Source organism: Chlamydotis macqueenii, chromosome 7 (genome assembly GCF_036417535.1).
Source record: "Chlamydotis macqueenii isolate bChlMac1 chromosome 7, bChlMac1.mat, whole genome shotgun sequence".
NCBI lineage: Eukaryota > Metazoa > Chordata > Aves > Otidiformes > Otididae > Chlamydotis > Chlamydotis macqueenii.
The window spans coordinates 38,608,132-38,679,379 of record NC_141562.1 but is presented as its reverse complement, the minus strand read 5'-3'; the positions used below and the strand labels follow the sequence as shown (position 1 = coordinate 38,679,379).

At 44.3% G+C, this 71,248-nt stretch overlaps 2 protein-coding genes and 1 long non-coding RNA gene across 6 annotated transcripts; 1 reads left to right on the top strand and 2 right to left on the bottom strand.

Moving 5' to 3' along the window:
* Window positions 1–21,514: 21,514 nt before the first annotated feature.
* On the bottom strand, window positions 21,515–44,034 carry GLRX3 (glutaredoxin 3). Its single transcript, XM_086752478.1, has 11 exons — window positions 43,926–44,034; window positions 38,174–38,282; window positions 35,301–35,375; window positions 34,489–34,690; window positions 28,613–28,785; window positions 28,457–28,518; window positions 26,128–26,185; window positions 24,204–24,256; window positions 23,412–23,451; window positions 23,241–23,333; window positions 21,515–21,791 (listed from the first exon to the last, which is right to left on the bottom strand). The coding sequence occupies exons 1-11, from the start codon at window positions 43,994–43,996 to the stop codon at window positions 21,741–21,743; spliced, it is 987 nt and encodes a 328-aa protein (XP_086608604.1). The 5' UTR covers window positions 43,997–44,034; the 3' UTR covers window positions 21,515–21,740.
* Window positions 44,035–45,748: 1,714 nt separating this feature from the next.
* LOC147600144 (uncharacterized) lies at window positions 45,749–51,232 on the bottom strand. Of its 2 annotated transcripts, none has more exons than XR_015259010.1 (3): window positions 49,388–50,541; window positions 48,243–48,364; window positions 45,749–47,992 (listed from the first exon to the last, which is right to left on the bottom strand). It is a non-coding gene; the product is annotated as an uncharacterized LOC147600144 (long non-coding RNA). The 2 variants fall into 2 exon arrangements; XR_015259009.1 differs by lacking the exon at window positions 45,749–47,992 and adding an exon at window positions 50,635–51,232 and having other exon boundaries at window positions 48,004–48,364; window positions 49,388–49,512.
* Window positions 51,233–51,362: 130 nt separating this feature from the next.
* C7H10orf143 (chromosome 7 C10orf143 homolog) lies at window positions 51,363–62,076 on the top strand. Of its 3 annotated transcripts, XR_015259008.1 has the most exons (5): window positions 51,363–51,490; window positions 56,026–56,166; window positions 56,304–56,369; window positions 59,357–59,601; window positions 60,263–62,076. XR_015259008.1 is itself a non-coding variant. In XM_086751651.1 (4 exons), the coding sequence occupies exons 1-4, from the start codon at window positions 51,410–51,412 to the stop codon at window positions 59,384–59,386; spliced, it is 315 nt and encodes a 104-aa protein (XP_086607777.1). In that variant the 5' UTR covers window positions 51,363–51,409; the 3' UTR covers window positions 59,387–62,076. The 3 variants fall into 3 exon arrangements, 2 of the variants coding, with proteins under 2 accessions (XP_086607777.1, XP_086607776.1); XM_086751651.1 differs by having other exon boundaries at window positions 56,029–56,166; window positions 59,357–62,076; XM_086751650.1 differs by having other exon boundaries at window positions 59,357–62,076.
* Window positions 62,077–71,248: the final 9,172 nt, after the last annotated feature.

Below are 71,248 nucleotides of genomic sequence, written 5' to 3'. Positions count from 1 at the left end.
ACGGTGACTCCAGCACTTCCTTGGGATATTTCTGTGTTTTCTTGAAGTTCGGGGGCTTAGCCCCTCTGAGCAGAAATTAAGAATGAATACAACTGGAATTAAATCTCTCAGATTATTGGACAGATTAATTTTCTCTCTCTGCTGTCAGCTGCTCTGGCCTCTCATCCAATGCTGTGAAATACACGGGGAAGCTGGGCGGTTAGGCTGGTTAGCTCTAGCTTGCGATATTCCTGGGACTTCTGTACTCTACCGTGAGGTCTAATTGCATGTTTTCAACCCAAATGAGAAATTACACATTTGTCAGCTTTATGAATCAGAGCGACCATAGATAATCTATTTTATTCCCACAATACATCTTCTAAATAAGAAACTGTTCATCAGTCTACCTCTAAAATCAGATCTGCTTCTCTCTGTACTGGAGAAAGAAGACAGATTACTCATAATGGTGTCTTGTACCCCGTTACAAAAGCCCCGGGAGATGTGAAATGAACAGCGCTGTATGTAACCAAAGAACGTAGGTTCACTAAGTTGAAAAGAATTACAGAGAGACTTCATGATTTATAAAATTATATGACTGTAAGGCAAAAGAAGAAAGTTAAGCCATGAAATGAAGACACATCTAGTTAGGATAAATTTAATTTCATTTTCCCGTCTTGTAATGATTGGGAATACCTAAAGAGTCTTTGATATGGATGACTCATCCTTCCATCTAAGAAAAAAGGATGGGAAGGACATGCAAAACAGAAATAGAGATGAAAGCCAGACACACTGGGGTCAGGCACCCAGTGACAAGAGCTCACCTGCCCCATAGGGAAGGCCCAGTTCAACCAGTGGCAGTGGTTGCAAGCACAGAGCAATGCTGACACTCACATCTCCAGATGCCTTCACCCACCTATACGGCATGAATCCAATCACAGAAGGTGAACTCATGGCCCTTCAAAAGTCGGAGGTAAAACTGCTCATTTTAGTGACTATTCCAACATTTGTACCATGTTCAGAAATTATGAGATTAGGATTCTTTTTAGATTTTTTTTCTTTTTTTGCTATAGCCTGCCCTTTGTTCTACCATTTTGAAAACAAACTATTGCCTATGCTTGCTCCTGCAAGATGAAAAATACCTTTGAATCCCATCTGTGCACAAACCTGCAAACAGCAGCAGGGGTCCGTGCTGAGGCAAGGGTCCCTCCGCACAGGGGACGGCTCGAGCAGGACATCACCGGTCAAAGTAAGGCTGCATTTCAAGGGAGCAACAATTAAGAGCAAAAATAAAAGGAAACAGAATGAAAGCTGCCTCTCAAGAATCTGCCCTGAGCAGGCTATACGTGTGGTATGGAAAAAATAGGGTGGCTTTCAAGCCTGACTAAAAATAGTTTGCTCAAATTTCTTTCTAATGCCTTTAAAGATGGGAAGTGACAGCGGAAATGAGAAACCAGGCTGTCCACGCCCAAATCGCTGAGCAGAGGCGTTGGAAGGAACCCGCAGCGATCACCCAGGCCCAGTGCTGCAGTAGTGTTTTCTTCTGCACCTCAGGGAACGTGCGTTTCCTCCTTCCTTTATAATCACACCTCCAGTTTAGAACTGGCACTGCAAAGTGGTTATTTCCCTCCCTCTACCCCCAGTTCAGGCACAAGCTGACTCTGCTTGACATGCTCCCCGCAGGTGACTGGAGTTGTTTGCCACACAGTTCAGCATCTTAAGCTCTATTTATAGTCTTAAACCTATACACTTGTTTTATCTGTCTCCTTCCTGTCATTAAGTGTGCTTTGTCGTTCATTTATTATTGCAGGCTAAGCCTTCCCATATACATCTTATGTTCATCTATTTAATAAAGTTTTTATGATGCCACTATATCTAATAACTTTCCCCTCCTCTCATGTTTTAGAAAACTGCATTTTGGAGAGCTTCCTCAAATGTCTTCAGTCCCAAACAGGCAGTAGATGGGCAGTCTTCTGACATCACAGTCCAGAATTTGGGATCACTCCCTCCAGCTCCATTTGCAGAACAGCACCACACAAGACAACAGACCCTTCCTGATGCCACGCAGGTGTGCTGGAAAGTCCCGGAGGTAAGTGAATTACAGCAGAAGCCATAATCCCTACGCTGCCTTAATGCCGTCTTTCATCCCTGGAAAGGCCAGGCAGAACTCCGTCTGTTTTACGCGTTGCTTATCTCAGAGCGCTGCCTCGCAACACATCCGTTTTTGTGGCAGTAAAACAAATCGTTGAGCCACAGAAGAGAATTCTGCATCCAGGAACAGCACAAATCCCCTTTGGCAGTCCACCTTCCGTCCCCACGCAACGACAGTTAGTTCTCACCAGCTGCAGCTCATCGGACAGCGATGATCTGACCACGGTTTCTGACCCCTCCCGCACAAGTGGCCGCATCTGCTGCCTGCCCTTGGGGCCAAGCGGTTCTGTGGGGGTTGGCTCTTCCTGATCGGCATCATTGCAAATCAAATGGCTCTTTCTCCAGGAGGTGACCTGCATAGGAATTACCCCATCTACAGGTTTGACAGCAGCTGTCCAAAAAAGTAAAACAAGCTCAGAAATGGTCTCCATAGTCCCAACAGTTACATCTGACTCCAGCTGCCTTCACATTTTGAAAGGAATCGTGTATTTCTGCAACACACAAAACACATGACAAGGTCGCATGGGGGACCTTACCTCTCTTATTTCATTTTTAGGGAGATTTTGTGTCTTGGTTATTCAAATGGTAGGCAACTGGCTTTGCTTCTTCGAAACAGAAAAGCTTTTCAAAATAAAGAAGTTAAATCTTGGAGGTGGCTCTTACCAACTGTGGAAAAAAGCTTTCTATTGATCCTATTGCTGTCAATGAAGGATTATTTCTTCATCCAGTTCAATAAGACTTCCAGAACTTACTAAGAACACACAAAAAAAAAACTTGACCACTGCATGAAACTTAAGACAACCATAACCTCTTCTAGGACCCTAGAGCTTCTGTGAGGCACCTAGCCGTACAGATGAAAAACGTGTTCCTGTTGGCCTTCAGGAAGGCTCACAGCTCCTCTCCGCTCACCTCAGACACCAAGCAAAGCCAGGTGCTCGCAGCCTTTAAAGGCTTCTGATGGATTTTGATTTTCAGTGGGATTTTTACCCAGGCGTGCGTTAAGAACAGGTTATCCACTCATTTCAGTTTCCTTCTGCGGATAAAAAACCCCTGATACCCAATATGATTTCAGTACAAAAACTCCCGCTTGCTTCCATGAGGAATATTAGCTCACCGCAACTGTAAATACACAGTAACACAAGTATGTTGGGAATCATTGCATCTTCCAGGCTGGTTTCAGCGAGTTGCCTCACCACATTGTTTCTCCTTTAAACATCTTTGTATTTCAGTACACTGATAAAACTCCCTTTGTTTATTCAGACATATCGCATACATTCTGCTTTGTGCGCTTCTGCATATTTGCAACCACGCTAATCATCTCAGCCTGTTCTCCTTGAGGCTTGAACGAGATGTACGACATTAATCAGCTGATTGTTACTAACCCAGTTACATTGTGTCTTTGCATAATGCGGCTCCATCTCTAAACCCACAGTCTGAGCAGGTATTACAATATACATTTAATTATACTACTTGTGTACTTCATAATAATCCTCTTATTAAGTGATCGCAACTTCATGGTTTAAGCCTTACGAAATTTCAGCAAACCAAGGAATGGGAAAGTTGGTTTCCAGGACAGGATTGGGTACCTAATAGATATGCTTGCTCTGTATTGCAGACATACCTCATGTATGCTATTCCCAGAGGGCAGAAGAGCATCACTCCATCAGGTGCTTCCATACCCAGGCCAGAACAGGCAAATGTCCACCTTGATTCTGCAGAAAACAAGCCTTTGGGGTTACTCGCCTGAACAGCAGTCCAACCAACACTCTCCATGGTCAAAGGCAAAAGCGAAGACTACACGGTCACCTCCTCAACACTGAAAGAAAAAGGAGTTGCATGCCAGTGCGGGAAAACACATCAGGCTTTGGAGAGGGAGGCAAATCCCTGGGAGGCAAAGCCACCAGTGAGAGCCATGCAAACCAACGGGCTGTGAACTGGAAAGGAAGAGAACCCAACGAATGATCATCCTTTGAAAGTAGAATAAATGTCTATTCATTTATCAACAGATGCACTTACTGTTGTCCAGAGGGGACTTATCACCGCTGTGGGACCAGAGGACAGGAGGCCTCCAAGGACGCTGAAGAAGCCAGGAGACACCATCGTGAGGCTGCTCCTGGCAATCTCTCCAAGCACATTTTGCCCAGGTAGTAGAAAGTCAGGTTTATCAGGACAAATCACCTAATGAGAGACGTTAAGAGTTGGGCTGTATCCATAAACAAAAGCGTTTGCGCTTGCAACTTTATGTTGTTGAACTTGCAACTTTATGTTGCAACAGCAAGCGACGCCCTCCGGAAAGTGGTGTGCCCTGGAAATGAATAAACACAAGAAGAAAAATAATATAAACTACAACCAAATCCTAGAGGAACAAAAAAAAAAAAAAAAAAAAAAAAAAGGTTCAGCCATGCATCAAAGCATCATCTTCCCACTGCTGCAGTCTGGCCATAAACACCAAAGGCCACCTTTAACTCACTGGTTAGCTCAAACACTCGAAGATGCGTGTTTCCTAAATCCAGCCAAGATCACGTTGGATGTGTGCTATTCCTTCCCTTCTTTCATCTGAATTTGGAACTAAATCTGTAAATTTTGAAGTACGTGCACCTTCAGTCAAATAAACGCCTCCATTGATTTGGATGGTTACTCCTCAGCACAGAGTTACGCATCTGAATACGAGTTTCCAGGGTCACAGTCTTAAACCATAAATTATTTCAAGCAAATAACCCTCTACCTACACATCTTTCCACGGTATTCAGGCATACCTGTGAAAGGCCCAAATTAAATTTATAGTACGCTCACTTGCTTGGATGAGCACAGCTTAAAATACACACAGCTGTTTGCAGGATTACGGCGTATACAGGCAGTGATAATGGGGTAATATATTTGGGGATTTTATTCCTCACACCACAGGGCAAAGTGAAAATACATTTAAACTGTCATCCCTAGGTCTTTTTTTTTTCTTTTTTTTTTTTTTAACCCTAGACACCCCACAAAGATCTTTTATAGAAGCAGACTAGTTAGCATGTGCTTTAAATATTTTATTTTTCATTTTATCACCTGCAGGTCTAATCAGACCTTTCACGGTGAAGAGTCTCATAACAAATAATTTACCTACCAGACATCTTTATTCCCACAAAATTATTTTAAGAAAGTGCACAGTAAGTGACACATTTAAAATGTAGTTTACGGAAAAATTATCTTTGTACTCTTTTTTGCAAAACACGCGGTTGCTGTGAATACACAAAACCCACTCTATGCTTAGGAAAAGGATTTGCTGTGCCTGCATGAACTTTCCTGGAATCGTTAGTGCGTTTTTATAGCCACTGCCACGCTAACCACAGGCACAGCACACAATATAGATCCTGCTTAATTATTAACGTGTTTACAACAGTTGTGCAAATAAGGAGCTGATTACTACAATTATGTATTTTTCAACCATCTGAAACTGCTCAGCTCTGCTTTCGGCACGGAGGGAAGATGCACTCTTGTCAGCTGTGTGCTCCACGCCTTGAGCTGCCGTTCATTTTTGCTGGCTATTGATTTGTGCCAGAATTTAGTAAGACGCAGTTTTAACCAACAGTCTATTCATTGATTCCAAATTTAAATTATTAATGAGCATCACACGTCAGTCACGCATTCGCGGTTCTCCAACGCCTCACAACGCTTTGATACGCAAATACCTGAACATGAAACATTTCTCTGCGGTTGCTCACTGTGAAACTTCTTCTGCACCCGGACCGCTGCGGGATGAAGAAACCCTGGGCTGCTGCAATAAGCAAGACCTAGCACAGGTAGACGTGGCTTTCCCACCCGTTAAAGTCTGCTATTTTGTCCTGCAGGCCACTATGAAAAGGAGAGCAGTCACAAATTTTTTTTGCATGGACTTAAAAACAGCAATAATAGTCTAAGGCTGGTCTGTAGGCAAGGCAGGTGTAGGAGATCCTCGGCAATTTTAAAGAGAAGAGCAGACAAGAGATTCCATTCACAAACGATCATGACTACTCACTTCTTGCTGTTCCTCTTGCAGGGGGGGAAGAGGGTGCAAAGCCAAACTGCTGTAGTTTAACAGCTTTTGCTGTTAAAGTAAGCAGAAAAAACAAGGGGTTTAGCACCAAATTTGGAATTACATATAATTAATATAATGTGCTCAAGGTGATAATAACCAATGGCAGTTGATTTTACCCAAGGTAGTGTCTGCTTCACACTATGTCCACCACACGTATACACTATGGAATACACAGTGCATTACATACTGCATACATGTATACACACGCCCCCTCATTATGACATCACGCCCCACGACACGAACTGGAAGCGAGAGCTCCCCAGCCTGACGTGCCAGAGACACAAGCCTCTCCGGCTGCAGTGTGTATGTCTTCCAAGCAATCTGCTCTACTACACCTCTGCTTTTCTTTCCTTTTTTTTTTGGCTTAGGAATAACAAAAAAAACCTCACTGTTCAATAGAGACAGAGGGGAAGCCAGGCTGTGTCAACGAAAAAAAGGGACTAGTGCCCATCCCTGGCAGGGTTAATTCAATTTTAACACAGGTTCCTCACTCAGTTTGAGAGTTTCCTTTAGGTCTCGTCACTTGTCAGGAGCTCCTTTAACACGAGTTGTACAAAACAGAACAAAAGGGACGTGCCTTAATGGACACTAAATGTTCAGGTGGATCTGGAAGAGTACACCACACGCCGTTGTAGCTGAAATACAACACAGATCTCAGCTGAGAAGGTCTAGGGCTCCCAAAAACGTGACTTTCAAGCATGTTGTAAGAACTAACAAGCATAAAACGAGATCCAGAGAAGCAGGAGAACCATCACATGATATTTCTCAGGAGCACAGAGCAGGAACAAGTCAGATCCAGAAGGGCCAACACCTGATGAAGAGACACTGCCCAACACAGGCACGAAACTTGAGTGAGCCAACACCTGGAGCTCAAGCAGAAGAAAGGAAAAGTCTCTGTAGACAAGCATTAGTGAGACAGCTGTTAGGATTTGCTCTCAGGCTACTTCAAACCGATTCACTGAAGGAGATGCGCATAAAAATCCCTCTGGCAGATGATTCTGCTGTAAACAGCCCAGTAACATTTATAATTAGAATAAACTGATCCATTTACAACTGGTACACATGTAAAAGATGAGGACCGTTTGAAAGCATTGAATTAATGTTAAGCAGCCTAAGACACCTCTTGGCCTGAGGAACCTCAAAAAGATGTGGAAGATGAGGTGAAATTGGCCTGCTGGGGATTAACAGATACTGTCTTCTTTAACTCATTGAGTATATTCCAAATAAAAGGAAGAATGAGGTAGAACACAGCACAGAAGGACAGGGGGGGTCACGACACCCATCGATTCACATGGCCCTGTAAAATCTTGTAGTAAAGACAAGTGCCTTTATCTTTGTAGACCACAGGAGACACAAAGAAACCCCCAGGTCTACGATGATATTTTCTTCTCACCGCTGAGATCAGTCCAGACTGACAAGTTGATTTTGTCACATCCCATTCTGGGTGACTAAAGGGCCAGAAATCTTATTACGGAGATAATGACTATGATTTCGCAGAGCTCTTGGGAAGAAAGAGGCTGGTAGATGCTGTAACTTAAAATACTGTTCATAAAAGGGGGGGAAAAAAAAAAACCCTTTTGTGACATACAGATACATCCTAATCACAGTTTGCCCTTCTGAGGAAAGTAAGTAAATAAAAAGTTGGATGTAATAAACAACTTTTGTTCGTGGAACACATAATCAATTTTAGAAAAGTGAGCAAGGACAAGCCCAGAAGTTACTTACATCTTCCTCTGACACATCTGGCGATGGCTGCTGCTGCGGGAAGGGTAAAGAGCCCACGAGGAGCGTGGGATGTAAACCCTCACCTTCCCCTTTTGGTACCGCTACGTCTCCTTGGAAAGATAAGACTGTGGGGGGAAAAAAAATTAAAAAAAAAAAATTCATTTATTGAAAAATCAGGTCTTCACATAATACTTCTAGAAAACAGTTTTCCCAAAGAACTGGGATAGCGCACTTCAGAGACCAGAAATCTGAGTTGTGCCCAGCAACGGCACTTGGTGCCCACCCCTGCTCCCGGGTGCTTGAACCTCTCCAGAAAACCCCCCCGAGCTTTCCCCCGCCTCTTGCCGCAGGAAACCTGGCCCCGCCGCAGCGACCCATCAGGGGTCCCTGCCAGGGCCAGGCGCTCTTTGTCAGAGCACCGGGTATTCAGCGAATCAGGAATTTCGGTCTCCCTGTGGCATTGCAAACTTCATGGCCATAGCCTGGGTCAAAAAAAGCAGTAAACTGCCTTCAGATCAGGAGCAGCCGCTAGGAATGTGAGGCTGGGGAGTGAAAGGCTTGGGGTTTGCATTAAAAATATCCCCACCCACAAGTTTGGGGCAATAACGACACCAAACAGAAGCACTGGGAAGTGGGTTTTTGCCTAAGTAATTTTCTTATTATTTTTATTGTTTTTATAGGATGTACTGGGGAAAATACAGTTTGATCTAAAATGGGATTTTCATTAAAGTCTCTGGTTCGATTCTTTTTAGTGTTTAGGGCCGAATTCAACAAATAGCCAGTAAGCAGACTGTTTGTCCATTTTACAGCCATTAAATACGGTTTCCTAAATTCCACAGAAGTCTCTCGATTTTGCTTTCAGATGAGAAGATAAAAGGTGTTGCCACACGATTGCCTTCTGCCTGGGTGTGAAATTCAAGAAAAGAGTGAAAGCGCGAAGGGTGGGGTGGAGAGGGACGGACGGCGGGCGCGTCCTCACACGGGATGCAGACAGCACGTTGCCCGTGAGCCGAACTTCATCAGGTAAGATGCTTCCTGCTCTTTTAATATATTTAAATCGGGTCTTTAATAAATTCTTCCTACTGGACTTGTTTGGAGCATGGAAATAAGACTCTGATGTTGCTCAATTAACAGTAGTGCCAGGTTTCAAGCATGCAAACAGAACATCTTTGGCCTTCCCTGCTTATTTGGACACAATGAAGAGCACGAGAGGGTGAAGCCAACTCCCAGGTCTTGAGGAGAGGAACAAACGGGCCATGCCCTTCCCTCCCAATGGACTATACATTAAAAAAGTAAAATAAAAAAAAAATTACCTACAGCATTCCTGTCTAGGAAAGAAATTCAATTTTTAGGGCCGCATCAAGCAAACGCAACACACACGTCTAACGTGTGCCTCCTTGTAGTGGGTTTCCTGCCAAACCCTAAGGAAAACCTCCTTTTTTTGCTGTTGTTTCTCTAGCATATTAAGCGTATGAGCTTAAAGGGCTCTGGTGACCCCAGAAGGCATTGAGAGACCTTTGGGGTCCATCACGGTTTGGCGCAGATGACGAGCTGCTGTAAATCGCAGCGGGAAGGCGGTGGCCAGCGTCCATGGTGAAGAGCAGAGCAACGTATCCCCCGATTTTAAGGGAGACTATTTCCATAACAAACGTTAAGATTACCAAATATCGAGTTTTCGTACCAGTTCTGCAGATAAGCGTGCTTCCTCCTAATTCCCCATCCACCAAAGTTCAGAGCAAACCATGAGAAGACGCCCTGGTTTCCGGGATCAGCCGTCAGCACGCACATGGTGCATCTGCCTATGGATTCTGATGGATTCGCTAAAAAATTCTGGGGCTTGAATATCACCGAGTATTTTATGAGCATGAAGTTCATTACGAGCCCTGTAATTTTCTGGGATATTGTATTTTCCTCTGGCTAGAAAAAGCCCTGGTACATGAAACAATTTGCCCCTAGGAGGACTAATTGTTTAACATCAGATTTTAATGAGCTTTCAGCATCAAAAAAGAGAAAAATCCTGCTCCTAGCTGGAATAACTTCATTTACTGGAAACGCACATTGCCAGAAGAGAGCTCTGAAGACTGAAATCGTATTTCCTTAAGCCAGTAGTTTCCTGAATTCTCTGAAAACGGCACACAAGGGAATTCTTCTGTTATTTTCTATTTCCTTTCTGTGCTTGGCCAAAGTTCTGACACCAACTGCCCGAACGCGGGGCCTCTCCGTGCCAACACGCCAGCCCTTCTCCCCGCACGGAGCACAGACCGCCGGGCAGCGACGCAGGCTCCAGCGCTGGAACTAGATTACAAGTATTTTGCTGCACGTGTGTGAAATTTCATTTTTTTTTTGAAAAAAGTGTTCCAAATAATCTAAAATCTGAATTGATTCCCATGCTTCATCTGCAAGCCCTGGGTCTGGCTGCAGTGCTGTACGGGTCTGCAAGTGCAGGTAACACCAGAGAACACCAGTGAAAGCCAGATCTCTGTCACTCGGAGGAAAAAATCAAACTATAGGGTAATATCTTCTTTTTTGCTTGAGATCTCAAGGTACTAAAATACCAGCTTTCCAACTGAAAACACTGAAAAGTCTAAGTTCTATAGAAATTACCACTGCACGTTAGGGTCTGTAGTACCTCACTGTCTTATTCCACAGATACACTTTGCACAGATTCAAAAAAACCCATGATTTAATATGAAATTTCAGCAGAACAGATGGAATAACCAGTGCATCCTGGTGATGCACAGCAGCTATTCTGTGTTTGAACCTGATGCTCCCATTTCACTTCTCCCAAATGGAAATGCCTCTTGTGTTTTATTTGTGTTTTAAAAATTACGGTGAAGGTTTCACTATGCAAAACCACGTTTTCCCCTCCTGTGGTGTTGGGTTTTTATTTACCCGTGGTGTTGGGTTCTGCCAGGTTCTGGTTACACCTCCCGTGGTGTTGGGTTCTGCTTCAGGAAGCCACGTCCCACGGCTCAGACCCACACTCCTCACGTAGATCCGTTTCATCCCTAGAGCTGGGAAGAACTTTTCAGGTGAAGGTCTTCTATTTGGCTAAAGTCATTTGGGGCAGGCAAACCTGTTTAAAAATTGGAATTAGATTTTCATGTAGTTTTTAGCTAAAGAATTCGAAAACATTTTGTGAAAGACAAGTTTTAGTGCATGTTCTCAAAGCAACAGGCAACAAGTTCTGGATGAGAGTTAAATGAGGAAAAAAGACACCTTTTAAGATAAAATATATTTTATATTATCAAATATGTTGGATATTTGCAATAAAACAATGCTAGCAGTGTGCAACCTTCAGTGATTCCAGCAGTGTTTTGCCACGCTCCTTACGACCAAGGTCAACCGGGACTTCCATCGCTGTGCTCTGCGTAACCTCCACGCGCACATCCTGTACCTGCTCCTCTTCTCCCTTCCCTGCAGCCATCATGTCACGAAAGTCCTTCCACTTCCAAAGCATTTTAGAAGAGAACAGCAGCCCCTGTTTCCCCATTTCATTCCAAGTCACTTCCCCCTTCAGGGGTTTTCTCGTAAGGAGTCTCCACGCCCGTTGTTGCCCCAATACAGACTCACAATTCCAGGCAAATCCAGGTATTTTTAATCACAAGAGACATGAACTGATAAATGGACGTGATTTCTCCAGTTCCTCTGCATCCTGAATAAATTAGCAGGATTTTGTATGATACCAGAACTAAGCAAAAACCCTGGACAAATAACACAAGCTGGGTATAGTACGTGAAGAGTTGGAAATTAAAGAAAGAAAGAAAAAAGGCAGGAGAGCTCTCTCTGAAATTCTGTATGTGGAACTTAACCCAGCCAAGCAAACAGTATAAATCAACTCCCTGGATGGAAACACACGGTATTTCATCCCATGAATGCAGCTGACACCACAGATGAGGTTTAGACACAAGATCGCCGCCAGCTTGCAATCCCTTTTATCTCCTTGTAGCCCAAGCAGATAAACCTAGGAGACAGGCTGCGTGGAGCACGCAGGTGATTTCCTCCTGAATAAGAGGTGGCAAAGCACGTGACCTTGGTCACTCTGGTAACACGCTGGTTTACAGGTAGAACATGAAGTGTTGATTATCTTTACTTTGGTCGAGACAGGCTCAATGAAGGCTCAGACACAAGCTGTGAGGTCCCTTTGTTCTGTGCCTGCCACGACAGACTCCCCATCCATGACCACAGCCATCAAGACCCAATCATAGAAAGCTCATCACTCCCATAGGATGGCTCTATGTTTCCTCCTCTTAAATTAAAATCAGGATGGTCAGAAGCCATGAGACCCTTTTACACATGGACATTCAGAATGAGAACATGTAAGTTGACTTTTAGGATCACAGGGTCTCTTCATATCCAAAAATTTCCCAGCAATGCTTCCAAAGTGGTACGTTGCCAGCACTTGCAGAAGGCAGAGCTCTCAAATCATACCCCAAAACCAGCAACGATGGGTATCTGCACCTCCTTTGCTTGTTGGGAGCCTTTCACAGGGCAATAGAGAGGTAATCCAAAGGAGGACGGGGAGGTGTGACCGGCTTATGTACTCCAAAGGCATTTGATAAAGTTCCTACCTAGCTAGAGGCCGGAGAGGAAACACGGTTACCACCGGGTGAACGATAAAGTCTTGTCATGGATTAAAACGAGTTAAGAGATAGGAAATAGAACAGAAATAAATGGCCAATTCTCAGCGTGGAGAAAGGTTAATAGCGTAGTGCCCTGGGGATCGCTCTTCAGGCTGCTGTTTTTCAATATATTCATTAGCAGCCGGCAAGTGGTGGTGAACAGCAAGGCAGCAAGAGCGCCTGACAGAATTGTTTTAGGTCAGTCGCAAGGAGCGGAGGCTGGGAAGGAGCCAGCACCAGCGCACGAACGCACGCAGAGCAGCCCGGGCAGCTGCAGGCCTGTGAGAAGTCACCTAACGCATTGCCGTCCAACTGCCGTCGCAATGCTGTCCAACTGCCAAGGGCCAGGAATAATCAAAATGGACAGTGCAGAGAAAAAAGCCCAAAGACACAAAAAGCGTTATTCAAAACATCTCCCCAAGTTGTTGTTTTTTTTTTAATAAGATGGCAAAATAAAGCCAGAAGAAGCAAAACTATTTTGAATTATAGCAAAACTGTTAGATTAGCCCATCATCCCTTCCACATCGCTGACCTTCTGGCTGCCTTGGTGCTCTCTGTTCCACACAAGCTTCGGGGCGTATCCAAAAGTCATCCTTGGAAACCACCTACACCTCCAGCGCTTGCAGCCCATGGACTTTTCTCCTTTATCTGCATCAGCGGCATCACTCTGGTGAATTAAAGGCGGCACGTTACTCAGAGGCACAGAAAGCGCAAGGAACATTTGAGGACCAAAAGCCTGCAGTTTGATCCAAGATTATTGCTGCCCACCAAGCCTGAGATCAAGGAAAGAAGCTGCCTCCCAGGTGGGATCAGAGGGAACAAAAATATTCCGAGAAACTAGCGGGAATTGTGCAAGAACACATACATCCAGGGAGGTAATTTCCAGCAAGAGTCTCTTAGGTGTTGGGGGCAGAGGTCAGTTCATCCTCAATAAATCTTCATTCCTAAAAAACAGAAAAATTGCCAAAAAGCAGACATGTACGTGGCCAGACCCATGAACTCTCGTTATTAGCACCCATAGGGTGACCAATCTCTTCCGACACTCGCGTACTCGCCTACAAAATATTGTCAGTGCACATAGGAGGGAGAAAACTTACTCACCACAGACGATAAAGAGTGTGCCACGGATTTTGTCAGGAAGAAGGTGCCTACAGAAAGGAGTCAGATACCCAGTACCCAGAGGAGCTGAAAGCCATGCAGCTCACGCAATTCCGTGCTTTACGGATGTGCCTGAGTTGATTGTGAATAAGCCAGCACGGGGCGCCGGGGGTCAAGCAGCCAGATCTGTGCTTTATCCTCACAGGAACGCAGCTCCATGTGCAGAGCGCTCCGGCCAGGATGAGCCACATCCCGCAAAAGCAGCCGGCTGAGTGCTGCCTTGGGCTGACAGCTCAGCCCATCTGGCAGTGAGGGATTTCAGGCAAAGGTCCCCAAAATGACAAATTAAGATGCCTGAAGGAACTCCCTGTCTGCAGCTGGTAGATGGCTTAACACCACGCTTGTTGTGGCCCCAAGTGAGATTGGCCAAATATCAGTGCCATGACTCAGGCTGCCCAGGGCAGTGGTGGAGTCACCAGCCCTGGATGTGTTCAGAGAACGTGTAGACGTGGCACCCCAGGACATGGTTTAGTGGGCATGGTGGTGTTGGGTTGGTGGTTGGACTTGATGATCTTGGAGGTCTCTTCCAACCTTAAGATTCCACGATTCTACAGCTCTTCCCTTACTCTCCCTGCACGCTGCATCAGGGCGTTATCAGTGTCAAGATGGAGACAGCGACATTTCCATTCCTAACAACGCGTTCCGTGTCACCCCCAGAACCACGGCCAGCAGTGTTTCCAGTACAAAGATAAAGCACGTCTTACGAGCTGACTCTACGAAGGGCTCTCTGCTACGCAGCACACCGACGCGTGGCTGAAGCCACAGCAATTTAGGGGGAGAAGATGAATGTCAGCTTTGAGAGATTACCTTTTCAATTGGTTGTAGTAGTCTTTTAAAAGGCCGCTGACAAACTCTGAGCAGCATAAGAAAGTCATGCTCACCTGAAAATTAAGGGAAAGCCACTCAATAAGAGGAGCCGGCGTGCCTGATGGCTCAAACCATGCAATGCAAACTCTGAAAGGCACAGGATAATTCAGGTGGTTTAGGAAAAATATCGTCGTTCTGAATTACTTCTAGAAATTCACTGAGAATTTAACAACCTGGCGGCAACACATTTAATTTGATAGAACCATAGAATGGTTAGGGCTGGAAGGGACCTTCAAAGGTCATCCAGTTCAATCCCCTGAGAAGACAAAAACATTATAGCGCGGATTATTTTGTTGTTGTTTTCAACTCATTCGCCTTACTTTACCAGACTGAATCCATCAACCAAAACCTTATAAACATTTTCGGCTGGTTGTCGAGCAGGGGGATTACGGGCAGTGATTGTTTCTCACCGAAAAAAGGCTATCAGCCTATTTCACAGACTGGTCGGAGAGCCAACAGCAGCCTCTCCTCCTCCATCCCCTACTGCAGTAACACAATTAAACCAGAGTCCTATGCACTGCACGAGCAAAGCACACAAAGCCAGGAAAGAACTTTAAACATGCCTAAATTTTTACGTTTCTAAACAATTGAGAAGCATATGCCTATTTCCTTAAACGTAAGAATTTTAAAAGTATGTCCTTATGTGTAGGAGCAGGAAAGGTTTAATTATCTTCCTGGCTTTCCACTAAAGAGGCTATGATGAAGCGCTTCTTGTAAATTCATTTGCAACTATTCAGCTGAGGACAAAAATCAACGCAGTATGCATAAATATTTGCAGAACTCGGTCATCAGCCCACCAACCTTTCCGCAAGGTTTGAAAATTGTTGGCGATCTGTTGGCTCAGAGGCCCAGTCCTTTGTGCGGCACCGTGCACGCCCCACGAGAGTTTTCTACAAGAACTTCTCTTTCAGTTATCATTCTCAGTGCAAACATACGCCATTTGCCCAAAATTTGTTTTCTATTTGCATTTTCTCAGCATTCTATAACCATCCTGGATGGCGGCAGCAAGATGTACGAGTTGTTTGTATGCAGCCTAAAATTTGCAAAGAATAATTAAGATGACATGGTTCGTTTCATAACGACGTTGCAATTTTATCTTCTCAGAAGCTCGTATTCCGTAGTCGGCTTTCTCCGTTGCTTTCAGAGGCTGCGTGTGTGCACGGAATGCTGACACCACTCCGCTTCCTAAGGACAACGCTGGAGAGAGCTCCCCAGCGCAACCACCGCCACAGCATTCCGCAGGATCGGCAGCCCGCGTAACACCACAGCCGTAACACAAAATAATAACCAGCTGATTGAGAAAGGGTCAAAACTCATCGTATTTTGAACAATTTTCCTAAGATAGCTGCAAAAAAAGCCTTTAAAAAACTGCTCTAAAAATGACGCGTACATGATCTTTAACGCTGGAACCATTCTAATTCTTAGTTCTGACGTATTTTTCGGGCAGAGGGAAACACCACCCGATTTTTGCCCTCTGGAGGTGCAAGAAAGAATTTCCCAGGGTTTTTCCTGTTTTATGCCAGCAATACCGGCGTGAACACATTTCACAGGACACGAAGAACGCTGCACCGAACTCTTCAAATGCCTGGGCTCCTGCGTGCACAGAAGGCTCCATCTAGTGTCACACACACGGAGAATCCCAGGAAAGGAGGAGGAAAAAGCCCGTTGATAATAATTGCTGGAGATTTTTGAGTTGTTCTAACAAAACAACTGGACTTCTCTGCCCACACTCGCTCTGCTGTCCGCCTGGAAGCTCAGAGGCCAGGCTGAAGGCAATGAAACCAGGCGAGAACAGGGAGATTTTAGTGCAGAGCCCTTCGGTGCCTAAATCCCTCGCACCTGGACAAACAACTGCGTTCAACAACACAACAACAGGCAAGAAGCTCGAAGCAATCTCGAGTGAGAACAGTGCCTGGAACCGGGCTGCCACGCGTTTTTGGTGGCATGGTCGTGCTGCAGCTGTGCTCACACAGCACCTATCAGCACCTCGCCCTCGGCCCAGCGGCGTTAAGGGTCACGGGTCTCCACCCAGAGACAGCCGACAGCAGATATTCTACCTTGAACCCAGGAGTCTCATCATGGATAAAACACAACGCAGCATCTCCAGCCCAAACCAGACCAGCTGAAGACCAGATCTTCCATCCTGGCTCTCACATAATACCGTTAATTGTGCTGCCGTCACTTAGAATCACGGAACGGTTTGGGTGGGAAGGGATGGTTAAAACCCACCCAAGTCCAACCCCCCTGCCAGGAGCAGGGACATCCCCAACCAGATCAGGTTGCTCAGAGCCCCGTCCAGCCTGGCCTGGAATGTTTCCAGGGATGGGGCATCCACCACTTGATTACACTGGAAGTTGTACTGTAACCAGGAGTGGCTTTGAATACAACAGGTTTCTGTTTGTTTGTTTTTTGTTTTTTTTTTTAAATATTCATCTCAAGAAAACATTCAGTGCCAACCCCATCCTCACACCTCACTGGGGTCACCTTCAGCATTTGTGCCCCTGTAAGCCGGAGCCGGGGACTGGCCCAGCCCACCCTAGGGACTGTGGAAAGCTGACCACAGAACCAGACCCACTGCCACCTCACCTTACCTTCAGCACTCACGCAGGACATGGAGGAAGAATCTTCCCTTGGAAACAGGTTTTTCTTTCATGTAGGAGACCCTAACCAGTCAGGCCTGGCCAACCTTTCACCCTGTGGACTCAGACTGCACCTTCCTCTCCCACTTTTACAGGGCACCTTTGTAGATTTTGAGAGAAAAGACTGTGACGGTCTGTGATCCATCCTTCCCTCTTCCTTCACATCCTTCCCTTTCTTCCTTCTAAGGAGGACCAGAGCCTAAACGGATCGTGATTTAAGATAGGAAATAAGATGAGAAATGGGTCAGTGGGAGAAGCATTTTGAGAGGAAACAGCTATGAAGCAGAGCAACCTGCTCACCTGCTCTGATGAACCATGAACCATGTCCTACCAGCCTTTGCTCTTCTCAGATCAACAGAGCACCAGCAACGCCTTCACCTCTTGCTCACACCTCAGGCTCCTGCGACCGGAGCTCACCCAAAACCCCAGCCAAAGCTTGTTCTGCATCTCGGCCACGTGTGCCAAGGCCCAGGAACCCACCCAACCCTGGGCTGCCCGTCAGGCACACCAAGGCACTGGGCGCTCAGAGGGACACTGGTGGGAGCCAGCGTGAGGGGGCACTGCCAGGATTTCTTTCCGCAAGCCCAAGGCAGAATTTCACAAGCTGGATGCCATCCCTCCCTGTTCAGGCCTTCAGGAAAGCAGAAGCTTGGTTGGTGCTCAGAGTCCCACCAAAGCATTGTCACTTTGGTCCTGTTACACCCAGGGTCTTCAGCACAGGCAGACATGAGAGGCCGTTTCCTTCTGCAGGACACGCTGGGAACCCCTTTACTGATGGTTTTAAACGTTTCTGCACACGAGCAATAGGGTCAGTGGATATACTGGTACGGCTGCAGGTACAACTGGGCACACACAGACCTTGTGCAGGGGGAAATACTTCACACACAGCTCACGGTACACGATGACAGAGAACAGTCAACACTCATAACACAGCAGAAGGACTTACAGACTCTGAATTAACAGCGGGATGAACGTTGTTCTGTGAAGGAGGTAAGGACTGAACCAACACCTCAGTTTCCTCTCCCCTTAATTTTGTTAGCCCACCTCCAAGGGTTTCCCCGGCTTGTAAGGGACTCTGCCGCCCTGAGCATACACACCAGGACAGAGCTGACAAATACGGCCAGGAGAAGAGGAAGACAGTGACCTCCCCGAGCCAAGCGGGACAGCAGTCATCCCTGCGCTCTTCACTCGCGCCGTGGCAGTGGGATACGCTCACATTGGGATGAGGGAAGTCACCGTCAGGCGTGAGCAGAGCCAGGCTCTGTAACCCCACGTTCACGGACTGTCCTTTAAACAGCTCAACAGTCCCATCTGCATCACTGCCTGGAACTGCAACTTGAACCAAAAAAAAAGTCACTGCCTTCCTCCACTTCTGCCTCAGTACTACAAAGCGAGACACCGTATCTTTCTGATGCCTTTCCGTGAAATACTCCCCTAATTAAAATCGTTAACTGCATCAAATTTCTCCTTGGACTGCCAGAAGCCTTAAACCAATGTTCACATATTGCCAGATTAATTTTTAATTTAATAACACTATTGCATTACTTGTCTCAGCTATGCGGCACTTGCCTTTAAAAAACTGAATGCTTCTTAGTGTTTTCCGAGTATTTCTTACCCAGGCACAGAGGGGGGGATGGGGGGGCACAGGTACCTGGTCAGGCAAAGTTACTGAACGTCGTTAACGCCACGTAGTTCATCACCACAGCAGGATGCTCGTTTTGTCCTGTTGCTAAAAGCAGATCAAAACCAGATCAGGTTTCTCCCGGATTAGTTGAGTTGAGTCCGGAACACCCCCAAGGATGGAGAATCCCAGTCTCCCAAGGCAACCTGTCCCAGTTTGACGATCCTCACGGTTAATTTTTTTCCTTATACCTTAACACCAAAGTACAGGAACAAAAGAATCTGACTGAAATCTTGGGACAGGCAAAGAGAAGGAAAATACAAGTAAGCAGAATAGAAATTACATTATGTACTTTATATTGCACCCCAACGCCCACGCCACACAGTTCTCCCCAGTAACATGCCATCTTCAGCGGCCACGAAAGCGCGATCCCTCACTCGCCTCCTCACCTGGCAGACTGTAGCTCCAGCGCTTCGTTGCCTTTTTCCCCTTCTGCACAAAACAAGTTTTTTTCCTCAGATGCCACCCCAGGCCTCCCCACGTTCAACATCAGAAGCCTGGGAACACCGTTATTGCCCAAATCATTCTAATTTACAGAAAGCGGGAAGGAGCTCAGTCTGTGCTGCTCTGGTAGCAGGGGAGAGAGTGCCAGAGGGACGATGTATTCCTACAGAAGGGCGAGAGCAGCAGCGTACAGGCCACGCTCCGCGGCAGTCCCTTGAATCACGTTTTGGGCCGAACGGCTGGAATTGGTTCCGAGCGGGTTTCACGCGGCCGCAGATCGCCCGGCTCTGTTTGAGGCAGGAGGGGACGGCAGGCCAGCCGCGCTCCTGCGGCGCGCGCTCTCCTACCACGGAGAGGCAGCCTCCACCCGCACATCCCTCCCTTGGCCAAGGCACCTGCACTTCTGTAACGCATCACCCGGACTCCATAAACCTCGAGTAGTTAAATTCCACTGCAGCGAATTGTGAAGGAAAACTATTGCAGAACAGACAGCATTTTTGTATTTAGTCTTGTCTTAATTAAAGCTTCTAATAATTTGACCACAGGGATGTTACTTTTTGGTATCTTTTTTTTTTTTTTTTTTATATGAAGTAGGTTACAATTCCTACTGACAACTGCCTGGATGTGTTTGCAATTCACTTTGGAGATTAATTAAGGCTTGCTTTCATGAGAGGGACAAGTTTGGTTTTTTTTTTTAATAGTCACTGAAACTGGTTTTAAAGTTGTAACATATACTATTTTATAGTAATTACTAAAATTATTCCTAGAAAATTAATACTTGGATTGAATTAACTATCACTCTGAGAACTCTGTAACGTGTATGAAGTACCAGCTTCTCTGCAGTCAACCTTTACCAGTTTGGGACAAAGTCCAATAACAGTCTTGCTTCTGGTTCTATATTTAGAATCTAATATTTAGATTCTATTTAAAATTTAAGTAACAAAGCCCCAAACTTTGTTCCAAAATCTTACTTCTCAGCTGCTGCCTACAACTCCACACCACCTACCCTGCCAGGCACCTTTTCTTCCAGGCACATTTTGAAGAGCACATGTTCAGCCCTGACCCCTCCTAACCAGAGTTTCTAGCCATGAACCTCAAGCAGACCCAGGTGTTTCTCTGCAAGCACAACCAGCACAAAACCCAGTGGGGAAATGGCTTTCAGCAGCAACTCTCTGCCCAAAATGTGTTACTGGTGCAGTCCAGGCACTTTTCTGCTCACCAGTGCTTCATTTGCTTCACCAGGGTTCCATAAAGGCAGCTGGCTCCTCTTCAAGTTCTAGAGCTCTCCAAGAATCTGGTCTCCCTGTCCTCTTCACTGCGTCCAGCCAATGCACTCAGGACAGTTTAAACCAGTATTCCACAGCGAGAACTCAGCGGCAGCTGATACTGCCGTCATACGCAGCAGTGCATATGCAATTAACCAGAAATATTTCAGTATTTCAGACAAGAACAGCCTCCAAAATAAAAACCTCATTAGTCTCAGTACAGATGCTAAGAACTCAAAAGACTTGAAAGCAAAAAGTTTTTTCTCTTGATGAGAAATACCCTGCTGCACATACCCGCCAGAACCCCTGCGCTGCAGCTGGCTTGATGGTCAGCCCATCGTATTTCGGAACATTACAGGTATTGAAATAAGGATTAAAAACAAATTAAGTCCTCTGAACACAGAAGTGAAGGACTCACATATTAACACGACGACTTCAATTGTCAAAGTCATAGCCCAGAAAGTAAACCTCTCCATCTAACCGAAGGAGCGCTGACGATGCACCGAAGGACTGGGCTAATCGCTGCTTATTGGCTCATTTCCACCGTAATTTAAGCACGTCCAAAAAGCTATGTTAACACGGGCTGAGCATCTGAATTAACAATTACTGTACCTACTTAGATAATGAAGATGCATAGTATACAGCAGAAGCTCATTAATAACAGCTTCCTAACGGTGCACGGGATTAAGGCTTCAAGAGGATTTTTCTCGCTCACGGGACGTGAAAACGGTTATTATCAGGGACAGAAAACTATTACGCTCCATACCACAGAGGTATACCCATCAATATTCCCCTAGCGAGAGCTGAGCCCACAAAAAGAGATGCAATTTAGTCCCATAGAGTACTGCAATGGGCAGTGGTGTCGCTACTCATTAAACATCCAGATGCAATGAACACACAGAGAGAGCGTAATAACAAACTCAAAGTTCTTTCGCATTGTATTTTAATTGAATTTGAAGATCTTGACATTTTTGTGTCTTCAGTGGAAACACACTTTCGTATGTACCATGATCTTGTGAAATACACAGAGTAGGCAAGCCGTCTTTATTTACTCCTGATCGGTTCCACAGGGCTAAGTTGCGTATTGTCCAAGATAAGCTACAAACAAATAACTGTTCAAAGTACGGCGGTTCCCGTGGATGTCCTTTTTCATTAATTTTCTCCCTTCAGAATAGGCAACAACTCACCACTGTCCTTTAGCTCCTGTAAAGAAACATACACAACATGCAATTATCCCCTAGGTACATTTTGTGATCACGCTAACAAGATTTCAAAGGGGACAGCCTGCGAGAAGGAAGTCAAGGCTACTGAGGGAATGCCGCAGATAACCCACTAGAGGTCCCCCTTGACCAAGGCATCGCAGTTCACAGCGTTCTATTTAAATTCTATGTTGTGTCTATTTAGTAAGAGACAAATCTTACTTAGTGAAAAGATATGCCCTGAAAAGAATTGGTTGTTATCAACCCTACCAGGTAAATCCCCTGGTATATCTCCTTCTAGATGTAATTCACGATACATTTCAGCCACACACAAAAAAATTTTACAACACCCAAAATACCTCCCACAAAATAAAAAGACTACCACCAATTGATAGATTTTGCTACTACGACACATTAAAACAAACAATAAGACATCTGTAACAGTTCTAAATAAGAGGTGCTTGCCCATATTATCTTGATGACTTAAAGTCAAATTACAAGGCTGTTAACTTAAAGAGATACAAACACCAGGAAATGGGTTTTAAAATAATGTGTTGTGGCATATATATTCTCTTCCCACATCTCAAGAGAAACAACTGCCTCCATTTTATTTCATTACGCTGTATTACAGAATGCATTTTAAAATACTGACAACATTCACCTACCCATACAAGGCAGTGCGAACTGCACACAGTCCAACAACGCAAAGAGACAAATCACATTTAAATACCAGCGAGAGAAGTGTTTTGCAGCACCTCTGCAATGCCCAAGACCACACTTACTGATCACTGAAATAATCCATACACTTGTTAAATAAATAGTAATCTACGTAATTTAAGCAATATCAGTATTTTTAGAACTAAATGAGATGTATTGATCGTATCTTCCCAGGAGTTACAACGTCTGAGGAATTGGCTATAAAACATTCAGACAAGAATGGGCTCGAGAGTATTTAGGGTTTAGAACACTGTGGCTGCTCTGTTACAAAAATCAAAAACCACAGTAAGAGATGCAGATCTATTTTTGTTGCTTCAGGGTCTGTTCAAACAGCTACAATAAACCTTCCTTTCTTCCAGGAATGAGACTGTTTGCTAGGAAAAAAATGTCTCGCCCACCTTACTTGAGAAAAGCAATGTCAGAAGTAAAACCAGGAAGAAAAACCTGTAAAAATGCACCCATGGGGTAAAAATGGTCTTTACAGTAACAGTAACTGACTGCTGTCAAGAAAATACATTTCACTGCTAAATCTTGGCATGTGAGAACGCTAGAGATTTAGAGCTCCTTTCAGCCGTGTGTTGAGCTAATAAAAGCCACAGTAAAAGCAACCAAGTCATTTCGTTCCAAGATCTAGGGCCACTACACAGGAATGTCTGCATGTCACGGGCAGAAAACATTGCTACAGTTTTAAACAAACACTCAATTTACATCTCAAACAAGATTCTCCCGTTCCTACCTTAACAATATCCAGCCCACCAACAAGTTCACCTTTCACGTATAACTGAGGATACGTCGGCCAGTTTGAATAGGTTTTTAATCCTTGCCGCACCTAGGAAAAACAACCTTAAATGTAAACTTCAACTTTAGTAAAAGCAACAACCAAATCCTCAAGGATGGAAACAATTACCTCTTCATCTTCCAGTATGTCAAACGTGTCATAATCAACGCTGGGAAAGAAAAAAAAAAAAACACAAAACAAACCATCAAAATCATCTACTGTGGAGTTTCCACTGTAAGACCCTCAAAAAGTCAAAGTGGGTACATTCACAAGCTAGCTTCCAAATCACCCAGAACTAACAGGTAACAGGAGGAAAAAAGTCAATGCCTTATGCACCAAGAACTGCAGTGTAAAAAATGTCTACTTTCATGGGAAACTCCTTATGCTGCACAGATGGCAGCATAAGGCACTAAAAAAAAAAAAAATGAAGTAGTGTAGCTTGGGCCCTAACTGGCCAAAATGGGGTTTGTTCAGAAGATGACGCTCATCTCCCTCACTACAGAAAGAACTGCTTTGAAGAGGCTGGATAACACGAGAGGCTCCACGATTAAGGAAAGAGATCAAGAGGGATCTCTCCAAGATGAGTTGTTTATCAGAGCGGAAGGATTTCTTTCATGTTAACAATCACAGAAGAGAAAAAAAAAAAAAAAGAAGAAATTCACTGTTGCAATAAACTCCTCAATCCAAGCAAGACAAATCACTACGTAGCGCTGCTAAAGCTGAGTAATATCTGACACACTATTTTTGCGTAGTAGTCACCTGTATCATTGGCTTTTATATAAAGAAACTTAAAATAATCTTAAACAAAGAAAATTACATTTAGGGAAGTCTTCCACTAATATTTTCCAAACTATTTATAAAATGTATTTTTTAAAACAGAACTGGCTTCACAAATTAAATAAAAAAACCCCACTTACATACCCAGTATTATTTATTATTTCTATAATTTGCTTGCTGAATCCACACTTGGCCACCTAGAATGCAAAACACACATACGTTAAAACACTTATCTGCTGTATTTTATCCCCAAAATTCCAGGTCCTCAAGCTACACTACAGCCATTATCAATTTCTAGCTAGCGATGACCTTACTGGATGAGCAATACCGCTAATCCCTTTTTCATTCCTCTTTATACTCTCTGAGCTTTAAACAGTACTGAATGCCTCTCTCTTTATATACTCTGCTGAAATAAATAAGAACACCGAGAATACCGAACGCTTTCCTCTGTTGTGGTGTGAAAAGACACGAGGTGAATCTGATTTCCAGGTCTGGCAATACTGTCTCGAATACCAGCGAGGCTGGATCATTTTCCGAGTGCTGGAAAAGCCAAAGCTATAGGTAGGGTGGATAAAATGCCTTACATGCATTTGTAAAACAGACACGTTTTATTTCGAGACATACGCTATGTTTTACTTACCCTTCTGGAGGAAGTAGCAACCTATGGTCAACTGAGAAACAGGTTGCGTGCACAGCTACTCCCAACTGAAATTAATAATTGAAAGTATCTACTGCAAATTCTTCACACTGACAGGGTAAGGACACTGGGTTTTTCAGACACTGCACTTTTCATCCAGACTATCCCTTCTTATTAGTGATTTCACTCCCTCAGCAGTGCAAGCAAAATCAAAGTGTGTTAAGCAACTTGCCCAAACTCTTGCTTTCTTCAGGTAAGACCTAGGTTTTAAAGTAGACAGGAGGGCATTTGTTCAGAAGCCCTAAGTCCAACCAGCTCAGCCCCACCGATTCAGTGAGTCGGCATAACCCACAGGGCTCCAGCGGCTGTGAAACGGCTTAGTGAAACAACCCATTACGCTCTTAAAAGGATCTGTTGTTAATACACAGAGAAAGCTCGGGGAACAAATGAGGAAACAGAAAGACAAGTCACATGAATGAGCTCAGCCCCCTACCTCTGCATTCTTTTTAAAAAATACCATATCAACGACTCTTGTAACACGCAATTACTAACTACAATTACCGTTTAGGGTGCACCACTCCAGTGAAAAGTCTGAGTTAGGCGCTGTTCAGTTAATTTTGACAGGAAGAACGGCAGTGCCTTGCTGTTCAAAAGGGAACAATTTATCCCTTGGTTACTTTGTTTGAGAACAGAACACAAAGCAACACTGACCTTTCGGGTTTCAGTCACTTGTTATTATTTTAATCCTAACTGTTAGCAGTTGTCTGTCTTCAGTCACTATCTTTATTTCAGTGAGCAAGATAATTAAGTGCAGCTTAAAGACACCATGCATAGACCATTCCATGCATGTGAGGGGGTAAAAAAAAAAAGTGGATCATTTACAGTATGTGGCATTATACCTCAGCCTTAAAAACATCCAGCAGCTTTTTAAAAATGCTATTGTGAAAGCACTACAAAGAGAAATTAATAAGGACAGTACACCAAATCCAATTAGGACAGAGGGAAATTTCAAGAAGCACGCATCCAGAGACAAAAGCATTGGACAACGGTCAAAGTGTACTCCTCAAGCAGGACAGACATCACAGGCAAGCGCTCGGAGAAGAAAATTCATTATCTGCAAAGACAATCAGTAACTAAGACCAAAAGGACAGGCACAGTTCTTCCATCCACTCCTGAACCGGCGATCAATTGACAGACGTCGCTGCAGGGCAGCAAATGCCCCGATTTTACTGTGACCCAGCTATCAGCAACGCATTTCCAGCAGGTACAACGGGGACTAGATGGCTTACAGAAGCACCAAATAAAGACAAATAACTAACGTCCCAGCACCAGTAATTTACATGAAGCAAGGAAAGCACAGAAAACAAGGTAATTGTCACAATGTTTAAACAATTGCTTAAATATAATTCATTCCGCAACACTCAATCTTACCTGTTTGCTTCCCTTCATAAAAAGCATCACAGGAGCCTTGTTTATCAACATTTTAAGCCTACAAAAAGCACAAAAAGAGACACAGAACAGCTCGGTTGTTATCCCAAGCTTTGTTTTGAGAGGAAAACAAAATGCAAAAGTGGAAAGCTAGCAACTTACAGCTTTACCAAATACACTGAAAGCAGTGTTATAAGCAACTCTACTCATTTGAATAGCTTACAGTAACTCCAGTGAATGAATTTGAACCATCCTGTTACTTCTAGAGCAACCATTTACTTCTCTAGATTGACCTTTAAGTATCAAGCAGCAGCAAGCTTAAGGAGAAACATCATTGCAGGATGTTTTAAATACAGTGTCCAACAGTTTCCTGCTAAGGGCAAACTACTCTCTATAAAACGCGTAACAGGTGACCATCCTCTGTGAAAGGTCGCTCTGCATGACTCTCACAACGCAGAGAGATTTAGATTGGAGAATCCAGGGTCTGTGCAAAATAGAACTAGATGAAGCCTTGTTGGTGACCTGCAGCCTTTGCACATCTAAACCTCAGAACAATTTTCCCAACCCAGTTGTCTCTAGGTTAAAAAGCAACAGCTAAACAGCTACAGCAAGGGTGAGCTACAGGAACCTGAGCTGGTTCCCCAGCTGCCAGATCTGTTCCGCGAGACAAAGCTGCTCTCCAGAGTCCATTTTCCAGAGTATTGTCAAGTGAAGAAAATGCAGTTAATTGATGGGAAGAGATCAAACACTGACTAAAGGAACATAATTTAGCATTAAATAGATTCTACTGATATTTCTTCATTTTATTAAGTCTTAAATGTTTGAAGAATTACCTCACAGGGTTTTTCTTACGAGTGACTGACTGAACACAGTTTGAAAGAGATCTCAGTTGCTCAGAAGTATGAGGTTAGCTACACAGCAAAACTAATCTGTGTCACTGAAAAAAAAAAAAAAAAAAACCAAAACAAAACCAAAAAAAAACCTTCCCAGTTGTTACTAGAAGACCGACCTCAATAAAACATCATGTGTTAACCCAAGAAACAAACCCCGACTAAAAGATGAAGAACAAACCAGACAACAAGAAGCTACTTGTGACTTGTCTGGTGAATTTTTAGCCAGTTTTCTTTCAGCCCACTTCTACATCAAAGTTTGGTAAAATTGATAAAAACTTCAGTAAAGTTTTGGCTTACGCAAGTTTGCAAAAAGGAAGGAAGACACTGAAGAAAGCTTTCTAAACTAAGTTTCTAAAAGGCCTTACTGAGACAATCTCATCTTTACCTCTAATTAAATCTCCAACTGCAAGATGTAGTGATTGTTTTCTGTGGCCTGGATAAACAATTTACAAGTTCCTTACTAGAGTAACAAAGGCCGTAGAACAAAGTAAAAAGGAATTTGTAATTACACAACTGTGAAAGTAAGTACACTTTATCACCATATTGAAATGGCTTGCATTAAATTATTCCTACACTGTGCTGAGAAGGCAAAAGAACCAGAGCCAGTCACATCCAGAGCACCGTAAAACTTGCTCTTACCATCCTCAGACAGCAAAGGGGAATCTACGCTAACATATGTGCCTTCAAGGTATAGGCCACCTTCCTGGTAAACCAGCCCCCCTTTGCATTTCCTAATGGCACCATTCACATAAAAAACAAGAAGAGAGCGCCACATCTACTAGCAACTCCTCCCACAGAACGACTTGTCAGGTATCTGGAGCCTGACTGCCTGGGGCACGTCAGGATTTCAAACAACAGCGAATCTTCAAATGGGAAGGTTAAAGGAGGACAAATTGGCTTCTAGATATTACATCTGATTCAGGAAGCAACACACTTCCCACTGCTGCAGCACATATTCATGATGCCAAGGTGAAAGAAAACAGAAGCTGAAGGACATGAGGAATCAAGAAAAATGCGGAGACAAGCCTAGATACTTTCTTCAGTGACATCACAGGTATGGAGTCTACGGCAAATGAAGCTAACAAAAGCTACTAATATTTAAAATATAATTTTCCTAGTTACCTTTTAAGAATTCATTCTTAAAAGAGAAACAAGAGTGAATTATAGCAGGACATACTCCTGCTATAATTAAAAATTAGCAAACTACAAATATATTAAGCAAAGCCTATTGGAACCAGTATAGCTTTATACTAAGTGACGCTTACTGCATAGACAAGGAAACATATGCAACAACTGCAGGAGTTCTGTAATTAAAGAAAATCTTGACACACTTCTGATAAAGTCAAAGAACAGGAATTTATATAGGTAGTTCTCCCTATATAAACGAACATACAGGAAGCCTTGAAAACAGGCAGCCTTAAAATAACAACACGTCACACCTGTCCTCCAACTTCTGTGCCTTCGGACAGATCGAGTCCAGTTCTCCAGACGCCTCAAGTTCCTAGGGACATTGGGGAGAACAAAAATCAGATATAAAAAGCAAGAAAAACATGCTTCTGACAACTGACGAAACGAGGAATTTCTCAGTCTCTAACCTTAACAATATCAAGTCCACCTATAAGCTCTCCAGCTACGTACAACTGCGGGTAAGTTGGCCAATTAGAATATGTTTTCAGCCCCTGACGAACTTCTTCATCAGAAAATATATCAAAACTGCTAAATGCAATACCATGTTTGTTCAGTATCTCCACGATCTGTTTGCTGAAACCTGCAAACACAAAAAGAGGAATTAATTTTAAAGACAGTGTTCTTACGTCTTTCGCTTTAAGAGCATGTCCTTTCTTACTTCACGGTAAAAGGCAGATTCCTTTTACATTTTTTTTAAACTCTTTATGTTCACATGAGTACCTAACATTACTTTAGTAACCTTGTGACACCTCCATGCCACGGTTTGCTTTCCTTTATGCCAGATCGTCATTACATCCCGCTCTGACAACACTCTCTCGGCAGGATATTAAGCACGGAACATTACGATGTAAACAACCAGATTCTGTAAGTTCATTATGTGGCTGACCTGAGAAGAAAAGTCTCTCCCTTTTGTAACCAACCATCCTTTTCCTAAGAAAATTGTCTTATTATTTGCAAAAAGTTGTATGTATGAAAATTTTAATATTAAAGAATTCACAGATTATAATCACCTGTGTCTTCTTACACTAGAGGGAAACTCACACAAAATTTCACTTACAAGAGGATCAGATGGTTTGCAAAGAGGATCCATGAGAATTTGTTCATAAATCAATGTGATAATAATGCGCGTTTTATATCTTTGCCAACTCATTCCGGTTTGGATTCAAATGCCCTTGCAGTCCTACCAATTCCCTCAAACAATTCCAACAAATGCTGTGCAGACAAATGAAAACCCCTATACAAATATTAAAAAAAAAAAGGGAGAGACAATGCTTAAAGGCTTTAATAAAGGACTTAAAAAAAAATAGAGAAGCTTTAAATGGGAAAAAGAATCAAAGTGCCATAGAAGAATAACCTTTGATTTCAGCTTGCAAGACCACCTATTAGTTTTTGAAATATGGATTTTCACTACAGCTTTCTGCAGTTTTCATGATCTGCAATTTATTGAGATATGAAGTAGCAGTATTTATGTGTCTGGCATCTAAGTTGCTTTTCTTTCTACAACTGAAATGTTAAGTTCATGTACAGCCTGAAGTAAAACACAGATTCTGAAACTCTCCATACATCTGGGAGTTCATTAGTAAACAGCTAAAGGCTGATTGCTGATGGTTATTCCATCGCCAATATATTAACTCGTTTCTACTGTAAGGAACTAGGGGGTGGGGGGAAGCTCTCTTTTAGCTGTAGGCAATTACTTGCAAACTAGAAAGATTGACTGGTTGCGTTTCATTTTGAAGGGTTATGGTAGCAGCGTGGAAGTGTTATGCTTAGGGACAAAGCGCCAGAACAGCTTTACTTTCATAACAAAAGATTCGGGCTGAGTTTCTGAAGAAATGCCATACATGCATTACAAGGAATAATTAAACTGCTAACAAACTGTTTTAAACAGTTATCTAGAAGATCACAAATGCCACCCCAGGTCTTACACCAACAAAACCCCCATAAATAAATTACAATATTGATGAAGCAAATAAACAAACACTAGCACAGTCCAAATGAACTCACTGAAATAATATAACGCGTGCAGCAGCCACACACAATTGCCAGTGAACACACAGCCGAGGGGACAAACTGTACTTTACACTGTGCTCAGCTAGCTTTTTAACGAAGAAATTACCAACTACAAGATCACAAAATACGCTGCTGCACAGAGTTCCTGCTACTCAGCAACCGCGCTAAGGACTCGAGTGCAAGTCTATTATTTGTATCAAAATGGACACAATGCAAAAATATCTTTGCCTTTGAACAGGCATGGCTGCTTTTATTTAATTCTGTTTTCATTACTCCTACAACAGATCCGTATCATCTTTGGCAAAATGTTAAAATTATCTTGAAAAATACTTTGTCTGGACCAGTTTAACAGACCCAGCTAACTAACATCTCCCAACTAGTACCACCACTAGAAAGTACCACAGCAGTCTAAAGCAGGCACAGTATTTAACCGCAGAATTAAGAGCTGTAAGTTCAGCTGATTTCATGTGTTGCACTACAGTTTAATACGTCTCTCTCTTCAGGTAAGTACCTCCTGTGCACTTTTCATGGGGTACCAGAGATCAAGTGTTAAGAACTGAAAGCTTGGAGAAATATCTACTTTATCATATTAAGGCATATGAACGAACCCGAGTTATACAGTCACTCTCCATCCTGAGTTTATGATGAAGCACCTAACTATCCTTAAGGCTGATGCCTCAGCGTCTTTTTTGATTTGTGGTTTGTGTGCATTATTTTTAAGTAGCCTCACAATTCCTTCCCATCAAAAATTCAAACACATGAAAAACAATAAAGGGTCTTCCCTATATGTAACTTTAAAATCTGCCGAGCGTTCTGCTCAATGCCCTTTGGAAAGCCAGCTGTCTACCGAGCACCCACCGAAATCCAAAGGTGTGGCTCTGCCAACTGACCACGCTGACGCGGAGGCTGGCTCGGGCGTAACGGAGAAGCTGGGCACAACACCTGCACACCACCTCTGAGCTCACCACGGACACAGCAAGAACCGCGCTCTGCTCTTACAGCCTGCCCCACACCTGCCAGACACCTCACGGCGCAGGCACAGCAGGTTCCCTGGCTGCAGTGCCACACCAGCATCCGGGGCGGTGAAACTTGGAGCCTTCTGTGAATATCCTGAACTGTGGACACCCCAGCGTACTCCAATACCAGCAGCTCAACAGAGCAGCGTTCTACTACACACAGGTAGACTTCACCAGTCTGCTTCAGAATAAGCCAAAATTTCCATTCCTACAAAATTATCTCTAAATTCCTATGACAATATCTAACTTTCCCACATCTATAACCATATTCATACATAATACAAATACAAAATTATCTATACACAAATCACTGGAACTTCAAAGGAGCAAACGCCTATGCACAAACTCTAGAATCCCAAGCTAACACATAACAGCACAACGAACATGAAAGCTCTGAGATCTGTGTTTTTTTCTGAAACTATTTCTACTGAAGTGATTCTGGGACCTATTAGTGCATTGAAATTAAACAGTAGTCTTGAAATTAGAAAGGGAAAAGTATCAACACAGTAGAAGCCCAATAGAGCACGGGAAGCCTCAGTACACACAGGATCTTGTACCTGCCCTTGCATTTCTATAACCCTTTCACAGCAACATCTGAAAAAGATTGTAATACGGCATGCAACTATTTTAAAAGCAGCTGAAAGTACATTTCGGTAGGGAGGGCAGAGGCAATAAGAAAAGCTGCACACAAGCTGTAAGCCAGTGCTTCGTCAACCTGCAACAGCCTGGACCGAGTTGCAAGACCCCTCTCACTCTGCCGGGGCAGGACTACCCTGCACAGCACACAGCCCAGACTGACATGCTTCACCCACTACTTCTCTTTCAAACACTTGATATGCTTTACCCGCTAACTCTTTCAAATATTTTTTTCGTGACTTCTACATACAAGCCTTCTTTGTCGAAAAGGGCAGCATGCCCCGTACTAAACTCCCTCCAGTTAACAGCGCCGGACAGACTCTCCCCTCCTGCCCACCGCACACTATCAGCCCAAAGCTTCTCTTTGTAATTCCACCCAGACAGGCCCACCCCGCAGCTCCACCGCTGCTGCCACTCTGCTCAACTCCCTCACTTGTCAAGCACTGGTCCTGACCCAAAACTACCTGAAGTTAATGAAAAGACTCTTCGTCACTCCGTGGACCCAAATCCTCAATTTCAGTAACTGGAACTACATAGAAGAACATAAACAGCTCTCCTGTAACAGAATGCCTTCTCAGACACAAGGCACAACAGCAAAGGCTGTTTGGCAAGTCACGTATCACAAATCTACATTATGCTCACCTCACAAAATCAACACGTCCCATCTCGTTATCCTTCCCTTTCCCCCTTTTAACAGTACGTGCTGATATGACAATTTGAATCCTTCCAGATTAAGATAAACAGACAGAACACGTAAAATCAATTTCTTTTATACCATTTCATCCATTTTCATTTACCTAATTGTCCTCTCAGTTTCTCTTGGAAACCTCCCGGACACACTCCAATAGAAAGCACAAGAAGCAGCAACATGGGGATGCCTGCACATGAAACTGTTAACTGGATTTAATACTTAAAACCGCGGTGAGACCTCCCACGGCTGGAACACTAGCAGTGCACGCACACCGCAAGGATGTCTGGCATCAACAAATCACCACGCCACACCAACAGTTTGAACCAAGCACTCGTGGGCTCCTGACCAGACACCAGAAGCCACAAAGGGGTCAACAGTTCTGTGGGTCCTCCCTTCCCTCCTCAAAGCGCTTTAAACACTAGTTAGTTCACACGCGCCTCTGCCACGATACAGAAACATTTATGAAGAATCTATCAACTTGCGCATGCTGCTGTAATTCAAGCTCAGACGGACAAAAGTATTTTCATTATTGTTTCTAGACACAACTGAGGTTTTGCATTACGATTTAACTTTTTGAGCAGTTCTCTCTTCTTTATTGGTTCTGTAAAGAAACACCACAGAAACACCACCTCAAGAGCTCAGCTGTAAGGAGCGAGCTATTGCCAACTCTATTCTCCTGCTGCATTTCACAACTCCTCCATCTCTTTGGCCCAGCAATGTAGTTGACATGATCTGCCCCACAGGATGCTTAGCAAAGGAATCCAATCTTAGTCATCTGCTGCAGAGAAGTCACTGCAGAAGCTGCAACATCTCTAGACAAATTTGGGGAGAGAAAGGAGGTAAAAGAAGGCAATGCAACTGTTACCCCCACCTCCCATTGCCTTTCCCTCTCCCCAGTTTTAGAACGGTATAATTCTATCTTATTGCCACCGTCCCCAGAATAAGACATTTTCAGTCTTCCCGTTTCAAGTGAAGCTCTGGAGATGAGGAATGGTTGTCTTTCCACGCTGCTTTTTGCTCCCTGTTTTTACAAGATGGAACACGGGCCTCGGGGAACAAGCGTATATGAAAAAACAGCACAGAAACTAGAAGTTCATGTTCGTTTCTGTAAGATATCAGCAGCAAAAGACTGGTGGGTCAGAAGCAGACTGACAACTGAAGATAAACAAAGGCAGGCCAGGATTACACTCAAAGGAGACGACCTGGAAAGCGTTGTGTTGTTAATTGCCAAAACGATGCCCTCAGAGCTACACCAGAACAAGATGGAGCCATAAACAAACAAGAGCTGCCAAGGGTGCTGTTCGGCCAAGCAATCTCCATCCCACACCAGCGTAGCTCTTTGCTTATCTCCTGCAGCTCACCACAGAAGGCCCTACAAGATCCGTTCTGCAGTGCAGCTTCCTGAGACCGCACGAGCAGAAGGATGGCAGCTTTGTAGTATTATTTTTTCATGTGCTTTCCGTACAGATTAACACTTACTTGAAAAAAATAGTTATTTAGAAATCAAGTGCTCTAAACAGTGAGCAAGAGAGAAGAGAACTAGGTTTAAGAAAAGGCACGTCCCTGTAGCAGAAATGCACGCTACTGATCTTTCAATCCTACCAGCCAGGATAGTTTTATTTGCTTTTTCCAAATGGCCACAGCAATGCACAAAAACCGCCATGAATAAACACTGAGCTACCTGGTGTCCTAGCTCAAGGACAGCACTGCACATCAAATATTCTTTAGAAGGCCCCTAATCTCTGTGATTCCATTTCCAAAATTGAACTAAGGGAATAGCAATTCTCTAGCTACATATAAGCAATATGAAAACACTTTCATTAATGCTTCTAGACACTGTTGGGACATATCTCCCCAAAACTGCCTAAATCTGACAAGCAGTCCAAAGCAAGTACTGTCACACCGAACAAGAACTTCAGAAAATCCTTACCACAGCGAGGTTCTTTTGGAGACCCTTTCATGAACAGCATGCAAGGGGCAGCATTGATGAGTTTCTTTAGACGCACATTAAGATCTTCTTTTGTGCTGTCATTACAGGCAGCAGAAACAGAACTGCTGGACGCGTGGCGCTGCACTTTTTTGGTCAGCTCTGGGGCATGCGCACCGTCTAATCTGTCAACTTTCTGGGAATTCTGAGGAAACCGAAACACAGGCCCACGTTAAAGGATTCAATTCAGAATTTGTACTGTAATAAAACAAACAGTAAAACCACCATATAAAGTATAGATTTTCACATGCAGGGTGGATTAGTGTATTGATCTTCTAGTGAGACTTTAGTTCCAGGACTCTCATCACTCTGTTGGCTGGCTGCTGTTAATGCTAGCAAATTTGCTATTAGAAACATTTGTTACAGAAAATATTTTTTATTTTATCATCACAGGCAAACGTGACCCAAACAGACTTGTCATTTCTACCAAAAGATTATTTATTTGGGTTTTTGCCACGTTGCAGAACTATAGCTAGACAAGGCAACATTACTGAAGATTTTTTGGATACAATACAAGCTACAACAACTAAAATAAAAACTAAGCAAGAATCCCAAAGCAATTAAGGAAGCTGTAAAATATTACATCCAAAGTGTAAGAACCATTTCTGTCTACTTTTTTAGGTTCGACTGGATTGTCTTAAATCAGATACGTAAGTGTTTCTTCACTGAGAAAGCTCTTAATGTTCTGCTCTCCTGCTAGTATTATTTAATAAGTATACAAATTAAGAGTACACATGGAATCCATTTTCTCTTACCTTAAAGAATAAGAACGTTGGAACAGAACTAATTCCATATTTTTCAGATACTTCAGGCACAGCTTCAGCTTCCAGCTAAAAACAAAAAAAAAAACAAAAAAAAAGATAAAAACATTATTTTTATAATCGCCTTTAAAGCTTGACTGAGGATGTCAATCCTGTCTAAAACACTCTTCTAGGCATTTTATACATTTAAAAAGGATTCTATGCAGAAGTTTGTGACACATTTGCATTTAAATGAGACTCACTGGGTTGGCGTGTCATCCACTGAGCCTACACAGTGTCAAAACAGGTTCAGAGGTTTTTATTTTGTTGCACATTTCAAAAGATGCCCGGAGGCTGCCAATAAAATTTTTGGTGCACTAGTGACCTAGTAAATTTTCAATCATATGCAGCTACTACTATATTGAAATCCATAAATCATTGACCCCAGTTATGTCATGATTACAGTGCTTATTTTCTGCCCACAGCAATTCTTGCTGTTTGCTCTATTGACTAATTTCAAGGGGCAGTACATCATGACTGACATTTGCAGCCTTCTGCAAATTATGAAGAAAAAAGGAGTGTTTCTTCAATAAGCTATTGATGTCTACTAAGTTTTATTTTTAACTCCTGCAAGGCTACTGAGTGTTGAGCAGCAAGCTTGTTGAGATTACTGGTTCTAATTTTATTCAGCATTCAAATGCATACCTGAAATTATATAACGTCAATTACTACCTTACCACTACAAGAAAATACATCTTTTAATTGACTAAAATTTGTGATTTTCTGTGCACAGGCTAAAAGCTTACCCGAGTGACAGAAGAGCTAGTACAAGGTTGTTTAAGGCACTAGCTCTGTAACAACCGCGGGGTTAATGGTTAAAAAAGCGGTAAGATCTAAATGTTTCAAACAGGAACCTGCAATCCAGCGTACAGAAGAAAAAGCCTTTCAAATTCTTATTCCATAAACCATAGTGAATGAACAAGCACCAAGAGAGCTACTTAACAGTATGCTGCCTGCCTCATCCATCCTCATGTATTTTAGAAAATACTGTGATTGTTCTCACTATTAACCAAATATAGTGAAGCTCTGAATACTTTAGCGTTACAGGACGTTTTGACTTGCTCCAGCTACGTAGGCTCTTAATGAACGCACGAAATACAGCAGCAACCCAGCAGAATAAGTCAAAACCGAGAGCCCAAGCTTCGTCTCTATTTCTGATAATCAATGCTCCAACCCATCAACTGAGAAACTAGAGCTATAAGTTGGAAGCTGTAAATAGCTTCCAATTAGCTATTCTCTTTCAAGTGGCAAATGATTAAATGACTTCTACTTGTAACGTTGAAGTTTTTTTCCAGTAAAATTTCCTACATACTTGAATACTCATGTTCCACCCCAGTGAGGCTCACACATAGAGAACAGATTTAATTTCATATTTCAGTAACTTGCTCTTATTGCTACAACTTCCCAAAACATTGTTTCTAACTATTTCTGGATACAGCCACACTTTCATTTTAACCAAGCTAAGAATCTTAGAGTTAGGCTATGCAGCAACTAAAATGAGAAACTGCATTTAGAAAGAGTCCAAGATTCAATGACAGTTTGGAAGGTTGTTTCATTATAGTCAGCTCTGCTCTAGAATGTAACTGTTTATGATTTGCAAGGTGGCACGCTGCTCTTGGTCAGTCTTCTGTAACCATCTGATGGGTTAACAGGTTCTTGCCAATAAAAAGGCAGGCTGGAATTCTGGAATACAGACCAAAATCCCACAAAGAATTTACAAAATCAAATACATTCCCCCCCATGAGTCGTCCTCCAACAAAAAAAAAGTATCAAGAAAAGTCACCTAAGTCTTTCAGTAGCTTATTTTCTCTAAACAAGTATGCCAGTAATAATGGTGGGAAGGGGGAACGTGGTGCCATTATCTTAGTTTTGCAATGCTTGATCACTTTGGAACCTTGTTACTAAAAAATAAATTACAGCTGAATAATAAGGATTATAAATAAATAATATATGAGTATGAGTAATAACGAGGCAATAGAGAGTTTTCAAACTTTCTTGAGCCTGCTAAAAGCTATAGCAGCTCTATATAAATTTAAGCATCTTGAAAATTGACAATTTTCAAGACAATTAGTCTTTTGAAGTTCTAAGTAATAAAATACTATCATTAAAATACTTCTGTCCTTCTGTTTTACAGAGAGAAATACCAACTGAGAGAGAGGAATCATTAAAAAAACCTCACAAAACCTAAAAGCTGTAAGAAATCAAATTAAAACACTCACACACAGCTGGCTGCTCCATTACTCCCTGCCCTCATAATCACAGAGCTGTCTCATTAACAAGAGAAAGTTGTTTTAAAATGAACAGCACGTTGATGAAGTGCATTCATTTTTCCCCTCCACACTGGATCTCTTACTAGGATGCGCAGACAATCCCACAAAAATACAGCATCTCATTTGTGTTTATACCATCCAGCACTATACAACTGTCAGACTAAATCTATCTTCCTTTAAACTTCAGGAAGATTAGCGTTGATTTTTCGTATCAGACAGAAAATCTCTGACTTCCGAGAGCTATTTAGCTAAGCAATAACATCACGGGAACAAATGAAATCTCCAGTACACTTGAAAAGAACAGTGTTGCCAAATCAATCTCAAATCCAGGGGTAAAAATCACGCTTTAAAACTATGGCTGTCTACAGAACTGAAACACTGCAGGCACAGAGACATTTAAAGGCCTACTTGTTAGGTGGAGTACCCAGCGAAAAAATCCTTCATTGTATCTTAGCAGACTGATCTCCGCAGTCTTCAAAAACAAATTTGTAATACTTGACTCATACTTTGTAACGGTGGCTCTCCTCTCTCTAAAAGACGCTCAACTGCCCCACTTACCTTCACAAATGTAACCTGCATGTGTTCCTTCGCTAGCGCCGCCATGACCTCATTCATTTGAGCGCACTGAGGAGCCCATGGTGCCCAGAAGTGGACAACTACAAGGGACCTATTGAAAAGGAAACAAAAGAAAAAGAGTAACAGCATTTATTGTTAAAAAGAATCATGCAATAGAAAAGTTTGATATGCCATGCCAAAAAAAGCCCAGAAACAAACAAACATAAAAAAAAAAAAAAGGAAAAACAAAAATTACACCACCCAGAGCACCTTCCTGAGAAAAAGGAAAGTCAAACAAGTGAAACCGGAGCGTGTTCTATGACTCACATAGAAGAGGATTTCAACGCTTTGTCAGGAAACATTCCAAAACCCAACCAATGCTGCTGAGATAATGCAATCCGAAGAAAAAAGCCACCCTGTATTTTGATAGAAAAGGATCACTCTGTATGAACGTCAGACAGGAAGAACAAGCAGAGACACTAAAGCTGAAGTCACACACTACAGGATACGGATTTTGAAGCACCTGTAGGCCAAGCCCTCAGAATCGCCCTTGGGCACCCCGCACCTCTTCCCAGACAAGCTTTCCATCCACAGCAGCTTCGGGAGCTCAGCGCTCAGCAGCTCCACGCTAGAGGCTGCGCCACTGTTTTTCTCCTCGCAGTGCCACTACTCCCTCTTTACTCCTTACCCAGGAAATAAGGCAGTAAGTTTTCAAGTCTACTGGGACTTTTCTAAAAATACAGTGTTCTTCTAGTGAAACGTTACCTTCTGCTTTTATTTGCTTCGACTTCTTATTCCTCCTCCAGATCAACAAGGTTTCCTGGAGTGTTTGGTATTGATTACACACAGCGCTTAGAGACGAGGAGCCACGTGCGCGGACAGAATTCCCACGAACTGGGTACCGTGCGGTAGTTTGCATGAACTTAAACAAACACGCTTTGACGACAACAGTGACAAGGTATTTGCATCTGATTTTCAACTGTTTTCCAAGTTTGCTGAAGCCAAAACCACTAGGTAATAGGAGATACAGCATAAGAGACATATAATGTACCACTTTTAATCTGCTTAAAAAGAAATACAGAAATCAACACAACGATACCATAGAAGCTTTTTAGCATCTTTTATTCCTAAATAATGGAACTTCGGTAGAAATTTGCATAGCCACGCAGGCAGCGTGACATTCATACTGGAACAGAAGCTGTGTTACCTGACCACATACTCTGAATACGGCACTGAACTCAACTCAGAACTTGAAAATTCATAAACTTGATTTTCCAAAGCAAGTCTAGAAAATTTTGGTAGAAATATAATAAAATAGCCTCTTTTTTTTTTTTTTTTTTTCTTTCTCCATCATGCCATCAGTCAGAGCATGGTTTTGCCTCGGAAACTGATTAAAACTGGTGGAGTTTACAGCCTAGTAAAAACTGAAGTTACAGAACAAGGCTGTTCTATTTTTCTGCAAGCGCCAGCCTTGCAAACACAGACCTGAGCTCAGGAACAGCTCAAGAAATCTTCTCCAGAGCTGTCACCTCTATAGATTCTTCCAACACGCTTGCATACGAGTCACCGACAGCAACGATCCCAAAGGCAAACCACCTCTTTTTAATTACACCAAAATAGCTGTACGCTTCTCGGAACAGATTTCACTGCTCACAGCTGACACTAGCCCGAGGAACGGCTCATTTAAGTGATTTACTTTTTACTTACAAATGGGATTTGATACGGACTTTTTGAGAAGCCCAAGACCCTACCTCACTGCTCAGAGTAAAACCTTAAGGGTAAAACTCAGTTTCAGCACGTACACTTTTACAGCAACGCTCTTTGTGCGGTGCGGCTGCAGAGCAAAGAGATGACGACAGCACAGGTAGCTCATGCAGGAGCTTTTCCTGTCCTCGTAGCACAAAGGTTTTCTGAACACTACTACAGCTGTCAGCTCAACAGACACATTTTAATTAACATTTTTTGAGCCAACGGGGACAAGCACTTGGAAGTGCTGTCCCCATGCGGCAACCAACATCTTTTGCCACAAAGTAATGAGGTGAAAACAATCAGGCAGGTTGGGAGACAGAGGAAGTCACTTACATGTATGAGACTACCCAGTCACAACAGACAGAAAATTTTAAATAAAAAGCATCAGTACTTCAATAGTTCAGAAGACAGACTGAGCTCTGATGCAGAGCTTTACCAAGAACTTTGCTCCAGGATTGGTTTTCCCTGTACTTGTTCATCACATTCTTCTTTTGAAATACCGGTTTTGAGCCCTCCTCCAGCATCACCTAATGTATGTACTGTTCACTGACACTACTAAGAGCTCAGGGAAGTTGTTAAACACAGATCAAGGATGAACAGAAGTACTTTTTTTAAAAAAACAAATTTTATGACAACACAGTCTAGTCTGCTTAGATCTACTACAGCTTTTACAATTACAGAGAATTAAGCTGTCACTGCAACTGCACAACACCTGTACATTCAAAAAAAAAAAAAATTTTTACATCTGTTACACTACAGGCAGGACAAGAGAACACCTCCACTGGCTAAAAACAAATAGTGGGAGGAATGAGGACAGAGAACATAAAAGCAGTACAACAAATAACTTGAGGCACTTTCCTTCCATTAACTGAAGGCAGGAACGCACACTCCTCCCCTCCACCAAGAAGTATTTCCCAAGTGCTCCAGTCAAGTCAGCATGCATAGCAGGACACAGCTGGCACATGCACGTCAGTTCGTAACAAGCAGAGGAGGAATCATCACACGGTTATTTAATCCTCATCCCACCCGAGCCTGTTCCTTCCTTCCCAACATATAGCTGCAACGCACTTAACTTGTATCTTCATGAAGAATGTACTTTTATTTAATTCGCACCAAGAGCTTGGAGGGGGGTGACTTTGACCAATTCACTGACAGAACAAGCCTTATTCTGTGATCAGACTGCTGACTTGGTATCTGAGCATTTTAAACTTGAAATTCAATTTCAAATTCAAAACGTTAAGAAAGGAAGAGATAGAGAGCTAGCAAAATGAAGCAGGTAAGTGATTCTAAGGGAAGTATTTCTTACATTCAACAAAGATACTTCTAAAAACTCTACTGTTACCTATAAAAGAGGATTGTAACAAAAAGCTTATGACAAGCCCCAAAGTTTCTCTTCCCGTATTATTTTATATTTCACATTTTGGAGGAAAAGCTGTGGGCCCCAAAACAAAATTAACTTCCTTTAATGTAACTTTTAAAAAACTTTAGTAGCAGAATAAAAATCAGACATTTTCTGTGGAGAAACACGAAGTCCAAGTCTTGTTTCTACAATGTATTAAAAAAAAAAAAAAAAACTTAGCTGAGACAGACTCATAGAGTGTACCTTGAAAACAAAGAGTCTATTGACTATAGAACCAAAATAGTAAGACTGTTGCTGATAAAGATATTCAGAAAATAATTACTCCATACATCATCCTCCTTTCAGGCCAACACACAAGTATTTTTAAGTATTTATAATCTTCCTGATGGGCAGCCCAAGATACTTAGTTTTATAAGATGATTTTCCTAAAGCATAGTCGAAGTAAAACAATAGCGTACAGAGCAATAATAGAAGTGGTTCAATAATTCTGAAGGGATTGGCTCAGTCCATCTTTTGCAACCGTAAAAGCCAGATGCATTTGGAAAAAAATTAAACCTTGAAATTTACGCTTACTCCATAGCACAAAGCTAACTAAAAGCCTGATGTCAGAAAAAATTAATTTTCTGGAACAAGAACTCCTATGAAATTGTCAACAGAAAGCACTGGCAGCTGCAGCTGATCAGCGGTAATTCTATTTGTTTGGAAAAATCAGGAAGTCCATGTGAAAAAAAAACCAAATAAATAAACCAGCAGTAAAATAGCACTAGGCCTAGCCTTAAAAATTCAGCACATTTTTTGCCTTAAGGCTTATCTTTCAAGAGAAAAATACTTTACTGAAGAAACTTTCTCCTTTCACCCTTAATTAAGTGAATATCTAAATCTACTTTACACCATTAATTTTCAAATTCACCTGATAATCTAAATATAGAAGGTATCTTAAGTCAGCCAATGTATATTTGTAAAGTTCTACCACCATCCAGAAACGAGGAGATCATTAAAAAAAAAAAAAATTCTCTAATCCGGGAGAAAACCAAGCGAGCCGGGAGTGCGGGTTTGCTTGCTTTCTTAGCAGTAACAAAACCCAAAGCCAGGTATTTTCAAATTAAGCAGAGACACTTATCAGTCCTATCAACTCATCTTAGGACCAAAAAAAAAAAAAAAAAAAAGAAATAATGCATAAAATAATAAACTCCATTAAAGAGAAACCTGAATCGTCTTCTGGGGGAAAATGGAATGAGAGAATTACTGAAGGCTTCACTGAAAATAACTTCAAAATATCGTATTTGAAGGCACTTTCATTTCAATATGCGTATCTGCGTGTGCATTTGAGAGAAAGAGAATTTCCTCTGGGATGTCTCCACACAACAATTCCATTGAGGAATAATTCCAGAAAAGAAACTGAATGTCATGCAGCAAGTTCCGAAGAATTCAGTTTCTTCTTCCTACAATGCAAACTCTTTCATGTTTCCTTATGTTTCTTTAAGAACGTGATGCTGGCAGTTTCGTCATCCTTTTAAACCTCTCATTTAATCAGTTTTCTCTCCTTATTGCTTTAAAGGCCACATGCTAGCGCAGCAGTTAAACAACATGGAAATGTTTTTGACACAGCATCTCATTTTAATGTGCCTTGCAAGACCAGTTAAACACTAGGTGTGTGGATTTAATCCAGCCAGTGGATTAAAATACATAATAGTTACTACACCTTTGATTCAACAAGACAAACAGTTTATAACCAAACCTGTCCTTCTGCAGGAAAGCACCTGAGTACCTGTTTATCTTTAATTACAGCAGTAATTATTGCGACTCTCTCCTACGAAAGCAAAGCCTGCGCGCAGTTTTCCCCCAAAGGATCAGTGCCCAAGACTTCTAACACCAGACCAAGAGCCGCTGCCCAGTGGCTGCAGAGAACCAGTGCTCCGTGCTGGGAGCTACCAAGAGAAGGAGAGCCCTGCTACTCGTTATTAGAGCATAAAACGAGATTAACGAGAAACCAGCCCTGTTGCGTGACAGATGCACAACTCAGTTCTGCACTGTTTCTCAATAAACGACCTAATGCTCCCGTTTTCTGCGACAATGTTTTACAGTAATTGTTTGTTTTGTTGACACCTTAGGGCTCAGGAAAACAACAAAAAAAAAAATTCTTAGGCTGCGTGAAAGTTGTGTTTTGCAGTTTTCCTGCCAATGTGCCCATGCAGGCTTCCCGTCCCCCACGGGGCTGGCAGCTGCAGCACTCCTCCCCGCCCGAGCTGCGCCTGAGGAAACGGATGTTTAAAAAAAAATAACCTGGCAAGAAGCAAACTCGAAGCCCTCCTCGGACCTGTGGGTTTGGTTTTTTTTTTATTTCCCCGCGAAGGGTTTATCCAGCTCTGAGGCAGCACCGGGCCTGCCTCCCCCTGCCTTTTTCACGGAGCTCCGGCCAAACGCGCAAAAGCGCCCGCGGAGGCAGGTTTTGGGGGACAGCGGCACAAACCCAGGAGCCGGCCGGGAAGCCCGCGCTCCCTCGGGGGGCAGCGGAAAGGCGGCGGCGCTCCGGGCGGCGGGGCCCTTCCCGCCAGGCCAGGCGGGGAGCGCGGTCTCTCCGGCGGCGGGCCCCGCTCCCCCAGCGCCCGGCAGGCCGCAGCCCGCCCCCGCCGGTGCCCGCCTCACCTCTCCTTCTGCTGCAGCAGCTGCTGGAACTGCTCGGCGGAGCCCGCCGCCGCCACCTCCCCCGCCGCCATGGCCGCACCGCTGCCGCTGCAGGAATGGAGGGGGAGAGGCGCCGGCTCACGTGGGCGCAGCCCCGCGCAGGCGCCACAGCCGCCGCGCCCACAGCGCATGCGCCGCCCGCCCGCGCAGGCGCCGTGGGCGCCGCGGCGAAGAGCGGCAGCCATGTTGGGTCGAGCGGCGTCCCGCTGCTGTTTGTGGGCGAGGAAACGCTTGCGTTTTGCATTTCTTGGGTGTCTTTTAAAGTAAAATCAAAAAGCTTAGCCAGTGCGCGCTCTAAATATGTAGATAACGCTGATATTCGTAAAAGCTTGCTGTTCATGATACAATTAGCAAACTAAGCTGGCTTTAATTCTAGATGAAAATATCCATAAAAGGTTTTAAAGCCATCTAGAAAATTCACATCTTGAATAATTTCCTTCGTTTTCTAGAATCAACCAATTTAAACAAGACCTCAAGTTTGTCTTCATCAAAAAAAAATATTAGCACTTTCATTACAATAATAATGCAGCTTCTTTTCAAGTGAAGAAAAGACTTAAGAGATTCCAATCCAATGTAATTAGCTTAATAAAGGAATTTGGAAATTTATAGTATATAAGACTTTCTGTATTAGCACATAAAGCTGGGGAAAAAAGACTAATGTGGATGTAAGAGGACTCGGAGGCTTGCACCCGCGTCCTGGAGTCTCCGTGGACAGACTGGGCGGGCAGTGTCCTCTCTTGCAATGTAATTTTTTGCCTCAAAATCAGCATCAGGGCAGTAATTTTTCCAAGGAGCTTGACGCAGGAATGCTCACACCATAAAGTAATAGCAGGTCATTTACACTAGGCTCTTAAAAAATAAATAATAGGTACGGTAGGGCAGGTTGGCTGCGGTTCTTACCACTCCTATCCGGCTGCTGTTCGGGACTGACGGATTACCATTCTCCTTCATATTTGCCATGACAGCCTGTTGAAAAGAATCAGCTATAATGTCAACCTGGAATTAGATTTTCACTCCTCAAGCGCGCTGCCCATAAATATGCAGCTGTTGCAATTCATGCCGCTGGAACCAGGATTACCACTGGTGATGGGGAATTGCAGTGTGAAGAAGTGGAACGGGATAAGAAGAGGGAATATTTTATTTTGTTTTGTCTAATAATGCTTATGTCCTTTTGATGCGGAAAGAGAAAAAAGAATTTAATCCAAAATACTGTCTTATATATGTGGTCTTAAAAAGATAGGCATAAAGGATCCTCAAGACTGTTCTTATTAATTTAATGGAAAAATTTGACACATTAATCATCAACAATATTTTATCTGAAATCTCAAAAAGCACAACAGAACAAAATCCAAAATAAAATATTAATAATTTGAGTGACTGTTTTTTTTCTCAAATAATTTTTCTAACAAAGCCAACTATATAAGTACTTTGAAGAAAAAGAAAAAAAGATGTAAAACTACATCTCTGTATAAACAAATTGTAGTTGACATAAAGTACATTGCTGCCACGCTGCACACACTCGGGGGAAAGGCCTGAAGTCAGTGTGTGACACCATAGTAGAGTAACAGGCCGACTGAAAATAGACTCAAGGTCAAGATTGTTCTCAGACCACTCTAAATTTTCCTTGTTCAACAAAACAGTTGTTTTTTGATGACTTTTGAAAAGCACCAATTGAAATTTTTTTGAAAAGCAATATTTGAAAATTTTTATAAAGTCTTCTTCACTGTGTATCCATTCAAAGTTTCTTAATTGGCTTCATTACAAAAGGGGGAGGGAAAAAAAAAACCAAACCAAGCCAGTTTAGAAACAAAATTTTGGAATAAATTAGAAGTATTTTCACAAAATTCTGAACAAAGGTTGTGAATCATGAAGCGAAAACACCACAAATTGTTCGTCTTAGCAGTTATATGTTCATCTTAACTGGTGTTGTGATAAAAGCATCAGTTCAAAAAGACTTCACCGACACGATAAGAAGTCTGAGAACCTCAGCTCTGTTTACCGATTGCTGCATCTGTCAGATTATTTGGAATGAGGGGAGGCAAGAAAGTCTAATTCTATATATTTCCTCTGACGTTTTAACTTGACAGAAAATCAGTAGCATAGTTAGAAATCTGTAAGAATATAAAATCTTTAGGGAAAGCATATTTGGGATTTTATACCACTTTTCGCTGAATTTCAGAGCTTTTAAAAATTACTGTTCCTTTCAGTCACAAAACAAGGAAAACCTAGTAATTTTTCCCCATAAAATATTTGTTTCAAAGAAAATTTGTTTAAATTCCAGACTCTTCTGTTAGTTAAATAAGTCCCACAGATTTCACAATTTTACTTCAGATTTCAGATCATTTAAAAAATCCCATATTAAATAATCTAGACCATTGAGCAAATAGCTTATAACGTCCTCCTGCAGCTCTTTCAGGACTAACGCAAAGTATGAGATTGTGTGGAGCGGCACAGGACACAGCGCTGTGCCATTAAGACTGAAATATGTAATTCCGCAAACAAATCCATTTTCTAATGGTAAATTCTTTCGCCTTTTAAGTTCGCTAGTGCCACACAAAATGTGAATTCTGTTTGACCTAAGTATTTCTGATGTGTTAAAGACAGGCTTATATTGTTGGAAAAAGACTATAATTTTTGCAATAAGAAAACACGCCATCGTAGCGTGATTAACTCTTGGTTTATTATTTATTGTCCGTATTATTGGTCCCATGGCCTGACCTGTTTTCAACAAATGGAGCGACTTTTTCGCTGCGAGGGAGTTCGGCGCAGATCACAGCCTACGTGCTGCTCGGACCAACCCAACGCGGGACGCGGGACTCTACTCTGCACACCAAAGCTCGATGACGTGATTACGCCTTAGGAACAACGCGCCCTACGTCAGCTGTAGGACAGGCGGAACTTCTGGAGATAACCGTCTTCCTCTGTAGGCTACGTCAACTCCAGCTATGTCACATAATTTAAAACCTCGTTCTTTAATAAGGTTCACAAGACCTTTTCAAGGTTCATTTGGAAGGTAAAAACCAGGATTGCTGTTAAAAATGGATAGGCCCATTGAGACGGGGGAGAACTAAATCTCCCTAACATTAGGCCATATTTCTGGGCATCCCATATGGAGTATTTGGCAGCACGGTCCCAGGGAAACGCGGGGCGTCAATGACTCCAGATTGAACAACAGGCAGCGGGCCAAATTAATCTGGCAAGCCTCCCATAGCGCCCAGTTGATCTACTGCTCACCTCGACTTGCAAAGAACTTGATTGCAGAGGCGATACCCGAATCGGGATGAAAGAAAACCTGAGGACGGAGCACACCGCCGCGGCGTGGGCGGTCGCTCCCCAGTGCCGCTCGTATTTTCCAGCCCTGCCTGAATGAGTCAGTTTACAGAAGAATTGTGTCTTGTTTTACATTTGCTAATTGCCATATTGCAGTGCTGAAGTACGGAAGAGCATATTCCTTACAGACACGGGTTTTATTCTGTTATATTCAAGCTGGGAATTCCCCCTAAAATATTGATGTGTTTTAACATAATTCTCGTTGTAGGCAGTCCCCGAACCCACGACTTTATGTGCGTCCGAAAAGTTACTGCTGCAAAATGCTATTTTCCTGAGCCGCGCTCAGACAATGACGTAGCAGTAGAGAGACTGTGTAACTCCAGTTTGAAGAAATTAATGCAGCTGGAAGTTGCTAAGTATTGAGGATAATATATATAAGCTCTGTTTTGATACCGAAATAGTATTTATTAGTGCATGTACAGTGTAAAACAAAAACTAGTATATTTAGAATATGCCTGAGCAACACCTTGTCTTCTTTTACCTGTTTACATCCTTTCTCTACTCTGATATATCATCAGCTATGCTTTTGGGAATTTAGTCTGTCCTTTGCTCCAAAAGGCTTCTTATTATGCAGTAATTTGGCATCTTATTTATAGAAAGTGATTAAGAATAGCATGTTTTGGTTGATTCTTGCAAAAACAGCTTCTTGGGCATCTGAACTGGTGAGATTTACTAGACTGTACAAATTGAGATTGATCCTAGGAAAAAAAAAAACTGTGGTTAAAGGAAAAGGTTGCATTCAGAGTAAAATTAAAATTTATATTAAAACAGATTACTGTTGTTGATAAAATTATTTTATTTTTACGTATTGCTTTTTTTCCTAGGGGCCTTAACTGTGAGGACTAGATGATACAATTAACACATAAGCTTCTCTCCCTCCTTGAAAAGTCGTTGTGAATCAAGACGAAATTGTTTGCTGTCTAGCAAGAGATACCCGATGGTGACAACCTGCTTTCGCTGGAGCAAAGACGAAATTCAGTACATGCGCACAACCACACGTTCGCACCATTCTTCTTGGTTCGTGGAAGGAGACTTCATCGTCCCTTTCTATTCTAGGGAGTTTGGAGAGCCTTGAACATGAAGAGAAAAAAAAAATAACAACTTGGATGTGGTAAGAATGTGTGATATGATTATAAAGGGTGAAAATGACAAATTCAGAAGGTGAAAGACTTTGGTCTGGAAGAATGTGTAGGTTTGGGTGGTGAAGAGATTGTGTAGTATGAACACTGCAAAACAAAGAGCAAATATTCTGAAAGAAGACTAGAATTCACTTTAAGACGTGTCAGGTCTTAGTATAATAGCAGTGGGACAAGGCTATGACAGGTCACTAGTTTCCTTGATTAAATGTCAGTAAGAGTTGTATACAGGGGATAAAACAAAATGAGGGGGAACTTAACAGGGAATCAGATACAGCAAACATGGCAATACTGACATTTTCATCTAAGAAAACGGTAAAATTAAGGACCCAGTTGAAGACCTGAAGGTATCAGTTAGCTTTGGAGCAAGGACGTAAAAAAGAACGAACACGTCTACAATTGCAGAGTTCCCACAGTCATTAGTCTTTAACAGCACTCAGCAAGGTGGGCAAAGAAACGGGTTGGAAGGTGTGATGGGTTTGTGACTGCTAAGTGTATTGACTCAGGGCAAACACGAACACAGGAAAAGAGGTGTTTTCCTGTGAGGATGGCCAAATGCTGGAGCAGGCTGCCCAGAGAGGCTGTGGAGGCTCCATCCCTGGAGATGAACTGGAAAACCCACCAGACGCAGCCCTGGGCAGCCTGCCCTGGGAACCCTGCTTGAGTAGGGGGGTGGACTAGGTCATCCCCAACTGAAAACACAAGACATCGCATTTGGAGGTTTATTCATGTAAACCTCTTTTATTTCTATCCCCTTAGTTCCCAAGTTGTCTTGAAAAGGTTTGTAAATTATATATCCTCTGCCTTTGTTACTGAACTCTTAAAATCTGGTGATTGTAGCGTTTGCATTTTTACTTCGGGTCACGCGGTCTTCGTCGCATAAGCAATTAGTCACTTCACAAGATCACCCTTTTGGATTTGCATGACTGCCATTCGCAACTTAAAGCTTTTTCTTACCCAGAAAAATATCCATGGAGGGAGAGAACTGATACCCGTCCTGTTCACACAGGTATGACTTCACTCTGCAGTTTTTATGTCCGATGAGACTTTTCAAATGGAACTGCCATTTCCAAACTTCGCACCTGCAGAAAAGGCCCCCCCCCGCCACCCACTGACACATTTAGATGGATGTGTCACAAAACGCCTGCTTTTTATTGTGCATCCTGTTGTTCTAAACATGTGAATGTGAACGGGAAGCCAGTCCACAATGCTGGCTATACTGGCAAGAATCATGAATAGGCTCTGGGGGTGGAATTGGAAGGTGGCTTTGAAATAATTAAATAAATCTGATTTGCTGTGAATGGATTTGGGTTTGGTTCAAACTCTGAAATTACTTATGCTTCAGATGCTCTGCAAACTGGATTACCCAGATTTAGGGTTATTTTTCTATCAGGCATGTCAAATGCTAAATTAAAAAAAAAAAAAAAAAAGAATCTGTGGATTATTTTTTGTGATATGCCCTCAGGCTCAAAGAATGTGACAGAGCATATACGGTAAGTACAACTGGATCCCTAGCGAAGAATAAGCTCCAGGAGCAATGAATGCCAAGGATGGCTTGACAATACATGTTCTCTCTTGCAAAACAGCTTGATCTAGCAGAGCAGAAGAGACAAGCAGTATCTTACACCCTCCTGTCTGAGGACATTGTCCCGTGCTGGTCGCAAAACCCAGCAAAAGTGAAGTGACGGACTCTGATTTTGTCTGTGACATACAGGGCAGCGAGTGACGAGCACTGCTGAATTCTGCTCAGTCACACCTCCTCCCTTGCATTTTGTTTTCTCCCTTTTGGTAGGAGATAGAGGATGCAGAAGACACCTTGGCTTCATTAAAGAAGAGCGTCATCCTCTAGAAAAGAATCTTCTGTCGATCTTTTCAGAATTAATCTGAAACAAGTATCTGCCCGTTCTGGATCACCGTGCAGTTTGTGCGGCCAGCTTTCAGATCCAAGCCTGCGCGAATGATTTTGGCCTTCTGCTGTCGTGAGAGTGAATTTGCAGCTGATCCTTGGAAGCTTCTGAATGATTCTGTTTGGAAACTGGCCATTTCTAGATTGAAACTCAGGTGCTTTTCCTGTGACCTCATCCGAGATAACGACGGGCAGCTCACCGCCTGTCCTCGTACGAGGCAGTAACAGCACAGCGCGCGGCAGCCCGGGCAGGAGGACACCGGCTCCGCGCAGCTCCCTGTACTGCCCAGCCGCTTACCTGAACGTCTGCGTGCAGACTGATTTTCGGTCCCCAAACCTAAAAGTCAAAATCAGTACACTCAGCACTGCTCGAATTTGCAGCTGCTCCCGAAGACAGAGTTCTTGGTGCACCATCGCGTGGCATTTACGTGTTCCTTTTAGAGAAGGACAACTTCTGAACAAAGGAAGTGCCGAGCCGAGGTGTTCTTGTCAGTTCTGCGTTCAGTCATTACTCTTTTTTTTTTTTTTGGTTTTTTCCCCCATCTGCTGTGCGAACTTTAAAACCCTCTGGGTTTAGAGCTGCAGGGTTTGAAGGAGAGCACGGGGGCCGCCGGGGATTTGAAGGTGGCATCACACTGCTGCCCAGTTTTTAATCCTTTTATCTCCGACTTCAGAACCGCTCAGAAACGGCAACTCCTGCCCCGCACCGGGGTGACGCAGCGCCCCGATGACGTCAGGCCGTCCCTCCCCTCCGCCGGAGCGAAGCTGACGTCACATGACGGAGCAAACCGGCGGCGCTGACCCCGCTCGGCGGGACCTCGCTCGCCGCTCCTCGCCCGCACGAGAAATGCGGAGCGGCGGCGTCAAAACCCGTGCGGGACGCGGCCCGCCGCGCACGCTGTAAGGCCCCGCGTCACGCATTCGGACCGGCAAGGCGCGGCGTCCCGCCTCCCGCCCCCCGGCCCCGGCCCAGGCCCCGCCCCGCTCGGAGCGGCCGCGGGGCTTCAGGCGGCTCGGCCCGCCCGGCCCGCGGGGCGCGGAGTGGGCGCGGAGGGGCCTCCCGCCCGCCCAACATGGCGGCGCTGCCGCTGCCCGCGCGGGGGCGGCGGGGGGCGCTGCGGCCGCCCGAGCCGGAGCCGGGGGAGCCGGAGCGCGTGAGTGCCGCGCGGGGCGGCGGGCCGGGACCGGGGAGGGGGGTGGGGAGCGTCCCCCCCAACTTCCCGCCCTGGGCGGGAGCGGCCGCTCCGGCCCGATCCGGCCGCGGGGGGCCCCCCGGCGCGCAACCTGCGCAGCCTTACCGCGCTCGGCGGGTCCCGCGGTCCGCCCGCCCGCCCTAAGCGGGGGCCGCCGCTGGGCCCGGGGCCGGGAGGAGGCGGGGAGACCGCGGGGAAACCGGTGCCCCCTGGCGGCAGCGCGGCGGCAGGGCCGGGCGGGATCGGCCTGGCCCCGGGGTTGGGGAGGGGGTAGGGGTGCCCCCCGCTTCCGTTAACCCCGGGCCGCTGGCGGGTGCCTCCGCCGCGGGGTGCGGGCGGGGGGCCGGTAGCGCTGTTGGCAGTCGGTGCTGTGTGAGCGCCATCGAGCTTTGGGCCTGCCTGGAGGCAGGGGGGACACGCACGCTCTCGTGACTTGGAGTGGAATTTCTCGAAACAAGACTTCTTTTTTTTCTCTCTTTTTTGGCTGATACGCTTTTTTACCAGGTGGCACGATTAACACTAGCCATTTTCTGCTGCCTGGGGCCTGGATGCGCCTCACAAGAAAACCGTGTTTAGTGTTCATGTGTTGCGCTTCTGGAGTAGTTTTTCCATTTCGTCCGAGCTCGTGTGTGTGTATTTCTCCAGTCGGATTCGTTCCGACAAGGTGTCTCATCCACCACCCCGTAAGCATCTTCCATCCCGTTAAGTGCCAAGCTGTTAACTCTGTTAACAGGGCTTCCAAGAAAAACTTATCCTGGTGTTCGCACTCTCCGCCGCTGTTACCTGATCATCGCCGTTCGTGTGTGACAGCAGCAAAAACTGGCGTAGCTGGGGACGGACCTCATTTATCAGAGAAACACCGTTCGCAGAGAAGAGGAGGAACGAGTTCAGTGACTGTGACTGACAAGGTTACATAGGAAGGAAGGAATTTCTCCTGGTTTTGAGCTTAGAGAGGCAAATAATAGCTTTCTTCTGGTTCATGAATTGCGGTTTGTCCGCTAATGAAGGCATTAATGAGCTAGTTGTCTGGAGGCTGGATGAAATCCTTCTGAACCTTCTATGACAGAGACCAACTCAGAATTGCTGTCGCTGCCTCTGTAGATGGCACAGTACATGAGTCAGGCTCTGCAAGGTAGTTCTGAAAGGGAATTTGTATTTTTCCTCAGACCGTTGTCTGTGTAGAGTAGCCTAGCCAGTACATTAGGGGTTGTTTTCTTTTTTCCAGTTGTAACGGTCCGGATTACAGTTGAGTCACCGCGATTTAATGCGCTTAGGTGAACAGCTGAGCTGCTGCAGTCACGTGCTCTGTCACAGGCACGAGGTGAAGCACCTACGCTTAACCTTTTTGGCTGCTGAGGTGATGCACACTAATCAGACTGCGCTCTCCGTCTCCCAGCACCTGCTCACCATGGTGCGGGGATCTCTTAGCTAAATAGCTGGCAGCTACTTTCTATTTTCGATTTTAGCTAGCAGCATGAGCCCGAGTGGCAATGCAGACGAGGCGCTTTACTTTCTAGCTGGTACGGCTGTCACGCTGTACAGAGTTTTGCACATTCTAGGTCTAAGATCAGAACATTTGTCACTCTTCTCCTTGGGATTCTGTCCTGTTGGGGTTTTAAGCCGTTGCAGTAGTGGGGCTTGAAGTCATTACGGACGCTGTAGCCGACCTTTGCAGAGATCTTATCCCAGAATCGGGGAGCCACTCGGGGAGGGAGCTCTGAACTCGGCTTTGCCGACTGATGCAAGCAGGGCCAGGCCGATCCCTGGCTTTGGGGCGAGAACTATTTTGGAGTCTTAATCGCCCTCTTATTTGATGCTGCTGTCATGCAGTGTCCTGTGCTGGTGGCTGTTGTTAACTGGGGAAGGTTCCCTACAGTTTTTTGTGCTCTCGCTCAGCTCCTACGGTACGTTATATATATGTACATATGATTTCCTTTTGGGTTTTGTGCCTTGACGTAGCTATTTGCATGTATTTCAGAAACTTGCTGTAGGCTGGAGCTCATTGGTGCGGAACTGGTTTTAAGGCATTTGGATTTAGAGGCCAGTAAAGAAGAACAGATTTTCAAGGCTAGAGCTATTCACGTGGTGTGTTCTGTTTGGACTGGACTGCAAGCAGAGTTTCCCAGAACAAGGGCCTGCGTGGACCTCACGTTCCTCCTGCTTTCCCAAACGGAGTCATCTGCACCTCTTTCAGCAGGGAGCTGGGCCATGGTGTCCGGGAGCACCTCCACATGGCCATCATGGAAAGGTGTCCAGTGGAGCTAAACTGAGTAAAGCTGGGCGGGATGGAGACCTGTTTTATACCTGTAGGACGGCTGGCTGTGAAACACAAAACAGAAGCTAGCCTGGCTGTTAAAAATGTGGTAAACAAAACAGAAATTGCATGTGAGGAACACGTTAAACTTATAGGAGATCTTTCAAATCTTACAGCTAAATTAAAAAAAAAGAAAGAAAAAAAAGCAAATGGTAGTCTTCCTTAAAAATATTTTGTTGTGTTTAGGTTAGTTATTTCAGTGTAGCTCATTTTTGCACTGGTTTAGTTTCACTGTTTATGAAAAGCAGCATCTGTGAGGCCTTTATCCTTTCCGCATCAGTGGAAACGCGCGTGTTTTTCCAGGACTTTCCAGCTGGAAAAGAAAGTTACAGAGTATCTTCTCTGCAGAGAGACCTGCTTGCTACCTGTTGTAGGACAGCATGTGATTTGCCGCTGCTTGTCTTAAACTACCTTTCCAAGCTGGAGTTAGCATGACCGTTCCCTAGCAGAAGTAGTCGCTCTGCTGAAATCCTTGCTTGCTGTTTGAATAGCGAGCTCGTTGATCCTTGTTAATCACGGGCTCTTTGAATCCTGCACTGTGCTGCTTCTGCGTGCGGGCAGGGCTGATGTATTGGTTGTTTCTTTCCTAAGAGAGAGCGTTCCGGAGAGTGAAGTCTTCCCTGAAGCCAGGCTCTGCTAGAAACTTCCACAAATTGTCTTGGCATTGGTATGATAGGCTTGTCAGCCATCTACTCTGTATGCTGAATTCCCGTCACTGATGCTAAGTATCTTAACTCCCCCAAAAAACAATACCTTGAATTTATTTTTAATAAGCCAAATCTCTTCTGCTGTGTGGCAGTAAGTCATTTTTTCCCTTTCTCCTTCATCTCGCACATCTTGCTGGTTACGCTGCTGCACCGCTATGCTGTACCTTTTAATAAAGGACGAGTTCTCCAGCAACAAAGGGAAGAGAATGTTTTCCCGGTGGAAGGCGGTCTGTCTTGAAGGCGGTCTATCTTTAGAGGACCTTCTCAGACTTTTTGTTATTATATTATTCACTTTCTTAGTACAATACGTATTTCACTTTTTGATTTACTTCCCGTCCAAATATCCCGTGTTCCTTGACAGTGTTCTCGTTTCAGCTGTTCTCCTGAGGTTCCTGTTGTATTGATCCATTTTATTTTTGAATAACATATTCAAATTTTAAATTTAGTTTCCGTGCTTCAATAGTCTGTTAGTTCTGTGGCAACACATCTTCTGCCTGTGAAATCATATGCTTGTGAAAGAGATCGGATATTGTTATTCCTTAAATAAAGTTTGTTCAGAAAGGCATCAGAAAAAAAAATTCAAAAGCATGTGTATCTCTTTGGAATTCAGAGTCAGACCCTGAAACGTCTGTGTCAGTTTTGAATTCTCCCGTTATTCTGTTAATTTGGTGTTGCAATTTCAAGGAGCCCCTGGGATTTGGGTAGTCCTCCCGTTGCACGGGATGGCAGTCACAGGCCAAGGATATTCTTGAGGTTTCGGATCAGTGTCTTCCGCAGACGTACATCTTAGCCGTACCGGTTCCTGACCGGATCTCACAGAGTAGCAAAGCGGTATTTCTGGGGAGTGCTGATCTGGCGTTGGGTGGCTGAGCGCTGTGAGAAAGACATCTCTGCTTCGGCCAGCCCTTGCTCCGGAGGCAGAGAGCCGCTGATGCGCAGGGCACGCGAGAGTCATTGGGTACTAGGTAATGGCTCGGGTTAGAGCTTCAGGAGCGGGGAGTTAACTGGTTATATAGCAATGGAAAGCTGTAAAAAGGTGACGGCGTGCAGAGAAAGATACAGAAATCATCACGAAGTATGTCTTCATAGCTGTCTGACTGGGCTTGGGGCTTTTCCTTCCATTTCCGTGATGTAATTAGTCATTTCACACAACTTCCCCTGATCCGCTCCTTTGATAAACGCCATCCTAGATTATACCCTGATGGAGGGTGAAGTAATGCTCTTTTCCCAGTGGCATTTTATCCCCAGTTCGTGAAACTGAGACCCAGAGACATTTAGTGAGATCTGCAGATTTTGCAGTGTTAAATACAGAATGTGGGGTTCTGGCCTGGAGCCTGGTAGTCCGTTACTAACGTAACTGTTCTTCCAAATGAACGCGAGGTCCCGATCAGTCATAAACAGTAAGATCCTGAACACTTGTATTCAGCGGCCTGTGCCTTGCGGAGACGTGTAAATGTTGCTTTTGATTCTTTCAGAAGCGAGCGTGCAAGCCGTTAGAAACCATTCCAAATGAGGCTGATGCTCACCTCGTGGATTGCGCTATGGAGCTGGATTCCAAACAGAAAATCTCCACCGACTGTGGGCCTTGGGCTGCGAAGGCAAAGCAAAATTCAATGGTATGTTTACACTGTCAACAACATCTATTTTTTAGAACACATCTAAAATACATTTTGTAATAAAATTGCAAATAATGGCCCCCTTCTTTTTTTTTTTTTTTTTTTTTGATGGCTTTGTGTATGTTTTTGTTCATTAGATTTTTGAAAACCACGGGAGCAGAGGTACTGCCCAGCCTTGCCCAAGATGTATTGCTGGAGAATCTGTAAGTATATTAACCTTCTTCCTGCGACATAAAAGATAGACTTGTTCTTAAGTATTAGATCCATAAAACATAAAGTTAATAAAAACTGCAATTACATTTCTCAGGAGTAAAGCATGTAAATAAAAGAAGGCAGATTGATTTAGCATTTCTGAGGTACGCCAGCAGAGCACAAACTAATGTGTTTTCAGCAGCGGTTGGAAAACATGGAGACTGCAAACACATTTTTCAAATTCACTCTAAAAAGCAGAGTTTAGGAAGTAACTGAAGCAAACGGTAACATACAACTTTCTCTACCCCATTTTTATATCTTCCTTGATTTACTAGATCATAATAAAATATTTAGGAATCCCATTCTATCTCCTATTTTTTCCCTCTAATTGGATACTTCCTTTCCAAAGAGTAGACATAACCTAAAAATACTACGCTGTAGACATCCCAGAGCTGGTTTGAAACGAGCTGGCTGAAGAACCGGTAGCAATCGGAGCTCGGCACAGACAACTTGACTTCTCTGAAAAACAGAAGTCTGAATAGTGCCGACTTCTGAGCTGATTCAGATAGGCTCCCCTTGGCATCCAAAGTGAGCTAAAACCTGTGTTTTAAAAATTTCTGTAGGCTGTAGTCACAGCTATGATCTGGCACAGTGTAGTACACTGTAATACTGCAGCAGTAGCGCTCAAATCTCCCACTAACAGATGACAGATCGGAATCACCCTCTTTTTTCCCCTCAATAGAAGGCCAAAACCCTCACAAGATCATGGCTGGTAACAGTGAAAGAGGAGGTTATAGTGTTCCTGCAGTTTCGCTTTTCATGCCGATTGTCTAACCGAAGAAACGTTAGGAAGTTTCTTGAATGTATGGGAGCTACTCTTGACTTTGTTTGCGTCCTCTGAATCTTTTTGAACATCGCATGGGATTCCTTAGAGAGCCCGAAATGAGGAGAGGCGTGAGGGAATGTCGCACATTTGTTCAGAAAGGCTGAATGTTTATAGCAAAGTCTTTGGTTTGATGGAATTAATGGCAAAGTTTCTGTGGAATGCTATGAGACTGAGGTTGCTTTCGTAAGTCAGGAGCTGTGACTGAAGAGATATTTGCCATGTTAACTCATTTCTGCTCATCTTTAAAACTAAAACAGAAACCAGATCCAGGGCTGGCTTTAGAAATATGGAAACCACTGTGACCACGTATGTGGACTGCCAAGTTTGAACCTGCCAGATGTGTTACAATCTTTCAGGGCATGGAGAACATCTCGGGGATTAAAACCCAAAAAAGAAAAGATCATCTTGGGATTAAAACGGAAATTGGCACATTAGGAAGTCAGTTTTGTCGTATTGCAGAATTACAGTGACAACACTAGAGGTTGTGAAATACTTCTCTATCAGTTATCATAGTTTTGGAAAATTACGACTGATTTTGTGTAACATGAGTACAAATGTTGTCATTCCAAATAACACCGTTTCTATTTTAAGGCTGATTAGCCTGATATGTTTTTTTCCTATGGGCTAGTAATGAACTCGAGGTAAAAACCAGGTAACTTGAGGGGGTACCGTTCAGCTCTTCCACAGACATGTATGTACTGAAGTTTGGTTGTAACGGGTGACCTGTTCTATTCACTTCAAATGCTTTTCAGCTGCAGCGGTAAGAAACAAGGGAAACAGCTTGCTAACTTCACTCAGTGAGAACTGGAATCTCAAAACTAAACAATTTTTCTACTTGGCTATCTTTCTGTGCTTTCAGCGTAGAAACTCAAGTTGCAGAGCAGAGGGACGCTTTTGCTCCCCGTTCCTGTTAGGGGAGTTTGCTGGTTGGGAGTTAATGCCACACAAAGGCAGGACTGGAGCGGGCAGAGCTGTGTTCCAGTATAGCTGAATTCGTATCGTGTTGAGCTGACGTAACCACCCTGCTACACACTGGCTTGTGCGAGCGTCCCTGCAGTCACAGCACGATTCAGCTGTACCCCCTCTGCCTGTGTGTGGAGGATGAATTGATCATATAGATTTGTTAATTGTGTTCTCTTCGGATAATCACTTATTTGTGGCAAGTAACATAACAGATAATACAGTTGTATTTCAATAAATTTGGTAGGAGCTATATTAGTAAACTACTTTTAAAATAATAAAAAGTTGTATTTAGAGCATGGTGTCTAGTAAGCCGGTAGGAGCTCAGATAACTTTCTTCACAGTTAAAATTTCACTCTGGGGAAACCAGAGACGGTCACAGCGATTAAGAGGCGTTACGGAAGTCCTTCAGAACAGCTGAAGTGAACAAAAGGGAGGAGCAAGATAAAGAACGGTGTCATTTTTTTCATAATCAATAGTAATGTTAAAAGCCTGTAAGAAGCTTTGTTCTACTGATGGTAGGGAAGTGCAAATAAGTTAAAACATCCAAACTGGAACAAGTCAACGCAAAGCATATTGGGCTGAGACAATTTTTCATTGTGGTTAGTCTTGTCAGGATGGTATTTCACATCAAGAAATATTTAGGCAGCAATCGTCAGTGATGTGAGGAGCCTGATCAGCATCGGTTCTCCTGAACACGTTTAATTTTGTAAGCGCTGTGAACTTCAACGTGTATTTAAAGGCAGTATCACTATGAGGTTTGCTATCTTAACTTTTAGACCTCTTTTTTTGTGTGTGTGTTTAATGACTACTATGCATTTCAGAAGGAATAACGGATGTGTATTAAAACAAAATTTGAGAAAAAAGTACTACTTCAGTTGCATTCTTTATAAGCTTTCTTTGGACTAATGTGTTACTATTTAGGCAGAGACTTAGAAGAAGAGGAAGAAGTGGTAAAAATGCTGAACATTGCCTTTACTGTCCAGACTTTAGTTGGCCACGAGTTCCTCAGGTGAAAAAAAGGGAATATTTGTGATGTTATTAGTGGAACTGTCGGTTTCTTTTAAAACAAAATTTGAAAATGTATACTGAGGAAAAGACTTCAGGTTTTGATGAGGTAATTTTTAGTGACATGAAATTTTGTCGTTTCAGGGGCACTTCAGTCACATCCTGGGCTTCTAGAAATGGAGAGGTGGCAGATGGACCACGCTGCTTTTCTTTTGAAGTTCTAAAGATGCACCTGTGACGCCGGTACAGCTGGACACCTGGACATTCGCTCCCGGCGCGGATTTGTGTGTGGTGTTCAGCACACAGCAGTTGGCTGTATGCGTTACTCTTTCAGTGCACAGCTGTGGATATCACTGTTTTACACTTGAAACAAGGCTTCTGCTTTTAAGGTAGCTCAGTACCTGTTTTTTTTATAACAAAAAAAAAAGTTGATTTAAGTTTTAAGTTGATCTGGCCTTTGGCCCAGTCTTCACCTGGGACTGGGCCAAAGGTCATGTTGATACAAAAGCTTTTCCTGTCTCTCTTGGGCACTTTCTCTGATACTCTTGGAAAGTGGCCCTTGAATTTACCAAGATTTAGGGCCTGCAGTTTCAGCTCAGCCGTACATACGCAGGGAGAAATGGGAGGACAGAAATGTCTTCAGATAGCTATTCAGCTGTGAAGGCCAGTAAAAATCCTATTGAAACTTAGGTTTAAATGCAAAATATGCATCCAATTCAGGAATCTTGCATGCAGAACTTCTCGTTTGTTTATAACAAGCGGAGTTTGTGAACCTGGCAGGTAAATATCTCATAGAAGAGCAGTATTATTTGAACAACACTCCGTAAAGCGAAGGTGAACAGTGTTTCAGCTCTGTGGAGTCCTCACAAAGTTGTTGAGATAGTATCTGGCACTCCCTGACTCTGTCTTTGCAGTTATCGTGATATTAGAAGAGATCTGTTTAAAAAGTCTTAAACTTGTCCATCTAACGCGATTTTATTGGCTTGTCACAGATAATTTCATCTACACTTTGCCAGTGTGTAGGACTATATAATTTTTAAACACCTTCAGATTTTTAGGCTCCAAGCTAACCGAATTGTGCTGTTTGGGTGTGACGCTGCAGTGCCCTGGTACGGGCAGAAGCTGAAAGCTCTGAGCTGACTGGCAGTGTATTAACCCTCTGCACTGGAGGGAAATTGCTGCGACCTGCCAGAGTTCACGAAGAAAGCGATCTCCGCTGTCTGGAGAACGGCTGAGCTATAGCCGTGCCCTGCTGCCACTCAGCTGTTGGGCAGAGTTCAGCCCAAAACAGATACGGCAGGCGTGACAGCGTTTGGCCTCTCCTGTTCTGAGAGCAGCCCGTAGCCAGTTTAAATTAAAATGGTAGCTCGGAGGTTGCAAAAATCTAGTGACAGGCTTTTAAAGGTTAGTTTCCCAGTGGGGTTTATCAGACTGCAAAATCCTTAGACAAAGGTTTTTCCGAGTCCTAGAACGCTTGCCATACTGTGCATGGAGTTGTGGCGAGCGCCAAGTTGACTGTTATTGAGGAAATATTCTTCCTAAATATAGGGATACCATATAAATACTGAGTTCAGTCAAGTAATAGATGAGGAAATAAGTCTGTAAAGCAGACCTGCACTGAGTTGGCGTACAGACTGTTTGGTTAGGAAGGAGTAAATTTCCTCCAAGCCAATATAAATTTTAGTTACATTGAAAATAAATATTTTCAAAGTGTGGAATTTTTCAGACAATTGAGAAGTTTCTTCAATCACAAGAACAGTACAATCTGTTGAAAGATCAAATCTTGAAGAAGCGCAGCGGTTTTAAAAATTGTATCGTCCTTGTTACCTTGAAAATCTGAAACTCGCCTTGAATCCTCCCGCTCCTGATAGAGGTTGGTGCAAGCACTGGTGTCTGTCCAGGCTGGGAAGGAACGTGTCCTCGCTTGAAATCACAGTATGGTGAGCAAATTCCGGTATACTGATAGCAGAGCTTATCAACTCCTGCAAAATAATAATACAAAATGTTTTCTAAAGACTGAAATTACTTATTTGTTACCAAGATAACCAGGTAATATTTTATGGGCAATTCGTTTTTACATTTTCCAACCCTTGTTTTTTTAAAAATCCCGGTGATGGTAGCTGCCAAAAAAAAGACAGCTGAGCATCAGTTCCTGTGCAGTAGAAGTTAAAAGAGCTGCTGGAAGGTAAGAGACTAAAAGGTATCTGAAAGTTTAGTTACTGCAAGATGACTCCAAACCTGTTATGTTTCATCAAGTGAGATGTTTGACAAGTAATGATTAGTAGAGCAGTGTGTGGTCAAGATTCAGAGTATCCAAAGAAGAGAGTATCAAAAGTAGACTGAGACGTTGCTTTCTAGTGGGGCAAGGAATGCATTTATGAATCAGCCAGTATGAAAACAAGTTGTAGTTTAATAGTTGAACGAATTGAAGGCTTATAGTCACAGCATTTGTACAACAGATGTACTGTGTGTGTGATTTGTTTCGGGATTTGTCAGTCGGAGTCATAAAGCTGTTGTAATAGGTACGGAAGAGTGCCACGCAGGCTGAGACAGGTGACTATTTCTTTAAGGCAGGTTTGTGTCAAATCTGCAGTAGAACCACAGAATTATTTTTGTAAGACTTGTCTTCACCTTCTGTAACTATGAAATTTTGTTTTATTGATAAAAATGATATACTCTTTATATTTCCTGATGATGTGGTTTGTACACAAAGCCCGCGTGATGACTTTATCCACATGTATATAGTGAAATAGGCGGTGGTCTGCTTTTAATTCGGGTTGAAATGGTACAATCTAGTATTTTTAATTTTGTATTTTGTAAATTGTTACTTACAAAAGCAGAAGCATTAAACACCACTTTGGCTACTGGATGAAACGGACTGGTTTTGTTACGCCGTTAATAATTGAACTACATTCTGCAGCCACTGAGGCAGAAAGCTGAATAAAAACTGTCGTTTACCCAGTTCCATTTGTGCTGCGCACCCCTCTCAGTGTTCCAGGTTCTCCTCCCTGAAGCGAGGGCTGCTATTTTGTCTATTATGTAAAACTTTTGCGCTAGGTTTAGTTGCTTTGGACTGTGGTACTAGCATTGGGGTAACTGTTCATTTGATGATAGTTACACGTTGACTTGTTGTCTCGGCTGCTACCAAAAAGAGCGAAAAACAAAATCCTGGGTTTAGGATGTGGGCGTTTAAAGGCAGTCTGTGTACGACTAGCCACAGAGACAAGAAAGTTATGCTTACACAAGACACATGTTGAAAATAATACACTTAAAATGAATGGTGTTGATGTCTAAATTAGCTGGGAAAATTGTATACATATTGAAACCTCAGCATCTCTCCTGAGAGCCCGAACGTGGCTCCTGAGAACATGATGTGATACCGCATGTTAGCCGATTAGGAGTGGCACATTAATAATGCTTTTTCGCCTCGGCTACTGGCGGTAATTAGGAGTTACACCTTGCCATTTCATCACGCGTGAAACTTCCATTCAGGATAACTGCGTGTAAACACCGCGCGTGCAGAAACGTACGTTCTGCTTTGAGAAGCACCAAGAGCTGCCGCTGCTGAGGGGCAGATACTTCACTGAAGGGACTCTCACTGAAAAATAAGATACAGTGGGAGACGTCACGGGGCGTCGAGATCCGTCAGTTGATCTGTGCTGAGCGGTTCCCAACGCGTTCACAAGTAAGCAAGAACAACACTGGCCGTCTTCTTTTCTTTTGAAGCACGTACAAACTAAAAATCCCAGGAAGAGCTGACAGGCACTCGTTGTCTGACCCTCATCCTCTCAAACGCTAGCTCCTCACCGACTTCAAACCTCCTTTGCCACGCCGTGGCAATGAACGCGCACGCGTTCCGCGTGCGGCGGCTCTTAGCGCTGGTTACGTGTCGTGTTAGCTTCTGAACTCCGCGTTACTCAGTGCCATTTGCTTTGTGGAACCAGGTGTAGCGGTGTTTGTGCACGGTTGCGGTGTTGTTACTGAAACAATACAGAACTCACTGCGTGGTATTTGCTTGCGACACGGGGTGTCATTCATGAGTTATACATAAATGGCAGCTTTACATATTTAAAAGGAACATGGACTGCTTCGTATCTGAAGTATGTTTCCCAGGAGGTAACACCACCATTTGATCTATTTTTGATTAAAATGTAAAAATTAAAAATTAAATCAAATGGTAGTAGAATTCCTTTGGGAAAACATACTTCAGTTATGAAGTATTCCCCGTAGTAACCTTGAGAATCTTACAGCTGTATTGTCTCATCTGTAGGTGGTCTTTTTATGTCTCACATAATTAAAATGAATTGCTGTTAGAGAACCCGTACCACTGCATACAGATTTACGAACCTTGAGGCACCTCCATTCACAGACAAACAGCGATATCAAAAGCTAACGGCGCGGATACGCGGCACCGGGGCGGGTACTGGGAACCGCGATGTTTACTGGGAGCGTTACTTACCTCTGCCTTGGAAGGGTAAACAAGGAGCTACCGTAAAACGACGCTGCGTTTCCAATAAAGAATGGTTTCTAAAGAAAGACAGTGTACGCACCGTGCGACTGCATTATGCTATGGGCTGAGGTCGAACACGGTCGTTAAAATATTCCAGGGACATTTTATGTACTAAGGAATGGCTAATATGTCACCAGAAAAAGATTGTGAAATTGGATTTCCCAGGAAAATGTGCTCTGCGAAATCTAATGCAACTTGTTTGTAGCGCGCTGCTTTATCAGACTGGCTCGGAGTACGGGAATGTATATTTGATAAGATTAGAGAATAGTGGAGATCAGAAAAAATAAGACTATAGAATTTGCATTCGCATTCCCACGTATCTGAAGGACAAAAATGTCATTTGTTTTTTGTCTGGTTTCGATTCTCTTAGTCCTGTTAATGCTGTCCGTAACAATGATTTGCGACTATGCATCCTGCTTACACTGTAATTAAAACTTCCACGAGATACGTTTCCGTGAAAAAAAAAAAAAAAAAGGGAAGCTAAATGCTCGGATTTAATGTTTAAATAGAGAAAAGAAAAAAAAAATCTAACAATGAAAATCCGAAGTCTAAGAGTTCCATAGCGCCTCGCAGAAACGTTTTGTAATAAGCAGCAGGAGTGTTCGAATTTCGGTGTAATACTTGAAAGAAAACGTCTCTGATCTTTGAATTTCTTTATAGAGGAGAGTTTTTCATGTATAATCAGACTAAAATCCTCCTGTAATTGCACAGTGAGAGGCCTGTGAAGTTTCAGGAGGGCTGCGGATGGAATACAGACCGAGGGAAGCAGGAAGATTTCTCCCTGATCCGCGGAGCCAGCGAGGCGAAGTCCACCAAGACACGCGTGTGGTGGAAGGCGGGTGCTCCGTGCGTTTCACAGCGCTGACACCCGCGGCCACGCTGCAAGGCGGAGCAGAGCTGAAATCCCCAGCATCGGCCTTCGCCCCGCCGCCCTCATCCTCACACCCACCGGAGAGGCGGCAGGAATCCCCCCAACTCCCCGCGCCCCGCTGAATGCTGCTTCCTTCAACCCGTGAGCAAGAGTATTTTCAATCAATGGAATAAGAAGCCTTGAAATAAAAAAAAAATTATCCAGATTCAACACCTCTGTCTGGAAAATGCCCAGTAGGTGAGAGAGATTTCAAGTCCGTGGTTCAGTAGCTCACAAAGGAAAGAGCGTGAAGCTTTTAAATTGTTAACTTCTGAGCAAAAGCCAAGAAGGAACAGAACTCAGAAGAGTAATTTTTAAAAAGGTTTGTAAGAAAAGGGAAACAGATATTTTAGTTATTAGTAAAGAGATGCTATTTCATTGAAGATTTGGTAATTTAGAATAGTTAGTAAGTTACATTCAGAATTTTCCATCCACTTTTGATTGCCAGGGTTACATCCATTTAACAATTTTGCTGACGATCACGTTGGAGCCGTTCCAATTCTCCTACAAGCCGAGTCACAAAATCCTGCTCTTTATAGACTCACACTTTCTCAGTCTGCACGTGCAGCAAATCACTTCCCCAGACTGGAGGCTGCGATAGATATTTCAGAAAAGAGGCTAAAAGTTTTTCTCTCCCATTTCTTGACAAAAATGTCGTATCCATGTAGAAAAGCAGTTGGGTGGTTGGGTTTTGGTGTTGGCCATTGTGATGAGGACCTTGATGCCCCATCCCTGGAAACATTCCAGGCCAGGTTGGCCGGGGCTCTGAGCAACCTGCTCTGGTTGGAGATGTCCCTGCTCCTGGCAGGGGGGTTGGACTGGGTGGCCTTTAACAGCCCCTTCCCACCCAAACCAGTCTGTGATTTGATGATTCTCACTGCCGCTGCTTCGGGCAGGGCAGCCGGGGTGTGCTCCTGGCACAGCTCCTGGGTTAAAGCCCTGATTTACTTGGGTGGCTCCCTCTGAACCCTTCCTGCCCACCCAGGACCACGCGCAAGACGCAAGTGCGATGGAAATATTCCTCAGCATCGCAGGGGTGGGCAAACTGCCGCACCTGGGAGCAGGCAATTGGCTTTGAATAAAGCTGACGTGTGAGAGGTGCTTATTTCGAAACCAGGAGAACAAGGAGTTCGTTCATACGGATCGCGTCGTTCAGGGTACTGAGGCAGATACAGGGCTGGAGCAGGACATGATCAGCATTTTCCATGGGTTAATGCTGAAAAGAGCGACGGTCTAGTTTTGCCATCGCTGAATCTTCAGTCATTCATGTGTAGCACGTGTCCAAACCCGAAGGGAAAGCCAACAGCAGCAGCCCCGCGGAATTTCGGAATAACAAGGTCCGAGCAAAACGATCTGCATGGAGCTCACCCCTTGATGTAACTTGGACGACCTCAGACGCGGAGCTTGGTCCAGGGTTCCGGTAGAGCAGCATCGGCAGGTAGAGCCAGCTCTGTGGCTCTGCAGGTTTTGAAGAGCAGATGATTCAACAGCGCTATGAATAAATAATGAAAGAAACCGAGATTATAAATTGCACTTCCGTATTTGAAAGGACTTGTCTCCTGGTTCATGATTATAAATGCGCTACAAACTTCGGGTCATTGACAAAATAATGGAACACTTTAAGATTACCCTTAGCTTTATGTAAATGTAATTTTAATATTCTGTCTTCATTAATTATCTAATCTGGGGAGCAGATAAACTACTGACACAGTTCTGTAGCTATTTTGCCAGCAGGATTTCCTTTGAAGTCGGTGGCGGTTGTGAGAGGAAGCGGATGACAGGACTGAGCCTCGCCGTCGCTTTCAGAGGAAGAGAAACTTCAGCAGCGGCTGAAGATCCAGACTTCGCGGCAGCGCGGAGCCGCTTCTGCACCGCGAGGTGTTCGTTAGCGCAAGAAGGCTGTTGCGCTCTCGATCCCGGTTTTACTTCCACCTCCCCGCTCTCCGTGCGACGCCCAGCCCCAAACGCAGCCCCCGCAAGGTTTGGGGGGCTGGATTCATGCTGGTGCGCGCCCCTATCAGCACGTATAGGACAGTTATTTTTGGCACTCGGGGCTGGGTAGCACCCCGCTCTGCAGATCCCGCAGCCTGGACCACGAATGTCGCAGTGACGGCCCGGCCCCGCAGCCGCCGGAGAAGCCCACGTGGGCTCCCACCTGCAGCCCTGCTTGCCGTCCCACTCCTGTTTTAACAGGGGCACGTCAGCCCTGGGTGTTTTTGGATTTTACCCAGCTATGTGCATATAAACGCTCGTATTAAAAGGAATTCATTAACAACTCATACTTAGCTTCTTTAGTGCAAAAAGAGCGAAATTGATACAAGAAAGAGCCGCGTCCACAATCACCACGTACGGCCCGGCACGGCGCGACCCCCGGGCCGGGCATGGCGTTAGAGTCTGCTTCACGAAAGGTAGAGATGTGCATTACCGCAGTTCGCAGGCTGTCATTTCCATTAATAACCTGATCCACGTCTTTAGATTATTTTAGTAATGACCTCACATAAAAAGGCGACCGAGCGTGATTACAACCGCGGCTTTGTTTTGGTCGTCTGCTTTTGTGGCGAATACCAGATGCCTGCGGTTCTTGACTTTGTTGAACGATATAAATAATGTTCAGCGAGGTTTCCAGATGCTCGCGCTGACCCCAGGAGTACACCACTTAATAATACAACACTCCGACAAACTCGTCTGCAAACTGCTCAAAGTTCAGAAGTTAAACTTATTTGCATACAACAAATACATCAAAAGAACAATAAGGGCCAAATTCTGCTCTTTTGAAGATGTGCAGGCACAGCTTGCAAATTACTGCCGCTTTCCGCGCGGCGAGAGCGGGCGGGACGCGAGGCTCGGCCCTTCGCTTCAGGGGGCCGGGGGTTGGCCGGGCTGGGCTCTCCGGAGCGGCCTGCACCGCTTGAGGCGCAGGCTGCCTTCTCGTCCCCTTGCTCCGCTTCTCCGTAACCAATACAAACGATTTGATCATTCCTGCTCGGGAAAACACCCGCGACCGCAGGACTAAAATAGCGTTATAGGATGGATCTAGCACGAGTGACCATACAGCCGGCCAAGAGCTTCTCCACCACGCAACCGACCAAGCAACTCAAGCTCCCGATAGCCCACGCAGCCGAAGGGACCAACAGCTCCGTCACCCTCCCCACCGACCACCAAGCCACGCGGTGCCGCGGGACCACGGTTCCCTTTGCAGGGGGTGTCTGGAGGAGACGGAGCGCAGATCGGCGGGCAGACGTCCGCTCGGGCCCACCTCCCGACACGAGGCTGGTGGCACACGACAAGTAACTCATCGTTGCCACCACAGGAAGGAGCTCCAGCACCACTCGTGGAGCATCGCTCGCCGTGCTCCCTGCTACCTGGGCTCTCCCCTGCACGCACAGCTCTATTTGCTCTGCTCTGTTTTAATTCTTCTCCCCAGCATCATCTCCCAAATGCTGCCCGTAGCAGCTGCCACAAAAGATGGGCTCAAATATTGATCAGCCCTTTGTGAAAACCAGCGCGCGCCTGATGCCGGCCTCCTCCAACACCCGGTGAAACGCTGCGTGGCCGTGCCCTCAGCAGGCCCCGCGTCTCTGCCGCGGGAGAGGGAGCAGAGGACCGGTCGGAGAGGGCACAGCAGCGCCATGGGAGCCGAATGCGCTCTCATCCCCGCGAGCCAGCCACGGCCGTTTGGCCAAACCAATAACTGCCACCTGCTCGCCAGTGCAAATATCCAAAGGTCACGTCCCCCGTGCCCGGCAGCCCCAGTTTTCCATTTTGGGGGCCTAAACCCCGTGGAGAGGAGCGGGATGGTTTCTTACGGGGGTTCCCAGCAAGGGCTGGTGCTGGTGGAGGGACGCTCTCCTCCCGGGGAGGGGAGCAGACCCCAGGGCCGAGGCAGCGTCTCCGCTCCTCTGCGCCCCCCTCTGCACCTCAGAGCTTTGGGCACGAGAGCACGTGCCGCCAGGACCGGCAGCCCAGAGGAGGGACGTGCTCCTGCTCCTGTATCCCAAGCGGGTCATGCCTCTCCCGCCGCCCCAGTCACCCTCATTCTTAAGAGCCGATGTTGCCGACCACAATAAAGCAGTGAGGAGGCAGCGAGCGCGCATAAATTTGTGTTGGTGCGTCATTAGCAGGAATGACGAAATCCCAAGCCAGTGGCCCTGCACCTCTCCTGGATACGCAGTTATGTGGGGGACAAGCACCTAAAGTAGAAAACCAACCAAAAAGTAGTCCAAGTTAGTAATTTATGAACGAAAGGAGCATTTTGTGGGGAAGCTCTCCTGCCTCCCCAGCGGCATCACCCCTGCTTTCCCTCGATTTTCCTCCCTCCTGCCTTTCCTCAATTTGAGGCCGGCTTCCTCAGCCAGGCAGGGCAGCGCGGTGATAACGAGTCAGGAACGACACCCTGTGTCTATGCTCACCAGGAATTAAGTCCGTAGAGTTTAAACAGCTTTTTTTTTTTTTCCCCAATGAGCTGCATATAAATATCCAGCAGAACATGTGAGGGAATAAAACCTGCGAGGTTCCCCTCCTGGCAGGTCTGGTGGCACCGCTGCTCTCCCGCCCGCTAACGAAAGGGTTTCCTCTGCTCGCGCTAACTCACTACCACCAAATATATTCCAGCATCTTTTCTGGGGTATACGGCTAACAAAACCCCTGTCTACCAGAAAAAAAATGCTGCTCTGTCCCTGTGCTGCGTGCCGGTCGCCTCTCCTGCTGCAGCTTGATGCAACAAAGTGTAAAACACATAGGAATAAAAGGAATAAAAATAAAGCAGAGAAGTGATTTTTTTATGTAAAAACAAAATGTGAATAAAAATGTATTCACAGAAAAAAAAAGTAAGAGGATGGTGTGTAGTCTTTGGAAAAAATCACCCAATTTGTTACAAAGAGGATTTTAGTTCCAGTACATCGCCAAAGGGAACAGAGCTTTATTTAGGAAACTGAAAAAAGTACAAATGCAAAGCAAATTAAAAAAATCAATTACTTAAACCAAAGGTTTCTCACTTTTTGATTTAAATCACGAGTAAAAGCGGTTGCTTGACTCGCGGATTTAAATCAATCCACACCATCTCTGCAATGACCTCAAGCAGTTAAATAAGAGAAGAGAATATCGCCAATCACCCGGCTGTGGCACGGGTGAGAAGGCGGCCCCGCGGGAATGCTTTTCCCCGGTTTCCGTGTGGCGATCCCTAGATTTTTGAGGAGCGGCCACAAAACTGCAAGAGTTTGTACCTGCCAGTCCGTTCCGGGAGAAAGAAGCGGCAAGGGCTCACACAGCCGGGGCGCGTAGAGACCGTACGCTTCTGCTCCCTAAGTAGCTGCTAAAGCATCCTTTCACAGGAATAAAGTGTGTGTTTCACAATTTTTTTTTTTTTTCCTGAAGATGCTGCCCCTGCTTTGGAAAAAAAAAATTGCAGAAGAACCAAGAGCAGGGATGGGGCAGATGCTCCCGAGGACGATGAAATCTGGCAGGTCAGAAATCCCGCCTGGAGCCTCTCTGCCCCGCTCCATCAGCCCAGCCGAGCAAACGGGGCAGCACCGGCAGCTCCCCGCTCATAAACGGGGAGCTGGAGGGAAAAAAAACAAACCCTGCATCTGAGGGAGAAGGGCAGGAAAGCCACGCGAGGGCGGTTGGGTGCGCGGGACGAGCGCCGGAGCCACCGTCACGGGGCCGTTTGCCGTGTTCAGGCATATTCCCTTTAGGCTGCGGTTCCCAAGTTGTCTAATTGTCCTTGATGGATCTCCTCTCCCCCAGGAACGCCATCCAGACCGAGCAGCTCCAGATGTCGGAATATTACGCAGTAAGCTGGTAAACAAATTCCTCCTATTTTTCCTGCTAGCAATTAGAAACGTAGGAAGAACACATTGCTTAACAGGCAAGGAATCCGCCGAAGATATTTCATACGCGTTTATAGCCGCTTAATGGCTCTGAAGTAGGTGATAAACACTGGATATTGTAAGTCTTTTAGATTAGCTACAAAATCAGGCTTCGGGAAAAAGTAAAAAATAAAGGGAAAAAAAAAAAGCAAGTGCTGAAAGAGGAGTTAAAGTTGGGACAAACTCGTGATTATGACCGCTTCCGGAGCAACCGCCAGCTGCTACGGTAACGGAGCAGCTCTGCCATCTCCCCTAAACCAGCTATTTCGGGTCGTTTCGACTTTTTCACCCAACTTCAGCTTCAGAGTAGGTCCCCGCCGAGTTCCTGTGCCTTCCCTCCCCATTAATTTCTGTGCATGCTTGAGCAATCCTGCCCTAGCAGGAGGGACGGCTTAGGTGGCTTCAGGAGTCTTCTCCAGCATTAATTGTTATGATTTTAGAGCCCCGCGGGGTGAGGGCTTTGAAAAGGAGACTTTGTTCCAAAGGTTGGGAGGAAAATGAAAAAATCCAGCGCCATGGCCACGCACAGCGCCTGCCCAGAGATGGTCTGGGAAACCCACACGCTGGGTCTCTGTGCTGGGAAAGAGAATTAAATCATTCCAGCTCACGGACTGAAGGTACGGCGCTCGTGGAAAGCACAAGCCACGCATCTGCATGCTTGAAGTTTCCACATTGCTGAAGTTCAGGAGCAACCGAACCCTCGCCACCCACCACTGCCAGGTGACACAGAGGTGGTGGTGGCCATCACC

Coding starts and splice junctions, on each gene's coding strand:
- C7H10orf143 (XM_086751650.1), top strand. CDS start 51,410: ATGGCGGCGCTGCCGCTGCCCGCGCGGGGGCGGCGGGGGGCGCTGCGG. Junction 56,167..56,303: donor AGGCAAAGCAAAATTCAATG/GTATGTTTACAC, acceptor TTTGTTCATTAG/ATTTTTGAAAACCACGGGAG. Junction 56,370..59,356: donor GATGTATTGCTGGAGAATCT/GTAAGTATATTA, acceptor TTGTCGTTTCAG/GGGCACTTCAGTCACATCCT.
- GLRX3 (XM_086752478.1), bottom strand. CDS start 43,996: ATGGCGGCGGGGGAGGTGGCGGCGGCGGGCTCCGCCGAGCAGTTCCAG. Junction 26,186..28,456: donor GCACAGAAGTTGGAGGACAG/GTGTGACGTGTT, acceptor TGCTTTTTGTAG/GCTTAAAATGTTGATAAACA. Junction 23,452..24,203: donor GAAATAATAAATAATACTGG/GTATGTAAGTGG, acceptor TTTCTTTCCCAG/CGTTGATTATGACACGTTTG.